The sequence below is a fragment of the Centropristis striata genome, chromosome 6, assembly GCF_030273125.1.
Source record: "Centropristis striata isolate RG_2023a ecotype Rhode Island chromosome 6, C.striata_1.0, whole genome shotgun sequence".
Classification (NCBI taxonomy): Eukaryota; Metazoa; Chordata; class Actinopteri; order Perciformes; family Serranidae; genus Centropristis; species Centropristis striata.
Window position 1 is genome coordinate 18,660,689 of NC_081522.1, and position 60,948 is coordinate 18,721,636.

Here is a 60,948-nt window from a genome sequence, read left to right on the forward strand (position 1 = left end):
GAGGTGAAGTATTTCCTGAAATGGACTGTCACTTCTCCGTCTTTTGGTTTCATTTCACTAAGATTTTTGGTAACGCTTTATAATAAGGTCCTTAATAACCATTAATTAACAAGTAATGAGGCATTGTTCTCACTTTAGATCCGATAGTTTCAAAAAGCATAGTTAACTTATAGTTAACTTATAATAGATGAGCAATAAAGTATATTTTAATATCAATAAGCAAACAAAATAAGATTAATAAAGGCATGGCAAAGACATAATGGGTGGGTCATGGGTGTTTGTAATGCCATTATTAACACTTATATAAGCTTATAAACACACAATAATGTTAATAAGCATCTTGTAAGGACTTACAAGGGCCTTATTACTTGTTAATTAATGGTTATTACAAGGACCTTAATATAAAGCGTTACCAGATTTTCTTTTTTTTTTGGATACCTGTTAAATGCCTAAATGTTATGCTTTTCCCCTCCAAACAGCTGCTTAACAATTTCATGGCCTTGGATATTGGCAACCAGCCCTCAGGTACAGTCTCATATGCTAAAGGAAATATTAATAGGTCATAGAAGAACATCCTCTTTACCCGTTTATGGTTTTTGCATGTTTTTAAATGTGCTTTAATCTGCTTTTGTCTTTAATAGAGGAGCAATGGGTAGAGGACTATGCTCTGCAGAATGCAGCTGTCCCTGTAAGCTATCCTGTAGCAGCTGAGAACCACCAGCAGCTTTTACTAGATCAGGCTCCATACTGCGAGGGTATGTTCACTTTGGATTTTTTTCCCCGTCTAGCCCTTTATTTCAGTTTTCTATGTATTATCTGTAAAATCTGACCATGATTTTGTTTTGTTTTTCCAGTAATTCTTCCACAAGTGGCTATGCAGCCTCCGCAGCCAAGTATACATGACCTGGAGATCTCCATCCACTACAGGAAAAGAGAAATGCTTAAGACCACGTTGACCACTGACCTTCTCCAGCTCCACTACCAACACGAGGCCCCTGGACCAAATGGCCACCATCTCTGCTTCCCCCCAACTAATGATCTGCTGGACCGCAAACAGGTACAGGATTACATCAGCTGGACATCTTGTGACTTAATTATAAAGTCACAAGAATAAATTGACAAACAAACATTGTGGATTCTTTTCCTTTGATTATTAAATGATTATTTTTTTAAGTATTTTAAATTGTGCATTGGTTGCTAGCAGTCTTCCTCTACACTACCATTGCTGGCATTTTCTTGCCACATTACCAAGACTTGGATGAGTGGAATAGAAAACAGAAGACCCACTCATAAACTAAAACATGGCTCCTTATCATTACTCGTCTAAAGTGTATGTGATACGAGCCATTCTAAAGTTATTTTTGGGCTCACATCTTCCTCGTGTGACATGTTAATTTGGGCATTAAGTGGAGGAACAAGTTTTTTTTAAAATGCAGATGCACATTTCTAAAAATATTTTTCTTTCTATCACTTTCGCTTTGAAAGAGGGCTGTAAAAAGTTTGGAGTTTGCTCCTCTACGAAGAACTTTGATCGGCTTGAATTCAGAAATTAGGTTTTGTATTAGAGCAAGAGACTCAAAAACCCCACAGCATAGAGAGATATCACAGGTAGGACTTTCCCTTAAAGGCACAATGAGTAGGATATTTGATGTTGTTGATCCAAGGAGAAGTTACTAACTTTGTTTATATACTTGATACTGCTTGAAATCCTTAATGTGCCAAAGTTTTTTTATGTATATTGTTTTTCTACTTTTAACTTTCTTTACACCAGATTGAATACACCAACCGCATCCTTAACAGCATCCAGAAGGGTCTATTTCTGGAGGTTCAAAGCACCGGTATTTACGCCTGGAGGCAGGACAGGTGCCATGTGTTTGCCAGCACTAGTGATCCCACTGTGGCTCATCCAGACCCAAGAAAGCTGCCCCAGAAAACCAGGGTGGAGCTCCTCAACTTTGAGAAGTATGTAAATGGTAGGTGTGGATCTCTTATGACTGTTACATTTTATATGAAGCCAGCATTACATTTGCAATGTGAATAAATGATTCCACTTGGTTTCAGAACTGAAGCAGTTTAAAGACAACAATGGTGGCTCTCCGGAGTACACCATCAACATGTGCTTTGGAGAGAGGTTTCCTGATGGGAAACCTTTGGAGAAGAAGCTCATCGTAGTCAAGGTAATACTCTTTCCTGTTTTCCCTGAGCTACCTCAAAGACATACACTAAGAAAGATCTCTTCAGTTTTTAAGTGCTGTAATTTGTGCTTAAAATGTGCTACTTAAATGAGGACTGGATCAACATTATTCAAGACATCTACAAAATGGAAAAAGTGACTTTTCAACTAAAATTGGTTATGGACTTATGGACTTATTTTACAAAACTTGGTCAAAATGGACAGAATATGTTAAGCCTACAAGTTCTGACTTCATGTAACTAACAACGACTGCTGCAAATAATGATGCTAGGAGAAAAATGATGATGCTGTGTGATATAGGTACCCCCACCCCAACTGTTCCTGTTCTTTGTTCTGTGTAAAATGTTTTAAAAATCCTTAATAAAAAGTGAATTTAAAATAAATAAATAAAATGTGCCACTTTGCCCCTGCAGGTGGTTCCTCTGATCTGTCGACACTTTCACGAGATGGCCCAGATGGAGGGAGCTTCTTCTCTTCACAGCGCCAATGTCAGCCTACAGATCTCACACAACAGCCTCTATGATCTTATTAATTCAACCTTCAGTCTGCCCACAGTTGAAGAGCAAGCACAGCCTTTTCTACCTCAGATGTGAACTTTAATCTCTCTTGCACCTCTAATCAGGTCTGTTTCAACTACCTATGGGACCACACTGTGCTCTAACCAAAAGCTTTTCTTAAAAGTAGTCAAACTGGCAACCTGTTGAATGTGTTATAGTTCAATCAAAAAGACAATATTATATCAGATAATGTTCATCTATTGATCAACTCTAACTGCACTGTTTTGTTTTCCTTATCTCTGTTAGTCACAAACTTCAGTCAAAAAGCCGAGATTTTTAATCACTACACAAGAAGAAATGAGCTAATCCGACTGTTACATTATTTGCCTTAAAACAAACTTCTATGAAAACTGTAAATGTCAAATCATATCTTAATGAAATGTCTGGTTCAATTCATTCATGTATGTAGTAATGTTTTGATCAAATATATTATGAGCTTGTGAAATGCACATCAAAGCTAAATAATGTGGACGTTTTTTTTTTGTTTTTCTAATGCGTCATGCAGGCATTGACTGCGATATATATATCTATATTTGTGGTGAATTGTGTTTCTTCATAATTTGTTTGTTTTTTATACTCTGCTGGTCATTTTGCACTTTTCATTCTAAATAAACCTGAATGGCATTATTTAGATTTCCAATAAACTGTTGAACCTTGAATGAGATCTGAATTTGTTTCCACTGTGCTGCAATGTATATCATAAATGCTGGGAAATAATAAATGGAGATTGTATAACAGATCAATTGAAAACCACTTCCAGGTATAATCTATTATTTTCAAATCAAGTATTTTTTTGCAAATAAAATAAAATATGTCCTTTTAATACCTCCACATCAAAAGCCCTTACAATGAAGCTTCAGGTTTGTCGATAATAACCATAAGAGAGTCAAAGATTTTGTTTTTTTAATGGCAATAAAATGCAAATGACTGTTGAGAGACTGTTTTCAGTCTATGGTGGCTCGGTTTGAAATAACATATGAGATTATGAAAAGGCAGAAAAAAGGCCATCACCATTTTTCTTGTAGTATATCTTCAGATGTCCCCACATTAAGCCCCAAATCCTTTAAGGACAGACTCTGAACAAGTAATTGAATTGAGACGAAACCCTATTTATCATCAGTGATTTATTATCATTTGTGTTCCCTCATACTGTAGAAACACCTGGCCTGTCTGATCAAGTAAATGCAGAAAAAAGTAAAATACATTCAGATAAACATGAGCACCTGTTTTTGACGAGTCTTCCACTCCCAGTCCTATTAATAATTAAACATGACAACAAAGTTCAACCAGCCGCCTTACCAGCCTTTACAACTGACCAACAAGCTACTATAGACAAAAGGTTTCTCATGAACATTTCTGTTAAAGCAAGCAATGCAGGGTAATAAAGGGGGTCCATAAGAGTAGTGTTTAAGACACAATGACAAAGCAGTCATAACTAAGCACTGCAGACACCTCATGGTGCACACTGAACAAATTCTTTCTTTATTGTCCTCAACTAAAGGCATGTGTTTATTTGTATCATACCTACCTTGGAAGATGCTGCGACTTATGAGACGTTCCTTTGTTTTTATTATATATGGACTATAAATTGATGTTAAAATGCCAATAAAATTAGCTTCATTATCAATAAACATTTAATAGAAAATTTTAAAAGAAACTGAAATTGAGTCAAATTTTTTGTAATTTTGCATGCAAAAATGGCAGAAAGAGATGTGTCTAGCCTCTCAAATATGAAGATTTGCTGCTTCTCTCTGTTTTATATTACATTAAACTAAATATATTTGGGTTGATGACTGACAAAACAATACATTTAAAAGACGGGATGGACTTTTTTTTAAATACTTTTTGGGGATTTTTTCAAATAATAGATCAATTAGACAAGAAAAAAATCAGCAGGATAATCAATACTGAAAATAAAAGGAGAATAAAGGTCATACTGTGACAGTATATAGACATTATTTGTACATAATGGAGATTATAACTAAAAATTTGACACATGCAGTCCATATTATAACCCCTTTCACACCAAAATAAAACCTATTTTACCTACTGTATTTTGGAGTTGTAGTCTCCATTGTTTAAAAACAGAATGCCCCAAAGCAAACGTAATCTATTTTATTGAGGGAAATGGTGCATTTTTATGTATTCATTTATTCAGTCTTACTAGTTTAGCAAAAAAAAAAAAAAAAAAACCCTAGTCCTCGACGACCTTCCTACATTTTAGTAATGGGTTGAAAACAGATAATACTGCAATTCAAAGGTTTGTTCAGAACATACAAAAGCAAGTATGTCCAAAAAGAAGAGGCTGTTATTTGAGAAGAGTGACTGCATTATTTATATGAAAACTGCTGAGCCTGAATTCACCAGTAGTACGCTGGACTAGGTTCAGCTCATTAGACATGGATAAAAGAGATGTGGAAGACAGATAACAGAGGATTTTCAGACAAAACACAAACCAGTCAACTCTATAAACTATAACCATTTATGTCAGTTATACGCAACAGGCAACACAAAAGAAACATAAGTGGATATATCAAATCTATATTATTTACAACCAAATCTAAAATTGTTTAGTTACTCTACTGATAAATTTTCTACAAAAATTGCATAACAGTGCTGTTCCTTAATGTGACAAAGTTCTCAAATATGCACACTCTGCATACTTATATTCCACTTCTTAACCAACAAAAATGTGTTTTGCCACTGACAAATACCCCTTCTCTACAGCCCACGCTGCATCCTCCCAGTGATATACCTGTGGAGAAAGCTACCTGATTTATCACTCCATGGGAGGATCTTTTGGGATTGCCTCTTTAAGGCACAACCTCAAGGGGTCTTATTAGGTTTCTGAGCCGTACTACACAAAGAGAGCAGTTTTTTGGCAGTGACAGTCCAAGCACAAGACATCACTCGGTGCAGTTCAAGTGATCAACAAAAAAAGTTTGCCTTCAAAATTCAGTTAAGAAAGCTTGAGTATAGAAAATGTTCCATCTTGAAGCTTTGAACAAATCTAAGTTCGCCGTTGAGATTTTTAGAGAGTATGAGATCACAAAGTAAAACATGGTATAACATGATACAGTGTTTCCAGTGGGTATGGCTGACCTTGCCTTTCATTACCTCCTCTTCATGGGCTATCAGAGATTTTCATGGCCTCAGCCTCCTCTGTCTGCTCTAAGTCCTCTCCCTTCCTGTGTTTCCTAGCATGTTTGTATTTGTCCACATATGCCTTGACCAGATTGCCCACCTTCACCGGGTTGATCTCCCCACTCTTGCTGTGGCACACCTGATAACCAGGAACACAAGACAGTTACATATACATTCTCAGGAAACACACTGAAAAACTGTAAAGAAACTGAGAAACACCACAGTTTATTCCTAATGGGGCTTTAAGGTGAGTTGTGGCAAACATCTCAGTATCTAACCAAAATTTTGAACCTACCTTCTGGACGGCTTTGCGTAGAATCTCTTTGTATTCATCCTTGTTGATGTCTCTCCTCTGGTAGAAAGGCTTGATGGCGAGCTTCACCTCTTCTATAGCTCTCTCCTGCATGTGCAGCTTCTTCAAGTACTGAAGTAAAACATCACAAATGTTGAGATAGTTTACACAGATATTCTCAAAGTAGGAAGAAGTAATAATGTAAAGATAACATGAGACTTCTTGAAGTACTCAAAAGAACCTAAAACATTCAAAAGCCAGATTCACCTGGTCTTTTCTTGACAGATCCCCTTCCTCTACCTCTGCTTGTACATCATCAGATCTAGATGAGGAACTGGGCGGACAAACAGCCCCCCTCTTGGAGTGGTGACTGGCAGCTCCAGTGGTGTCCTGTATAAATCAAGGATTATTATAATATGACTTAAATATAACACAACAATAGAGTAAAAGATAAATTAAGTAATCCAAGTCCTAAATCCTAAATCAGAAAAATGCCCATCAGTGAAATCTGATGTAGACTAACATACTACACTTCTGAAGATGATATAATGGTCAGGACTTAGTTGGTTAAACCAAATATTTGAACAACAGTTTTGATTTCCCCAGAAAGGCTTTTACTTTCGTTTAGTCTGAAAATGCCTCAGTATCAGTTTTAGTTTCTATCACGTGACTATACCCAGACCATACATTTGCTCCTTGTAGACAAACACTGCCACCTTCTGGGCATTTAATCACATTAAAGTGACTGTGTCCTACCTGACTCAACGTCTGGGCTGCTGAAGAGGGTCTGCGAGCTCCTTCCTGCTTCAGCTTCAGTTTATACAGAGAGAGCTCTGTGCAAGACAGAATTCAGAAAACATTCAGCAGAGACAGATACAAAATATGTTGTTGATCTTTGTCTGCAAGAAAGGAAGAACTTGATTGCAATCTAGAATCACTTTTTACATCTTACATTAATATGAGCAAAAACTGGTGTGAAGTAATTCAGCAGAAACACTTACTGCTTGGTGATTTCTCCCGTTGAGGCCCCTCAGGCTCCTGTATATTCCAGGTTACCCTCTTCACTTGAGTCTTGGATTTCACTACAGTTGATAGTGGTTCATTCTTCTCCTCCTCTACTTCCTTCGCTTGTTTGACAGATGCATTGCTGTCCTCTGTGCGCTCTGACTTCACATAGTCCAGGTTGTCTAGCATCACATCAACGTTAAAGTCATCATCAGAGTCTGAGGGTTGCTGAACTTCCTGCTTTACAGGGACAGTGAACCCTACAGAGTCTTGTTGTTCTCCAGAGGCCTGTGACTCTGACTGAGAGACTGTATCCTGGGGACTGTCTGCTGTAACGGGGGGAGTCAGTGTAGAACATGAGGTGACGGGGGGTAAGTGGCATAATTCTGGGGAGCTTGGCTCGGATTTAATTATAGGGATTTCACAAGTCTCAGTGTTCGTTTCAAACGTCTCCGTCTTGATTTTAAACGTCTCAGTTTTCATTTCAAACTTCTCAGTCTTAATGGGGTCCTCTTTGTTTTCCTCCTCACCTTTGCTTTTGGCAAACATTGAAGCTTGACTGTCAGTTTCTTCTTTCTTAATTGGTTTAGCAATAGAAAAATCTTCAAACATATCAAGAGTTGGTTGTTTTTCTTTCTTAATTTCTTTTTCAACCTTTATCTCTTTCACCTTTTCTGGTGTTGTGGCCGGACCGTCTGCCCTGAGGTCTTTGTCTTTCTTTCCAGGTTGAGAGTCAGTACTACAGGAAGAAGTCTTCGGTTTATTCAATGTGGCAACTTTTTCCTCCTTGAGAGAGTTTACCTTCTCTTTTTTCTTATCCTGTAACCGTTTTGTGTCCTTAGAGGCCGGAACCTGGGACCCTGAAGTTTTTTGAGAACTCCTGGAAGACGATCCTTTGTCTTTCCTTTTATCTCTTGAGCTGGACCTTGACCTGCGTCTCCTCTTGTCTTTTGACTGTGACTCCACCTTCTCTCTGGAGGAGGAAGATGGTTGTTGGAGACGTGTGTGGTCTTTTCTTCTTTCCCTGGATCTGGAGCGTGATTTTGACCGGGATTTCGAGTGAGACCTACCACGTTTATGATCCTTCGACCTAGATCTGGATCTTGAACGTGATTTAGAGCAAGACCGGCCCCGTCTCTGGTCTCTTGACGCCCGTCTTCTGTCATTGTCTCTGTCTCTGCTGTCATTTCTTTCCTTGCTCTTTTGTGTGTGCTTCTTCTTCCTTGATCGTTCTCTGCTGCTAGAGCTGGAACCAGACCTAAAAGCAGTAATGACAGACAACACCCACCCTCAACTTAAGAAACAATTCTTTCTCAATAAAAGATCTTCACAACAGGTGGTAAATTAGTACCAGGAATAATGGACCAAGTATTACATATTTACCTAGATCGCCTCCTGTCTTTGGATCGGGACCGGGACCTGGACCGCTGTCTCTTTCTGCGAGTCCTATCTGGGGAATTTGACTGAGAGCTCTCAGAGGTTGAATGTGCCCTCCTCCTCCTCTCTCTGGACCTTGAGCGTCTGGAATTCCTATCTCTGTCCTTCTCCTTTTCTTTCTTTCGGCCTCCCTCGCCTGAGGCATGATGGTCTCTTCTCTTGCCTTGGTCTGGCTCTGAACTACTAGAGCGCATCTCCTTTGAGACTTGGGGGGTCTTCTTCTTAAGGCCTGAATCTCTTGACTTGGAAGAGGATTTGGAATCTGATATAATTTCTGGCTTTTGTTTCTTCTTGATGGGAGCAGAGTTAGATGCTGATGAATCGTTCTCACAGTCAGGGGGAACACTGTTGGGAGTTCCAACAATCTGTCCACTCTGCTCTTCTGAAGACTCTCTCTCTGTCTTTACAAGATCCAGGCTGTTTTGAGCAGGTGGTGTGTTGGTCTCTGAATTCAAATGTTTTACAGTGTGACCAAACCTTTTGTCTTCTCCTGCATCATCTAACCCTGGCTCTTTTTTAACTTTAGTGTGGAGTAACAATGTTTGTTTTTCAGTCTCAGTGTCTGTTAGTCTAGATTCTTTTTTTACCTTGATGTATTCCTCTGGGAAACTGACCTCTAGTGATGTTGTTTCCTGAGCACTAACTCTCACTGGTTCTTCCTGCGATTCCTCAATCTCCTGCGTTTCTGTTTTCACAGAAATCTGGCCCTGCTTGCTTTGCACTAATCTCTTCTTGTTTCCCAAACTGGGAGCCTTCCAATCATGTGCGACATGACGGTTGCTAACATCCAGACTTGTGCTTTCACCTTCATCATCTGAGCTGTTAGAGTCTGACAGAGTGGGATTAAAGGGATCGTAAATAGTATTACTGTCTCTGTCCTGGCTGGTCAGTGTACGTGATGCCAGGAGCATCTGTTTATCCCTGTGCAGTTGTCTCTTTTTTGCTTCTTCTTCCTTTTCTCTGCGGTGTCCCTGCATACTGCCTCCTGCAGCAGAAGATGGCGAGCCGCTTAGCCGCCTTGACTGCCAGGAGTTCCCACTGGAATTAATGCGGAAACTCACTGATGAGGAGGATGAGGAAGATGAGAAAGACGAAGAATATCGTGGATGGCTGGCAGAAGAACCAGAGGAGGAAGAAGAAGAGGAGGAGGAGAATGAGTTGGAGAAGGCCGATGACGTGCTAGCTCCATCTGGCCTTTGTCTCTGGTTCTGTCCATCTGCTCTGCCCTTTTGCTGGTCTACACTTTGCTGCCTTCCCCTGTCCCCAGCAAGGCTGGTGATGCCCGTTTCTGGCACACCATAATCATTACTACTGGTGGTAGAATTACTACTGCTTCCCCTACTAGTTCTGCCACCTTGACTATTGCCATCATTTGTGATACTGCTGCTCTCCCTTCTTATTTTTGGTATCCTAGGAAGCACTGACACATCTACCCACATGGGCTTTGGAGGTGCTTTTTTAGATAGAGACTGTGATGAGGCCATTTCCTTGCTACTAGAGCTGGAGTCTCGGGTGGGGTGGATGGATGTGGAGGGGGTAGGGACTCTAACTCCATTGGTTCTCAGATGACCAGCAGGGTGTGTCGGTCTGATTGGACGGGGTTGATGCAAACTTGGAGGACCTCGTGGTGGAAAATCAGAATGGGAAGATGGTTGGATGTGGTTGGCTGAAGAGGGAATGCAGGGGGACAGGTGAGAAGAGCTCTGGGAGAAAGGTCTGTTCGTGGAACTATAAGAGGATCCTGGTAGGTCTCCGTTGTGGTGGAGAGACGGAGACCTGTCTCCCTGGCTGGGTGACATCATTGGGCTGATCTCAGTGCTGGCATCTCCTGAGCGACTGCCATTGCTGCAACCTGACGTTGATGGCAGCACTGTAACACGAAAAGTATTCACAAATAATAAATGTGCATAAAGTGTGGGAAAATTCAGTTGTCATGGTGTTGGGGGAAAAAATAGAAAATCGGAAATGGTGACAGCAACAAGCCCAGTCTGTCACAATCAGCTGAGAATGAGTGAGGCATAACTCACTGCCCATGCAGCACAGTTGGCCTCTTGTGTTGCCAGATTAAAGAGAATTTAAATCTCAATATTCCGCAACTGCACATGCATTTTACATAAAGCAGTCAGGTGGAAGTTATCTTGAAGTTAGAATATTTATAAGCTAGACTGCATGTAAACTGCTCGATTTCAATAGCATCAATCTCTTTGATAAGAGGTAAGATCTCTGGCCCTCTGTGCCACACACACTTACTTGGCTTTGTAGCTTTCAGGGAACCATCTCGATTGATAACGATATCAGAGCTGTCCATCAAAAGGACGCTCTGTCCCGACAGGATACTGCCCAAGAGGTCAGGCACAGGAGCTTCCTCCACAACACCCCCTGATGGGGTCACAGCCATACTTCTCCTGGTATAGCAAAGCAAACCTTTAATTAGAACAACCACACTAATCTTTAGTATCCATCAAGCTAGAGAACATCTTGATCACAAAGACAAATATTCTCTATCGCGTTTATGGTCACCGTACAATGTTTTTTTATTTTGACCAAATACGATTAGCCGATTTCAGGGTCATTATGACTTATATCGAGGATGTTTAAAAACTGTATTCTTACAGCATGAGGTAGTAAATGGTTGATCATGTTAGAAACCGAAAACTAAGCATGTTGCTCAGATACCTATAAATATGGATACTTCCAATGAGAACCCTGCTCTGGATAACAAACACAACACATCATGGCATAAAAGGAGATGTTACCTGGAAAGGCTTGCAGTGACTGGTCTTGCTACAGGCTGGTGAGAGCGAAGAGCAGAGCGAGAGATCCCCCGTCTTTTGGCCTCCAACAGCGATGTGACACGGGCGTGCTGCTCTTCCTCCTCACTGCTCAAATTAATACCACACGGCACAATTTGCTTAATAATTACCACTGTATATGCTCAGCTACATACAAACACAAACACTGAAATATACATGTAAACACTATTCAGACAAGCACTCAAATAGGCGAGTGACAACCACATAATGAATATAAGAAGGCTGACCCAAAAATTCAGATATCTGCTTGTTAACTAAATTTGTAAGTGATATTGAGGAATATAGGTTTGTCTGAGAAATCAGTGGCGTGGGAGAATGTTACACGATCTATAACAAAAAGCTTGGTTCAAAGTATGTGATTAAGAGTGACTGTACCAACGAGTCAGGATCACTAGACCAGTATGTGAGTGGCACTAGCAACCATCTCTATTCATTGCCTACACATTATACCACCACAACAGCAACAGATATTTGAATGACATATACATATATTTTGAATAGTCAGCACTGCAATATAATAACAAGTCTTCTTACCGCTCCACAAATGGATCCAGGTCAAAAGGATCTCCATAGATGGAGAGAGATGCTGCACCTATGTCAGCACGCATGCCGCTTAGCGTGTGCTCTGGTGGTCGGTATACTGCAGGAATTGAAGCACTCTTCTTGTCCTTCACAAGTCCAAGATTATTAGCAATACGGCTGCGAGTGGTGGGTGTCTTTTTCAGAATCTGGGGGAAAACATGGGTATAGGGTTTATCTAGTGAGAAAAGCACCTTACAAGATTATAACAAAAATGATCATTATCATTAATGACAATAACATATATTGATCATTATAATTGAAATGTATTATTCATGATTAGCATTCAATGTTAGATACATCAAGTGACACTTTTAAAACCAAATTATTTACATTTCGAGACTAATGTTAATGACACTCACCAGCTTTCTTCTGGATTTTGTCCGCCTCACTTTCCGCCTCCTCCTCTTCACTCCTGTAACTTTACCGTTTTTACCCTTAGCAGAAGATGTGTTCCTGCTTTTCACCTTTCTGCGCTTTCCTGTTCAATGAATTGTAAAGTTATCCCGCATTAGAAACACATCAAGACTTTGGCCTCATAGCTATCTCTTGTGTTTCCTTCCACTACATCTGTTCATGTGTGTGCTTGCGATTATGTTGACCCTATCTGAAAACTACTGTGAATTGAATGCAGGAGCTTACTTACCGGTCCTGCGCCTGCGGCTAGTCGGAAGACGAGTTGTGTAGTCCCGTACATACACAGCCGTATTGAGCCCAGCCACCACAGCATTAATAGTCTCATCCAGCCAAGTAGACTGAATCAGATATGTGGGGGCCAACTAGTAAGAAAACTTTGCATTACTCCACTGGTTTGCCTTCATAAACCATTGCTGTCCAAATTAAACTTCCAAACGCATGCACTGTTCCTTAACAAAAGCACTTCAATCACCAAACAAATACAACAAAAACACATGCCATTATTCCTGATGTCAGTAGCACTAAAGTACATTACAAAAACACACTCAATTAGTCATAAAGGCCATCAGTATATCAAATCTGCACAACCCCAACAAACTTTGTGGAACATCAAGACATTTCTGTAAAATACAGCCTGCACATATGCTGTGGAAGAAGGTTAAAAAGTAAGCCAAGACTGAAGCATCACGCCTCATGCCAAACCTGCGATGTGCGTGCCTGTGTGATGCGATGTCGGTTGACATTAGCTCGAACCCTCTCACTCTGCTGAGTTCGAGCGATAGCTCTGGTGGGACCTGCAGCACCAAACTGGGAACGACTAGTGGCAGGACGGGCAGTAGAAGGCAGGCTCTCTGCATCACTAAGTTCTTCTGCTGAACCCCCTAAGTCAAGAAGATTTAAACATCTGATATGTAAAAAGATACTAATACATACAAACAATTCTTAAATATGGTCATCTGTAGATAATAAACAAAGTTATAAGTAAATATGTGCTTTTAATATAAGTTTTTAAAATATATTTTTGGTTTAAAAAGTAGTTCATGGTTACTTTAAATCACATGAGGGAATATTTACAATTAGGGTTCTTCTTCTATAAAGTCCAACATATGATTTGAGCAAGTATAAACTTAGGAAGGCAAATAAGTTAAAGGCCTACTTGAGTTACGGTTGTTGGCTTCACACTCAGGACAGAACCATTCTTCCACAGGAACAGAGTCCAGAGGTGGTGTGAGACACTCCATGTGATACCTATCAAACAAAAAAGCTCAACAATTTCTCTGATGATAAGAAATCTGAGACGGTTTTAAAAGGCTGTAATAAAAGGCAAAAGCTGACATTCAACACACTAAGAAAGGGTAATTCCATACAATAATATCTATCTCACCCAGCATCACAGCCATCACAGAGCAAGAGGCGGTCCTCACGGTCACTGCCCCCACACACCTCACAGCTGGTCTGGTCCAGGTCCAGATCTACTGTTTCCTCTTGCCCTTCCTTCACAGGCTTTTGCACTGTGATCTAAAGCAGACACCACAAAAATCACACATCAACAATTCGCCCACACTATATAATTTTATTTAGAGTAAACAGAGTTAATGCTGTAAATGTAAATGATGCTACTGAAGACTGAATACACTCACCATTTTCTTCACTTTGCCTCCATAACATTTCCTTAGGTATATGCTGTTGAAGGCAATACGGTCCACAGGACACGAGTTTGCATTCTAAATAGAGAACAAAAACATTGGTAATAACCAATTTAACTCCCTCTGACAAGGATTATTTTAATAATAAGTATATTAGCATATACTGGTAATCAAGGGATATAACGTGTTCCCTAAAGTGGTTTCTCCTTGGGCTGATAAGACATTAAGTCAGACCTACCTTGGCCCATGCAAGGATGCAGTCGAGACAGAAGTAGTGCTCGCAGTTCTCTGGTGTTGCAACAGGCTGACTGCTGAACGAGTTAAGGCATATAGGACACTTCTCTGCGTCCTCATCCGAGCTCATCTCTAAAAGGTCAGCAGAGGTTCCCCCAAAAGCTCCATCCCCAGCCTTTGCATCGCCCTCCTCTTCCTCATCTGATAAAAAATGGAAAGAAATATAATGTGAATATACATACTATATGTATAGGTATAGTAGCATAACACAAAGTAGTGGGAGAATAACTTTACTCATTTCACTCCTTGTGAAGTGTGTAGTTTATTGCATTTTTTTTGTTCATTTTTTGACTCTACAGAAAAAACAAAGGATTCTTTAGTTTTTGAGTCATTAGAATCAGAGTAGCTAAAAATTAGAGACTAGTGTTTTTTTTTTAATATATCAACCTTAATTAGAGAAACGAACTGAGAAAATAATAGTAATATGATAATCTTGTTAAAGTCAGTCTTTCATACCATCCTCCTCCTCATTCCCTTCTTCTTCCTCCCCCAGGTCATCATCATCCTCTCCATCAAGCTGATCCTCTTCTTCATCACCACTGTCAGATTCTCCTTCCTCAGACTCCTCCTCGGCATCATCGGAGTCATCTAAGAGGCAGTAGTATTGAAATAGTATTATAATAAACACAAAATGCATGATATGAGGGGTTTAGGTATGTTTGATGCTGTTCTCTTATGGAAGTGACTGCAAGTTGATATAAAAATTGCACTTGTTCATTCATCAGTTCATGATCTTATACATGACAAACTTGTTAAACCAGCTACCTGAGATTGCCCACAACGCAGCCCTTTTCCCTTTGCTTTGAGATGTACTGCGGTTGATCAGCTCATCTTGGCTGTCATCATCGTCCATGGCTGACCATCAGAAAAACAGCTCGACAATTTTTCTTACAGCTTTTCTCAAAAACAAACAAAAAAAAACAATCTATAGACCACAATTAAACAGTGTTTATATTACAGATTTGTCTTGTGTACACATTGGAGTGTATTACTAGGACGCAAGCCAATCTACTCACAATTTAGAGGACAGGAGATGAAAAATAGATATTTAGCCAACTTTATGGTATGAAAGGGTGGTATTTTTGCCTCAGTCCTAGAGCAGAGAGGGGAAAAACATCATCAAGCATGTGCTCTTGGTCTATGGGATGTCGTAATGCAACACATTATATCGAGCAAGATTTTCTTCTTGGCCACGAGTGGCATTTAGCAACTCGTGGGTAGTTAAAAAAACGGCCAAACAGCAGCTTTTAAAACGAAGTACTTTTGTAACTTACTTGTACTGTTTGCGGACAAACTGGAAAAGGTTTCCTAACATTAGCTTGCCAGCTAGCAGCAGCAGCCTGCAGAGTATACCATGGCTACATTTGTAAACAAAGAAGAAAGATCTGCACCAAACATAGTGCTACTTTAATGTCTGGGATAAAATACACATAGCGTATATATCGATTATATGCATTGCAAGTATGTGCAATGACAAGGATATTAGACTAACTTGTAACGCTGTTCTTTATGTACAAATGACGCTAGCCAGTAACATTAGCTTCAGTGTAACGTGTTAGCTAGCCTCAGAATGGCTAAATTTAGCGAACGTCAACTACAAGGTCCGGAGTCCACACTTAAAGCACTCAAAACACTAAAGCACACACGTTTCTTATTTCACCCCAATAACTTCAATGTACTATTGCACTTAATAGTAATTTCAAACCTACCCTATTCAGTAGTGTGAGGTGATATATGAGTGATTTGAAGTCATCCCGGTTGTTGAGTGACACCACCGGCTGGCGAGAGACGGAAATGGCCGAGTGCGCTGCGTGACTCTTAAAGAGACAGAAGTGTTCGGCTTTTTAGATGGACAACACACCGAGGTTATAGTTATACAATTTAGGCCAATTTCTGAGAATTAATGGTTTTTATCTGAGATATTTCACACCACGTAGCTTTTTTTTTTTTTTTTTTTTTTTTTTTTTTTTTAACTTATTTTTAACTCAGGACTTCACAACCATGATAGCATTGTGAATGTAAGAATCAATATTGTCAGGAAAAAATAGGCTAAGTCCCTTCACCTTTGGAATGCAATTTAAGTCAAAATTAAATAAATAAATAAATAAATCATGCATTTGGCAATTAAATAGATCCCAAAAACAATTGAGGTTATACATAACGCCACACTGTTAAAATAATCACCTAAATAATTTTTTGTCAAAATTGGGGTTTTTTTTGCCTAAATCATCTCCTCATGGCGCCGGCCGCCTATGATAAAATCGCCTACATCCTCAGTTGATCAGATCATGTGATTTTACCCCTTTAAGATCATCACTTCTTTGACAATTTGCCATCAGATAAGAACCCAGCAAAGAAGAGATAGAGGGAGATTGTTTAGTTATCAGTTTAGTTTATCAGTGTTTTATTGTTGGCACTAATATTGGTAACACTTTACTCTAAGGTGGGTGACATTAGCATGTCATAAACATGACATGTGATGTGTCATGAACATTAATGACACTTTGAAGTAACATTAATGCTCATGATACTTGCTTGTGTGACTCTTATGTAGACACCTTCAAAATAAAGTGTTACCATATCTTGCTTAAGTCACAAAGGAATGTTCAAAAAGTTGCCTAAGTCATTTATTTCTCTTAAGTTACACCATTTACACACAGTGTTATTACTATGATCAATAAATGTCATATGTTACACTTTTGGTGAAGTTTTTTGTGTTTCCTGCTAAACTTGAAAAAAATAGTTAGTATATAAGTAAATGTGTGTGTGTGTGTGTGTGTGTGTGTGTGTGTGTGTGTGTGTGTGTGTGTGTGTGTAAATGCCAATATAAAAAAGATTCAACATAGTTGAATCAATAGTTCTTTGGAGGGTTTTTTAAAAGACAACTTTTATTTATTTCAGGGAACTTATGTTTCAGAATTTTACGTCTATTTTTGATTGACATTTACTTTATAAGTATTTATTTATTTATTTCATATGCAGTTATTCATGTGGGCTATGTATGTTTTAAATATTGATTCAAATGGCATTCCATAGTACACTGTGTACTCTAGCAGCTGCAAACAAACACAATTAGGAGAAAACTTACACAATCAGACTTACATGATGGTAGTTAAGAAGGAAGAAATTATGCCATGGTTATATTTACATTCAGTACCTAACTTCTACTTCATACTAATAAAATGTTTTACATTTATAAGTCTAAACAATCTTTAAAAAAAGATTTAAGATCAGCCTATTACCAGGAACAATAATAACACGTGCCACTGTCGCCTCCTAGTGGTTACTCTAACTAGTCAAAATCAGCTGTTACATAATATAATGTAATCCTGATTTGCTACTTTATGTCATGGGGTTATGTGTATCCTGGCTGTGAATAATCCGACCTGGCTTTGACTATCAAAAAGTGGTCAGAGGAAAGCTGTTGATTATAGGCCTACCTAAACCAAAAAAAGTTGCTTGATAATTTCTTAGAAACAAAGAGAGAACATAATGTTCTAGTTGACGATTTGAAAGGGCGTCAGTAAATCACAGTGATTGTTGTTAATATATAAAAAGCAGGTTTTAAAAAATATATATATTAAAACGAAAATTGATGATAACATAATAATATGTAGGCTATCCCTGTTTGCTATGATAGGATTGCATTTTTTTAATAGACAGTAGGCAACAATTAATGTTCTTAAAGTTAAATGCACCTGACTTTTTTCATGTGTTTAAAGGGTTAAAAAAAAATTCAAATCTATATTGTATTTTCTATTAAATTATATACAGCAATTTGTTAATGATGTCAGAGGGTCCTAAACTCCCACATCGTTAATCATTTAATGGTCATCAACTCCTCCTCCACCTTCTCCACCTCCTCGTAGTCATCATCAGATCAGACTGTCATGCTGCATCCTTGGTACGTGCACAGCCACACTCTGCTCATGGCAACACTGTACACAAGTAAGCCGAGTTCAACCACTTCAAACTGTAGGGGTAGGGGCGTCCTTTGTAAAACCGGCTTAAAGCCGCCTTATCGAACCTCCAGTAACAGATGCCGCATCACACGGCATCTATTTAAGGATAAGAAATCTGTGTCGCATTGTTGTTAGCAATAAATAACCGCCGAGGACAGGAAATTGTGAACAACGGAATGGTTTATTCCTAATGTACGACGTGCAGAACTGAACGCGCCGCACCCCAACTATAACTCTACAGGTCAACTGAACTTGCTGCCCTCGTAGAACCCGCCTCCAAGAGATTTTTATTCGACGATTATGCGTAATGGGCGGGCTTTTCAACTTCAACGCCGCACGCCATTGCTTGTACATGATGCCAGTTACTTTCGAATTTGCATAACCAGGTCGGGTTGCAGATGCAGGGGAGTGGGCAGGGTAGGGGTAGTGCAAGTGAACTGAACTTCTGCGTCGGTGTAGGCTATACTATATCCTCAAAATGCACCTAACTTTAACCACGCACAGTGATTTCTTTCAGAGAAAAAACAATCTGGATGTTTGGATGAATGTCTGGTGGGGTCCTGTTGGCGAAAACGAAATATTTTTTCTTTGAAAATTAATCCAAAAGAAAACTTGGGACTGGTAAGTAGCTCCCTTTATCTGCCACTATTCTTTATTCTATCTATATGGTGAGGATGAATAGGCCACATCCCACATGTTAAGAGATGAGATTTCTCTTTAGATTGCTTTACAGTTGTCAGATGTAAATATTTTTTAATTTGGAACTTTTTCAAGACAGTTGAAATTGAAAGCATTTCAATAAATTTATTTCGGTGCCCAAAAATACATACATCGTGAACTGAAAGCCAGCTGTCATTTCTAATTCTGTGCTACAGTTTGTTACAGCGTTTGAACAATGGAGATTTTAAGAGATTCGTCGATTTATTTAAATTGTTACATAATTCTGTGTGTGCCTAGATAAATATAAATAACGCCATTTAGTGATGTTAATAGAAGATTGTGCCATTAATCTCATCATTTTGTCTTTGTGATTTAATGCTGTTTTATTACACACCCATTTCTGTGTTGCTCCACAGATTGTGTGTGCTTATGCTTATCAGTACAATATCTGCCATCTAAAAGCAGGTAAGCCACTGACTAACGCACATTGTGCCAGTTGTCAATACCACTGTGCGTGTGACAGCGGCTAACCTGGTTTTGGGAATACTACTACTCAAATTTTGGCTCGTCCACGACCTGCCAAAGCCGGACCAGACAAGCAACCATAGACCTACAGTACAAGAAGTCCTGCCTGGTCATGTTCCGTGTACATTGCTGGGACAGGCCTGCAGAACATAACTGGCCTCCCTGTGGTCTCCATGTGTACTGTAGCCTACTTCCTCCTATGTTCACATACTGTTCTTTATATAGGGCCAGTGTCTTTATCATTACCTCCTATAAAGCCGACCTCTCTAATGCCACCTACTGACAAGACTATTGGTGAGTGTTTTGTTTCAGTTTCTGTTTCACCTGACATATTCATCTTCATACTGGTTGCCCTATTTGAGGTCAGAGAGGCCCTCCAGGAGTTCTTGAAGAAGCTCCCTTAAGGGCCCTCCAGCAAAAATGACTGTAAACTTCTTTCAGAGCAGAATAAAATAGACGTCCACCCAATTACACTTGTAGAAGCTGTTTTTTCAGTTACCTACATGTATTTCCCAAGTTAAGAAGACCAAGTAAAATGTATCCGTACATTATGTTCCATGTGTATTTGTAAAAAGTATTCCTCAAGTGACAAGTAAAGTTTCTGCTCAAATCAACTGTGCCATCATTACTTTCTGATTTACTCTGTAATGCATTTCTTAGTATCAGTAAGGATGTTTCATTCCCGCCACTGTGTAATGACTCACTGTGACACAGAGGAATAGATAAGTGCAGTATGTCAGACTCATTAACTTGTGGCCCCCATTCATCATCATAATGTGGACGTGCAGATGCTCACACCCGTCCAACAACAAGGAGGTTCTTTCCCAGACTCCCACTGCCTGTTAGAAATGTGCGTTGATCAGTTTTCATCCAAAATGTTAAGCTTTGCCACCCCGTTTTACATTCATCCCACACCTTTTAAAGCAGATTTGGATCGATAGAGTTCACGCAGAGTGCCATTGTATGAGCAATAGTAATTCCCTAAGCGTGGTGTCCTGAAACATCATCATAATCTGTTAATGTCCTGTTTATGAGATTGGAGTCCTCTGGGTTTAGATGTGAAGTGGGCGAGGTTGGATATTCACGTTGCATGTAGGATAATGGGAAAGAATACATGAAATACAGCTGAAAATAAAACATTAAATATGAATGATTCACAAAAAATGCATAATGCAATGATTTTCAGAGACATAAGTTATTTTTTTTTCTCATCATAATGAATCACATGACCTAGCATTAATTATCTCGCTACTTCCAATGTTAAGGTAGTAGAAATACCAATGAAATAGTTAGTATTTTCACTTAGGTGTTCATGCAGTATGCTTCATGTCCACAGGTTGGCGTCAGTGTCCCCCCCCCCCCCTGCTGTGGGCTTGTCCAGACAGTGGCAACTAAACAAGGATTTAGAGCTTATCTAACCCCTACCAAGCCAGACAGCTCTAAATCTTCTCAGTAAAATCCCATTCTACATAATTAATCATAATATCTAAACTGGGGATCTCACATACTCATCAAGAGTAAACAACAATGGCTCAATGTAAAAATGGTTGCTAAATAAAATGATCTATTTTATTACTTTTAAAACTATCGATTCGGATATATATACAAACGGAATAAAACTGTGTATGTTTGGGATTTCACCTGGCAAATTTGACCAGATGAGAGTATTTATAGAAATCCACCCGGTTTCAGTCAGGGGTTAGCCAAAGCACAAGAGGAGCTCATGTCACTCTGTGACAGCCAGCATATTTACTCTCCAGGGTAAACGAACAGGAAAGGGGAGGAGGACAAAAGTGTTGTGCAGAAGCCATCTTTGTGTAAATGTGTTTATTCTCTCATGTCAGGGTTTGATTTGTGATAACAAAATGTAACAAAGTGACAAAACTGAGTTGTTTTGTTGTCATCTACCTAAAGAGAGATGGAAAGAACATACTGTATAAGTCCACTCCAGTTACATTTACAACTAAATAGGCCGATTTTCAGCTCTTGTGAATTATCTCAGGTCTGTAGTGCCCTCGTGCCTCTATAGTCACATGCCTTGTAAATGTATCATGTTACATCACTCATATCTGAAGAGGCTGCAATAGCAGGATGTTTGCCACATTTCCCTCTGCATCCAAGGATGCACTTTGTGAACTCTCAATCAGCCACCTGTGAATACATCTTGATTTTGCATCATAGGACAGATGTACCACAAGCAATGAGAAGAGCATGCATATTTTAGTACCTATAACATATTCATAATGCATTTCACATAGGAGCTTCATGGCACTGTAATTTTTAGAAAGTGCACAGTGGTGTGTTAATTATTTACTGCAGGGCAATCCACATGGGCTGCACCTTAGTTACTGCAGATACAAGGATGATTATAAAAAAATGTGTCTTCCTAAACAGATGATAAAGAAAAACGAATACTCAACAACATGTTATCTAAAACACAATGCACATTTTTATTATATTTAAATACACAGTCATAGTAATAATTGCTCTAGGTAAAAGGTTTCTAAATTATTTTACATTTCATACAGATACGTTGCAGTGTTTACAGTAGCAAAACTCTGTAAATATATTTGTCTTATGTATATACAGTATGTATATCATGGTTGATTAAATAATGAGTTACAAATAAAGGGGTTAAATAAGAGGTGACGGTCAAAGAACAGTGAACAACTTTCCTTTGGCCCTGCGGTCCATGTTTTATCTCCATGACGACTCTCGGGATGTGAGGACTGCAAGACACACAAAAATAAGTGGGGATGATGATCCCTTTGTTTGGAAAACATTTTTCAGCTAAGACACAGCAGGAGAGACCGGGGTCAATCCAGATATTCACACATGAGAAGCACTAGCTGACACAAGACCAGTTATTAGGTTAATTCATGTACCCGTTGTGGACTATGAAGTCATTTAGAGGAAAGAGTGCACACTCATAAACACACGTCACTTTGACCTGTCAGCATAATAGAGACATATAATAAGATGCTAAGTGCTTGGATAAAGTAAATATTGGTTAAGGTGGTTTGGGTGGTCATTTGTGGATAACAGTAATGAAGACAGCCAAAGTACTGAAAACAGCGGCTTCTCTTGTTTGCTTGATGTTTGTTATTAGGGCTTAAGCAAGTAAGCTCAGTCTAAATCTACACCACACTGAGGCACAATACAAGTTATGACAGGTCAAATGTTAGGTGTGATGACTGCAAAAGAACCAGGCGCATCCATCCCAATGAAGAAAAAGAAAGAAATCTTAACAAACCATGGCCTTGGTGCGCTACTTTTGAAATGTATCCTTTCTTTTGGCATGGTGCTTGACAAAAATAGACAAAAGCTATAAGCTCCTAAAATAAATTGTCTTAGAGCAGAGGAGAAAGAGAACTGAAAGCTACATTTCTCCGTCGCCAAACCAAGGCCATGGCTTCACACAGGAAGAGAATGGGACAGTGCAATACATTTTGCAGAGCCCTTCCGTGAAAAGGCTCTTGCTCTTTGGAAGTCAAGTGTCACCAAAGTACAAGGCATTGTATAGATACACCCCTCCATACACATAAATAGTATCCATACATAAAAGGCAAACTGAAATGGCATTGGTCTCATATCTTTCCATGTCACAGTATAAAAACAGCGCTACAATCAGAATGTCTGCTACAGTCATTCCCTGTGCGATCGATGTGTTACATGGAGATACGGTGAAAAGCAGCTGTCGGTAGACGACTGTTGACTTGAGGGTGGGAAGGCCGCTCTGTATTACAGAGGGGGGGGGGGGGGGTTATGAGCAAGTTCCCAGATGTATTAAAGTATAAAGACAGCAGCTCCAGTTAGTCCAGAAGCAAACAGTGAGAGAGGAGGAGGGCGGGGAGTAAAGGCGACATGAAAGGATACGTAGACACACAGAATTAAAGCAGTGGGACGTGAGAAAATGAAAAGAGGAATGTGTTAAATCAGCTGTTAAAAAGTTGGGGACAGAATCAGCAGGAGACTGAGAGTTAGGCGCAGAAGAGAAGTCTTTCGGCATTTAAAGGTAGAGCACAGGGAAGCTGCTGAAAAGTAGCAGGGACCTCCACCACACAGCTGCTTCCACTACCCAACACCTTAAACCCAATCAAGCCGGGGTAGAACGAATGGGGGCAAGGGGCTCTGAGACCAGGGGACGGGCAGGGCGGGAGAGGAGCAGAGCAGGGTGGACTTGGAAGCAGCAGAGTCTCACACATACACACCCTCAGGGTTGAGACTGGACACTAGAGGGTTTTGCAGGTTGCGTGGATGTCCCAGGAACTGTTTGGCAGTGGGGCGAGGCGGTGATTCCATTTGAGTTACATTGTGGCCTGACAGAGAGAGAGAAAAATGTTTCACGTCATCTGACTTCAGCTGACGAGTACGCAATGCTGACTTGGAGCATTTATTTTTGTTTCCATACCTCCATTCTTGTATCCATCCTGCAGAAGATGTACCAGTTCTAACTGCTCCAGCTGCTCCTGAAGCTCTGTGCGTGAGTGGGTGTGCGCTGGCAGGACACCTGTCTGTTGAATAAACTGCTGCAGGTTACACTGCCTCAGCTCCTTATTCAACTCCTCCAGCTCCTCCTGTTTGGCCTGAGATGGAAAAAAACATGGATCAGTGAGGGAAACAAAAGGATGATTGAGAGCACGCATCTATCAGCGATGACTCACTGAATGCTGACACCTTGTTTGCCCGCTCATGGGTGCAGCATTTGAAAATAGGATAAGCTAAACATACATGTTAATCAGTGGATATAATTCTGTTCTGTGTTATTTTAATTATAGCTGTAATAATAATAATAACACACTAACAGTAGAAAGTATTCTTTATTTATAAGGTAGGGCTCCTGCATTTTGCCTTTAGGCCACATAACTTCTACTGTAAATGCCAAGCATCTTTTCACCAGGAGGGGGCAGCAGAGTCTATGAGTCGAGTGTCAAGTTACTGAAACAGCCTATCAACTGTCATCAGACTATTCAGCTACAATGAATCAGAAAAAATCCCCAAATTTCATAAGCAGTTGTGATCTGATTCCTTCAGATTCCAGCAACCTGAGTAATATACTTATATAGAGGGATACATAACAATGCTCATTTGCCTGCAGCATTCTTAATCGCCCTGATGCCAGGAGGCCGAGACATTCATCAGCTCCAATTATTGAAACTTGGGGATCAGAGATAATCCATCGAGACAGTGGCATCACCTTTGCGCCCACAGATTAAACTGTGATGCACACAAACAGGCCAGTCAATCAGTCTTAATCGACTATCCATTTGTGTTTAATCAATGTGTCTGTGCACAGTACAGGAAGCAGCAGGAGGAGTTTGCTATAGTGCCCAACCCCAGCACCTATGTGTGTGTATGTGTGTGTATACATATAATTGATGTTGGACTGAGGCAGCCTGCTGAGGCAGTTCACACCTGCAGGTCTGCCTCCATTAGCCTAATGACAGTAACGCTGTGCTCATCACCACCAACACTTAACCACTCGGCTGGCAGCCTCACACGGCCAGACATGCATACTTTTCCATTATTATGGATTGAGCTTTATTATACTGTATTATGTTACCAGTATTAAGATATAATTTACTGGAAATAAAAGCATTTCTTCCAGGTGATAATTGCCTGGGTGGCAAATGCCTCTGTGGTTACTTTCAGATTATTAAGTCTTGCATTCCTGTTATGACATGGTACATATTATACCGTACGTACAAAAAACAAAAGCCTTATACCTCTTTCCTGCAGCGGGATGCTTTCTATATAATTGGCAAATTGATCGTGACACAGTTTCTCTTTGTTCCATCAATCGGGCACTACATCTGTCGCATTCATTCCCAGAGTCAGACACATCCCCATGAGGATGACTGACAAATGAGCTTATCGTTATGTTTTAATCAGTACTGCAGCCAGTTTGCGAGTTTCTACTTGTAGCCCAGTGGATTGAGAATGGGACACAAGGGTGTTTCAGTCTGGCTGGTCTTTGCTAATGAAGACATGGAAACACTAGACTAGAAATCTTTTCACTCTGCTCCATTTCCTTTTGGCAAAACATTCAAAACACCACCTGACATACTACAATAAAAAGAGGAATTTCATTTTCTTCACTCCCCTAGCTGGAACCAGTCTGAATGAGCTCCATGAAGTGGAACCCAGAGTTTGGGTTTCATGTGGATTATGAGGTGACTTAAGTTTCACTTCAAACTGGGTACGGCTTTTATTGACACAACCGCATCTATGACAACCTCTAAAAGTAAACAAATATTGTCACCACAGATGACGTGAGGCTAAGTAGATCCAATAAAGGGGGCTTTTGTTCTACAAATCAATCCTCTTTAATCTCTGTTTTTACACACAGGGTACAAGAAGATTCAGATACTGGCAATGTAATATAAACACAATTAGTCCACACGTGTTCAGAACATGCATGCAAGATGATACTTGCCAAACCAGTTTGGCGAGACAGCTGTTATTAGTTCTTCAGACAGTAAAACAAGATAGGATATGAGTATACAGCATTCATGTCAGTATAATTTCTTTAATAATTATTTATAGATAAAAATGCCACAACAAATCATGTCTTGTGTCTCTGCACTGGTGTTTGTTTGTATGCTGCCTTTTTGCAGGTAGGAGAGGGATACAGTTTTACAGTATGGCTATAAGAGGGTCTGTGCTTCACACTTTAATTGATAACACACAGGCTGATGTGGATTTATAGCCCTTTCTCCAGAACCGTCACCTCTCTCCTTACCTGCATCAGAGACTCTGCCTTCCCCAGAGCCTTGTCAGTCTCAGATAGCTGCTCGTCCAGTTCTGTCCCGTGATTCTCCCGGCTCTGGAGCTCTGCCTTCACAGCATCGAGGGATTCCTCTGGTCCGTTAGTTTTGCCTTCCGTCTGGCTTTCCCGCTGGATCTCTTGCTCCAGCTGAGCAGAGCGAATAGAGAACTCGTGGAGCCGCCGCCCGCAGTCATCTAGCTTGGCGTGGAGCTCCCCCAGCTTCCTCCTCATTCCTCGCTCCCTCTCCACCTCCGCCTGAAGCTCCTCCTCCCAGTACTGCTCGTGGGCCAGCTCGGCCTGGTTCCTCCGCATCGCTATCTCCAGAGCGTCCAACTCTTCTTGCAAGTGAGCGTCAGAAACTGGTGAAGGACATGGAGATGGGTATGGACGCTCCCAGGTATGTGACTCCCTCTCTAAGGCTTCTAGTTGGGCCTCCATGGCCCTCAGTCTCTCCTGTTGCTGAAGAACCTTCCTAAAGACCTCCTCTTTAGATGGACCTATAGGTGGTGATGGAGATGGGGATGGCACATGATGGGATACCAGGCTGGGGGAAGGGGAAGGAGAGGCTCTTTGCTCTGGAGAGTCCCGAGGAGACCTCTTAAACTGTTTGGCTTTGGTGTTAGGAGACGTGGATGGTCCCAGGTTAAAGGTGAGTGCTTTCTTAGGCTGGTTGCGTTTCGAAGGTTCTGGCTCAGGATGCTTGGGCAGCGGGGGTGGAGTTGGTCTGTCCTGTTTTGAGCTGGGTCCGTCACTGCTGCTTGGGCCGGTACGTCTCAGGAAGAACTGAACCTCACTGCCATGTTGGCCTAACTTAGCCAGAGACTCCAGAGGCTTCTCTGTGGCCAACAGCTGCCTCTCTGTATCCCTAAGACGCTGGATCAGAACATAACGGCCCGTCTGACCTGGGGAACAAGAGAGACAGAGAGTGAGTGCAAAGACAACACAAACTAACTTGCCTAAACGACAACTATATCAAATTGAAGAAGCTGCATGGCACTCACTTTAAAAAAAATCATGTTACATAAATCAGTTGAGACCTTTCCTCTCCTTCAGTGTAATTAAAGTAGCTGGTTTGAGTCCTCCCATTGCCTCTATGCAAGTATCACTAAGTGAACAAATGACATCAGACGCATTATGATGATGCTGATACCTTTAAATCTCTGCCTCTGAGGAATGGAATAAAAGGCTGCTGCGTTAAGACCCACACAACATGTAGAAAATGTTCAAATAAATTCAAGTTTCCACAAGGACCTTGAAATTAGGACAAGCCCTCCCTGATGACTTGGCAGGCAGCTCACTCATGGAAGGAGGAGAGTGCTAAATCTGGATTTATGTTGTTCAACGCTGCTGCAGCGTAAGGCTTGAATAAAGCCGGAGGATACAGGGACTAGAGCTGACCCAAACCCAAACTGACCCCCTGGCAATCCAACACTCAAATTGGTACAGTGGAGAATGAAAAGGTGAGTGTAGAACTAGATACCTGTAACCTTAGCATGAACAAGGACTCTTGTTTGTCTGCATCATATTGTCATTGCAGAGCTGTTATCTAATCACTGAAGATAAACAGATCAAGCAGACAAACAAGGTGCCAGAAAACAACAGCTGGTATCACAAGATGATGACCCAGTGATTCCACAGCAGGAAAGAGTTTGAGGTACTCACCAATGGCCTGGGCCAGAGCGATGACTACATCCTGGCAGGACGTCTCCTCAGACAGGCCGCACACGACCCGCACCACTCCGTCCACCCACACTTTGAGCTCCATTTGGGACGAGGCGGGACGGGGTGAAGGGTAAGATGGTCTTCAAAACAGATCACTTCAGATTGGCTTAACTCCACTCAACACTGCATGGCACTGACTCTGAAAGACAACAACAGAGAGACATGTTAGAGCCGTCTTGATGTGATTGAATCCAATTTTCCAGTTGTAAGAAGAGACTTTTGTGACGTAGAAACAATGGCGAGGTCTCGGGGGTGACAAAAAGGACACCACACATAGACTATGATGTAATCTTACACCAACGTGTCACACAACTTGTTGCAAATGTAAACACGCTGTCACATAAGCAGCACCCACACGTGTTACTCATTTAGCTGAAATGCCAGCTTCTACACCAAGCAGTGCTGACGTCACAAATCGACTTTGCTGAGTGAGAGTATGATTGAATTGTAAATTTTGTTGAGACGAGCAGCCGAGGGGTAGAGCACTGTAGCATTTTGTTAAGGTCCTGGTGGTTAGTTAAGAGCCCCGGCAGTATCTTGTGGACCTGGAAGCATAAATGCCAATCTGTAACCCAATTAAACGCTCTGCTGCCCTCCTTCAAAGCCGTTATGATAGCTTACCGCCAAGGGGAACGGACAGGGAAAGTGGAGCAACTCAAGTGTGTCTATGTTTGGGAGAGGGTGTTTGTGCGGTTAGAAATACATAGAAACATGGCAGGAGAGCTAGAACTTGTGTATGTCTGTGTGTGTGTGTCTGTGTGTGTGTGTGTGTGTGTGTGTGTGTGTGTGTGTGTGTGTGTGTGTGTTTGTGTTTGTGTTTGTGTTTGTGTGTGTGTTTGTTCCTCAGTTTGATCAGCACGACCAGAACTGGGTCTCATCAGACTTCAGAGAGCAGATCAGCAGGTTGCCTAGTACGCGTCTGGGTGGCAGGTTTAACCTAAAAAAATACTGTTCTGTGCAGTGCAACGTCTGTCTCTCCGTCTGTACTTTAACAGCTAAGCTTCAAAACAAGGTAATAAAATACCGCAGTGCTCATAAAAAGTGAAATGCCTCGGGCGGTGGTGGGATTATCTATAGAACTTGGCACAGTAAATGAAACTTTGTAGCCTAGGTGGGTAAAAGACAACTCTTCACCCAGAGTCAGACAGATGGTGTTCTCTTTCTGTCTGTCTCTCCGGTTCTCAATGGGAGGTGTTTAAGACTGAGCCCCACCATTATCTTGCCCCTCATTCAGAGCCTGGCTCTGCTCCACTGGCTGCCTATAGGGAGCTGCTTTGGAGGAATGCACTGACTTCATCTGCCAGCCGGAAGAATTCCTGCTTTTCTTAACAAAGCCCGAACACCCCGCCTCTCCTCTGCCGCTGACCTGGTTGCCCCGCACCACCATTACTCCTTCGCTGTTTAGACAGCAAACACCAACTCTGCTGGGGAGCAACAGCCTATCTGATGTGGCAACAACATCACACAGAACAGCTCAACACGACACCGCATACGGGAGGGAATGACGGCACAGCTCGGAGTTTGAACCCACGGATTGAGATCACAGGAAAATAAGCGGGAGATAGAGAAGGATGATCACATGTGGTAGAAATTCTTTTTTAGCTATGAGAGTGTGGTGATTTCATCTGAAGAAAAAGTTGATATGAAAAGGGAGTGCTTAGTAAATCAAACACCAGACACTTCAACACAGAAAAGATGTCAATATATTACAGAGGGTACAGAGTGTGCCATGTTGCAATACTTAATTAAGGCTAACTGGTTGAGTCACAGAGCCAGTTGACAATCATTGACTTCAGCTGTGAGGCTTTGTTTAAAAGCATGCAGGAAAAGGAAGAAACATTTGAAGTCTTTAAGCCTCATGCAGTGGAATGTTACCTTACAGGCCAACACCACAAGCTGTATGAAATAAGTGGACATAGCCTCCAGGCCTAAAAAGTGAAAGCAATGTGGAAAGTGCCTTAAACCTGCATTCTCTATAATGGCCAGCAAGGGGAGGCTTCACTGGTTGCAAAAGAAAAGAAGTCTTATTGTCTGAAAGTCAACAGGAAAATTATGCTACTTCACATTTGATTTATTACCTCAGTAAATATTTTCCCGATGAATTCATGTAGTTTCCATGAAGTATGGATGCACCTATCTAACCAAGCTAATTACCTGGTGCTAGCATTAGCTGATTGAAGGATTTTCATACCTTAAGGTAATTAGTGAGAAAACTGTTCACAAAGGTCAAACAGAGGTTGACCTCCTGACATTTTTATATATAACATGCCTGCATCTATAGGCAAATTTTGATTTGATATTGTTTTCATGCTTGCAGAAAAACAGACTTGCAGACAGTACCTAACCTAAAGGGCTGTATATCTGTCCAAGATTCCTATGTACCGTAACAATCTCATTTAATGAGAACACAAACATCTCCCAGAATGTCACTCTCCCATGATGCTTTGTTCTCGTCCCTCCTGGCTGGTGAAATGTGATAATCTGCACTAACAGGAAACAAACAGGCCTGTGAGTCTCAGGTTACTGTCTATTCTCTTTGTCACAGGCACAACAACACTGAGAACCAGACATCCGCCTGACCCAGCTCCTTTTCACAGCACAGCTCCGGAGTCCTGTGTCAGTTCTCATTGAAATACAGACGGAGGAAAGGCACCTTTACACTGTTTGTGAAATGCAGTTTTAGAATAGTGATGCGTACCATCAACTTAGACTCTGAACAACAATGACAGGGGCTGAAATAATGCTGGAAATACTGCAGAAGCCAAAGAGTCTGTCAACACATTTGAGATCCAAAAAGGAGGCTCCCTCGACTGTAGAATGTTTGGTTTCAGAGTCAACATGCAAATGCTGTCGACAAACACAGGCTCTAGACTGCTTTGCACTTGTTCAGAGTAACTATTCACACACGCCCATACGAATCTAAGCCGCTAAAGTTATCCAAAACGCATAATTGTATGCATATGACAACACTCACACTTCCAAACCCCACCCTTGAACCTCATGTCAACCCAAAACAGAAAAACACATCCCAACTCCCACCTCTACTTTCACCCTAGCCCCACCCACCCAAACCAACACAGTACTGAGTTTCAGTTGAAACTCTGAGCTCTAGTCTGTCACATGTTTTCTCAGAGGAAGAAATCAAGAAAATGTACAATCACTTTGGAGGTCATCAGCAAACTGAAGCAATCAAAAATCTTGAGGCTCAGACACAAGCACATCCGCACAAAAAAAGCCACTTGAGGAGCTTAAATTGAATAAATAAAATAGAGTAGTCATAGTGCATGATGAAAGGGAGAGAAAGAGAGACAGTGAATAAGACAGACAGTGAGCAAATGAGAAAGGGAGAGAATAAATGGAGGTGGGGGGGGGGAAGTTTGACAGATAGACAGATAAAGAGTGGTAGAGAAAAGAGCAGTGATTGGAGCCATGTGCCATTTCCTCTCTCCCCTCTCATCATCGCTCACCCATCCCGCTAACCCGCTTTGTGTCTTTCATCACCCTGTCTGTGCCTCTGTCTGTCTCTCTTCAATAACAGCCTCCCGTCTCCTCGCTGAATTTGACTCAAGGCAGAAGTGGTTAGCATCACAGCCCTGGGCATGATTCGGCTCGTCTGTGTGCCATCCTGTGTGAGCAACAGTGTTGGGCTGTGAATTAATGGGCTTTTTTGGACAGGCTGGACTCAGAGAAGTGTCCATATGCCAAAACAACAGCGTGGGAGTCATCCACTCTCCACTTATTTCAGGGTTTCCTACTTGAATGCGAAAATCAGAATGTAAGACGCTAATACATAAAAACAAAAAATACACATAAAAACACAAATACCATGCAAAATACCAGACAGACACACCCTTAAGGTGTGTTTTTTAGTCATGAGCAGTAAACATGCAGAAACGAGTAAAGCTCAGAAAAATTTCAAACAAGGTCATTAATGTACTGTAGCTCTTCAACACCTGAACCCTGAGGCTACATGAATATTATGCTTACTGGGTGTGTATTGTGTGCGTGTACAGGAAGTTCTTGTGCATGCTAGTGCAACGGTCAAAGGTCGGGTATACTTGTGTTCATGTATAAGCCTGTATGTGTAAGTGTGTTTGCAAGCACACATACCATTTAGGCCTATCTTTATGAGATGTTGCCCCAGTGATTACTGTGCTATCTCTGCAGCAACACAAGTCCAGGGAACAATGGCAGGAGTAAAGGGCAAAGTGTGCACCACGCACTGCTTCAGATCTGAACCACAGACAGATACACAAACACACAGAAAACAACAAGTGTAGTCAAACCGTTATCCCTATCAGCATCAACAGAGAACATAGGATCCTGGCCCAGGCTGGTTAAAGTGGATATAATAGGTTAGACATTGCTATTGGAGGACAATAAACAGTGCTGGGAGAAGCTGCGTCCTCTGTGCCACTCTGGTCTAGGTTGGCAGAGACACACAAACACTCAAAGAGCCAGTAACACGCTGGCACCAAGCAGCCTGGTCTCATCTGTACTGCAGAGACACTATTGTTGTTCTGGTTCCCCACTCAGCAGACAGAGTTGCCTCTTTTGTGGCCCCTGGCATCGCCGGGTCCTCTACCATGCCACGCCAGCTTTTTACTGCCATTCTGCTGTGTCCACATGCTACCACAGATAAAACTAATAAAAAGAGAGAACAGATACTTTCTTTTGTCCTCTCTCGCCTCTCGTTTTGCATTCTTTACCCCCCCACCCCCTTATTCGTCATCCAGTGATTCAGTCGTCTACCAAGTGAACACACAAGTGTATGTGCTCAAGGACCAATGAGACCAAAAACAAACAGAAAAGTCCAAAGCATGCCTGTAGTTGAGCGCAGTACAATAATTAGAAAATCAGAAAATTATCCTTTTGCTTCAGCAATTAGAAGTGGTTCTCTGTGGATATCTTGTGATGAATCACATGGGTATTTTCAGCTGCTGCTTCATTACACAGCAGCAAGGAAAATGTCTAATGCCTGCTTTTACACTTGCTTCTAAAGATGTATTGCACTTAAGACACACACACACACACACACACACATACACACACACACACACACACACACACAGACACACACAGACACACACAGACACACACACACACACACACACAAAATAGATATTTGGATAACTGGAATCAAACTGGTCCTGGCAGGGGTTTAAACTAACTTTAATTTAGTTAATTTAATTTTAAATAATATAAACAATCTGATTGCAATTATTCTGACATATTTATATCACTATATTATATGCCATTGGAATTGCAATTCACAGTATTGAAAGGAATGATCATTTTTGCAGCATTATTCTAATTTCATAAATAAAAATGCTGGGCCTCCTGCAGTTTGGATATTGCATTAGCCCACACTGTGATTTCTATAAAATTTAATTGTGCAGACCTAATTTTAAAAACACAAAGAATTTATCTGGCTGAAGATGCTATCATTGCTTATGTGACTGCTTACACTTTGCCAGAAGTATCCAGGTGGTGCTGAAAGCAACCAACTGGGTGAAAGAAGCCATCATCATCATTATTAACGATGAGCAAGCGTTTGCAGTCACAGCCTCTGGGCTCTGGAAAGCTTCCTACGTGGCACTGTAATGAAAGAGGTTTTTCAGAATGGTCACTTTGTTACTTTTATATTTTTCATTTTCCTTTCTTGCACCTGCACTGTTTTTTTTATTCATGATTGAAATTCATTTGCATGATTTTCTTTATAAATTTGTCTGACGTTTTTCTAAAAGTTCCTTCAGAGACTGAATGATGCTAATCTCTGTACAAAACATCTGCAACAACAAGCTAGGACCAATGTAATCCTCAGGGCCAATGAAGAAAATATTTGGAGAGACGCTTTACTATACATAACACCACTGACAGGGCCTTATATCTTCACCTGCATATGATTGTATCTCTGAAAGCATGGCTTTATTAGTTACAGATCTGGAAGAAGACCAGAGAAAGTGACGTGAGCCTACAGTAGCTCTCACAACACAATAACTCTTATGCACAAGTCATTCTCAGCAGGACTCCAGTGCCTGCGGTCAAAGAGCAGGGAGTGGTACATTGGGCGCATGAAGAAACCACATACAAGATCTGAGGGCTTCTATTGGGCGACATTAAAACTTAATGACTTTGCAATGTAGACATACCTCTCACGCAGGAGATTATTTGCTTTTATATTGTGTGACAAGGCTGTAAAATGTTGGAAAAATAATAAAGTCACAGCTGGAAGGTTGAGCTTGTCTGGGAGGTTTTGACAGAACATCAAACAGCAGTCTGTTCACTTTGTGGTTTGTGGATGTTGTTCTACTTTAAAAAAGAAAAATAGGCCATGTTTGCTTTTGTTTGCGCTGCCAAGATAACATTTAATTTGCGTGAAAGCATTGGTAAATACATATGTGCACAATCGTGCATTTTGTTGTGACAGTGACTATGTTGCTTCATCTTCCCCGCAGTAGAGGGCCAGGCTGCAGCAGGCTCTCCAGACACACAGCTTGTTAATTAGACTGAACGGTTGCCTGGTTTCCAGCTAACGGAGCTTCACTGAAGCTTCAACACACTTAATGAATAATGCAGTTTTTCACAGCACATTAATTTGCCAAATATTTCTTGGGGAAAAAAAAATCTGAATGCTTATGACCAACCAACTCTTTGAAAATATCCCCCGTCCGCCTGTGTCTCTCCTCTATTGACATGCTAATGACTCAGCGCAAAAGAATCAGAAACAGCACTAATAAGCTTTAGTCGTCATACAGGGATCTGTTGCCGCTGCCTTCAGCCTTCTCCATTATAATGATTGGCTCGTCCAAGTGTGAAATCTCAATGAGAGTGGATCAGTGGTTTATTCATGCAGGGGACACCTTTGCCTCTAAATCAAGGGCAAATATAGGTAGCAAACCTCAATTTTACAAGAGCAAACTTGCTAGTACAGGGTGGCGAGACTAAATCCCAGATCAGCTGGGACAAATGGGGTGATTCAACTTCTTGCTGCTGCATCTCATGTGCAGTCGCTAAACATACAGGCTGTGCAAGTAATTGATGAGGAGGGTTTAAAGGTTGAAGACGATTACTCCAGTTGATTTGAAGCGGGTCTCGACATGGCTGTTCGAGCGTCTGGCCATCACCTGTGGCTGTCACTACCACTACAGTCACAGTGTGTATAACAGCACTTAGTGTGAAATCCCAGTCATCGTGAATCACAAGCAGCACTCACACAGGCAGATGGTAACCTGGCCTGAACCACAGGAGAGAAGGAAATGGAGGAAATGGTCGGAGAGAAAGAATCTTTATGTAATCTTCTTGAAAATGCTAAGAAAGTAGGTTTTGTTTTTGTTATTCTAACTTTGGAAATATAAAGAAACATTTTTGAATTTCATTTAAAAGTGATGAGGCAAACCTGTCAGCCCTTTGTTTAGAACAAAACCTGCCATTGTATTTTGCCATTGTATTTTGCTGTATTTATGGATGACCCTGTCTGATGTACCTGTTCTGTGTGTATAATTATATGTTTGTGGGGTTTTTTTTCCACTGAAAAATCAATAAAAAGAAAGTAAAAAAAAAAAAAAAAAAAAGTGATGAGGCAAACTCCAGTTTGCATGTGGCCACAATAGTTTACACAGCCCTGGCCACAATAAAACACTTCTACATTATTCATCTCACCGACTGGAACACTTACTCATACCTGCTTTGGCTTTTGTCATTCACTAGTTTGCTTCAGTCCCGGAAACTGAGCGTGAGGCGAGTACATTAGAGACCAGGAATTTGTTTGCGCTGACTCATGGATCCACCCACAGCGCCAGCAGCAAATGGTGAGAATGATAATGCAGGATTGCACATAGCCTACGGAAGGCCGGGTAGAGCTGGCCTCCACCGAGGGCTCGGCTCAGGATGAGTGGTTTGGCTGAGCTGTGCGAGTACAGGAGTTTGTATTGTTGTTTGAGCCAGGGAAGAAGGCTCTCAGACTGCTGATGGGCACCCATGTGTAATTATATACTCCCGACCTGACTCAGCAATGCTTGCCAGGGAAGGAGGACATTGCTCTGTTCCCAGCCAAACTCATACACAGCGCGCACAGTAGAGAACACACACGCATATAGGTTGTGCAGTGAATATACATGCAGACAGACATTCACTTATCACATAGCCAAAATAACATGTTATGTAGACAGACGGCAGACAGGCTGACTCAAACTCAAAGATGATGCTACATTTGGGACAAGAGTAACATATAACTGTGAAAGTAACTTAAAAGGATGCAATTTACACTGTAGGCAACTTTAAATTAGTGGCCTCAAAATTACCAACACATGCTATTTATAGTCGAGTCTTTTTACAGGTGCATGTGTGTGTGCTCCACTCTCCCTTCCTGCAAGCGTGTGTCATTGAGGAGTCAGGAATGCCTCCAGTGTCACAGGTTTGAAGCTAAACTCATGAGTAATTTAAAGGTCGCTTCCATGTCTGCTCTATCAATAATTCACTTGATTTTTTTGTCTTCTTTTTATTTCCTATCCTACCACCTTGAAGCACAATCCAAAATAAGGCCTCAAGTTATGCACTATCTCACTTAATTTATAGAGTTGAAGCGCCTTTGACGGATACTGAAGGAAGGCTATTTTGTCAGTGACTGAGACTGGTGTTAGTGTTTCATCATACTTTAATTCCATGCAATTCATGATGCAACATGCACTTGCCGGTCCTTATCTGAGCTGAAGGGAATATTGCCATTAGCATGCCTGAGGAAACAAATATCTATGTGTTGCTGCAGAGAAAATGGCATGCGAGAGAGAGAGAGCAAAGCCGCAAGCCAATATCATCTACACACAGCTAAGTCAGTCACATGTGTGCTACAGTGATATACAAGATTGAAGTTCGGTCTTAGGTGCAGCAGTTATCAATCCAAGACAGAGCAGGTGCACATTCTTGTACGGGGTTTGAACATATGTCTCCAGCAGAAAGAAAACAGGGACCCCTCTTCTGAACGAATGTTTTCCCAGATGAAAGAGAAGAACTCCAACCAGTTTCTTCTCAAGACATCAATCAAGTCACGGACATTACACGGGCAGTTCACAAACTACTACTATAGCTAATGCAATCCATTCACCGCTGCTTTCGATTAGATCCAACTTTGAAACTGAAAGCCAGAGTTCCTGGCTGTGACGTTCTTTGAACAACTGCCAGCAAAGTTTGAAAGAAAACCTCAGGCTGTACAGATTAACGTGTTACTCCATCGCTAAGGTCAGCCTGCCATGCAAAACATCTCGTCTACACCCTCCCGGTATTTATCAAGGGAGTTCCAACATACCTGGCCCTTGGAGAGAGGGATACAGGTAAACACAGCCATGGAGCCAGAGAGGCAGCATGTGTGTGTTAAGACCTTCAGGTAACTTATCGCAGCAGGACCATGTAAAATACTGCAACACGCTGATAAGATGTCTTTTCGTTACCGTATGATTCATTCGACAAAAATGCCGTTGTGCGTGCCGAGATAAGGTTTATAGTGCGGGGTTCGAACAGACAAGCACTGTGGAATGTACAATGTGTCATCAAACTATGAACAATGTTTTTCACTTCAGTTAATAATGAAGCTTTTGTACTGTGAACACACTTCCCAATATTTCAAGTCTCACTCAAGGTTTTAGAGGGATATTCTGAGTAAACAACTTCTTATAAAAGAAACATATTATTAGAACAGAGAGTGGAGAGGAAATGCAAAAATAGAACTTATAAAGTGTCAAACATACGGAAGAAAAGAGATATCATAACATGTATAAGAGGGCGCAAAGGGACTATTACCGAAGGTGGTGAGGCAGAGTGCAGCTTTTCCCCACAGGCATCAATGAGATATTTCAGAGTATTTCATTTTATGAAAGCATTAAGGGGCAGAGGTTAACTAATATCAAATAATTATAGCATCAGTGACCAGAAACTAAATCTTGTGAGGGTGCTTAAGGTGTAGGAAAGAGGATAAACCCCTGCTAAAGATGGTGTTAACGTCAACTATGGCTAGATACTTTTGAACATTTTCAATTTTCAATGTCAGTACCATACCATGATAACAAAACTCTTCAGTATCTTCAATAATCATCATTTTCTAACCAAAGAAAATCCATAATAATCCTTATCAGTTCAAGTGTCTTAGGCTCAGTTTTCAGGCTCTAGAAAATCTTGGCTGTGACAGGAGACTTTGACCAATCACAGGTCATTTCCAAGGGGTTCTTTGGCTGTCTACAAATGCAGATTTGTGTAAGTTCCTGAAGATGTTGAAAGCCTGATTCAGTAGCAGAAAATCCTGAAGAAAAAGTTGCTATTCCATCATTGAAAACAACTACCTACACTGCAAAGCAACCCAAAAAAGTAAGAAAAACTTCAACTTGACAAATGCAATAAAACATGTCAATATCAGCAAAGTGTTTCAAAGATGGGAAAGAGTTCAGCTAATTCAAGTTCATGTTTATGCAGCTAGATAGAGCCTTGAATCACACTGGCTTTGGCAATTTTGCCAAGAAAATCGGGATGGAATTCTCATAGAAGTGGCACAATATAAAGGCATCATGATCACAATCATGGAGGTGGGCTGTACTTTAGAATTTTGCTTTTACAGCTGAAATTTTTGGCGTGCAATACAAAAAAAAAGTTTTGCCGATTGATATCCAGCCATAAATGATCGAAATACACAGAAAGTAAAGGGTGGTAACTGTTTGTGTTGCATGTGGACCACAAGGCTTAGGGTGGGCCTCTCAACAGACCGGATTTATAGTCTGATGGGGAGGTGTCACACACAGCTCTCTTTCCCTGTCATTACTCTGAGGAGAAGCAACGATCACGCCTATCGGAGCAGTGTATGTGTGTGTGTGTGTGTGTGTGTTGGGGGGGGAGTGTATGGATGGTCAAGATGAGCAAGGGAAAGGTAGTAGGGCAATAGGCAGATTTATGGCTGATTCCCAGTATCCTAGGAGCCCCTCTGAGACCAAGACGGTATATCTGTCTGAGGTGCCGCTTCACTTCCACAAAGCTGCCTTTCACCCCTCTGACACAAGGTCACCTGGGTGATCACTGGCATGGATACGCATGCATATATGCACAGCTTAATACTGACAAGGCTGCTGTTGTTGAGTTTAGAGAGATAAGTTGGCTACCCCTCGGGAACGACAAAGAGAGAGAAGGGGGTGGAGTGGAGAAGAAGAGAAGGGGAAGCCTGCACAAAGCAAGTGTTTGTTAAAGAGGGAATATTCAACAGCAGGCAGACAGACACAAACACAAAGTCTGAAATATGTCAAAATGAAACGAACCAAACAATAACTGCGGTCAGTTTTCCAGGTACAATAACTGAGGCCTTTCATAACGGACCAGTTTTATGAGGCAAGCATGTTGAAATATCTTGATAACTTTGCAATGTGAAACCTGGAGCTGTTTATGTTTCAGAAAAGATACCAGTAATATTCTGCCAGGGAGCCCAGGAAACACAGTAAACACCTGCGTCTTGGAGCAGGGCCCAGATCTGAGTCAGAAATTGCACCCTAAACCACAGAGAAGCGGGTAACCTGACGCTGAGAGTATATGTCTTATCTGCTCATCTCTACGGATCAAAGACATGTCTGCTTCGGTCTCTTTGTCACCGGGTTTCGGAAAGCATTGAACTCAAACATATACACTCACATGTACATTAAGTGGCACACAGTCACCTGAGAAAGATTGTGCTTTGATTATCTTCCTTGTACTACAGAACTGATAGAATGAAGACATCCATATGCATGTGACAGATCACTCTGGCCTAATATGTTTTTTTGTTCACCTAGGGTTATTTGGTAGGAGATATTTTTTTCTTGGTGCTTTTGTCTCCTTAAAAAAAACTCCAGCACCCACCTTTGATGCCGTCACATGCTTCTGCCTCATCATACAGCTGCATTCAGAAAAAAGCAGCATGTAACATGATAACTTAAAGAGATCATTGTACATTATGGAATTGTTTTTTTTTTTTAATTTACTACAGTTGTAATTTGTCAAATTAACATGCGGAATTATAGCATTTCTGATTTTTTGCTCGGCTCTAATCCATACAAGTGCTTCTGCTTTGTGTACCAGTAGCTGCCATCTACCCATTGACTTGTTTTGCTTCTAATGTGCTTGATCAAACACATCTACATTCGATGACAGGCCTAACGTCAAGCCTCGCAGCATGAGGGACGAGTCTGTCAAATCCACCTGCCTCTCTGCTCCCCGTCTGTTGATTTAGTATCTCTGAGCCCTGAAGCAGACATTTTCTCTTTCTTGCTGGCGTCTTGACCCCCCTCCCGGCCCTGTCCGGGGCCCTTGGCTGAGGCACCATGTTATTTACTGTCCAAAGAGCTCAGTGTGCAGACGGTCCACACGGCATGGCTGGTTGAGCAAGGGAGCAACCTGCTGCTCACTCTCACACACACACGCACGCACACATCCACAGATGCGCACAAACACACACACTGTCACATGACCGTCCCAGGAGGGCTGGCGGAGATGTTTACCCGCACTACAATCACTACACATGGTAGAATTGAAAGCCATGGACAGAGTGACAAACAGACACAGACGTCCATAACCCCAGCAACTATAACCTGCCAGCGGTTTCAAGCTGTTACAACAGAACAGGAAATGTGTCGCTATGGGTTTGATGACGCGATGAAGCAAAGTTCACCATGACTGGACATGACAGCATTCACTCAGGTGAACTTTACAGTCAGCTGGACTCAATTGGGAACATATCCTTAGGTGGACTAAGCTCAGTCAGGGCATTCTGAGAGTAGGTGGTTTAATCTTACCTCTGACCTGCACATGTTGGACGAATGAAGACAGATTCAGGCTAAGCTATTTCAACAGCATTACCTAAAAAGGTTGACTGGAGACAAAAACAACTATGATAGCTTGCAGTTGGCAACAACCCATTCCCTTAGGGATGTGTTTCTCAAACCTCCAGCTGGGATCAAAAGACTTATACACTTGTTTCTGAGCGGTCCAGAAGATTCTGCAGTTTTACAACACAAAAAAAGTGTTCTTGAAAAGGTTCATGTCTGAAGATCTAACAGCCGAACCGCAGTGAAATTCCAACTCCATATCCCCTCCTTCCTCTCAGTAATTATAGCCTCCCAGCTGACAAACTACAGGTCTGTTGTGTTTGTCTTTACCTCCTCGTATACAGCAGGTGAAATAAGGCTTGTGTGTGTGTGTGTGCCGGGCTGAATGCCAGTCTTTTACTGGTCCTGCTAGCCAATTACATAATATCCTGCCTGGTATAACAACAAAAAACACCTGGGGAGTAAATAGGGAACAGTCCAATTTCTTAAAAAAACATACTGCCCAAAAAACCTTGTAAGAAGGATGATATTCTCTTTGCATAACTGAGAACTTGTAACCTTGTACAACAGGCTGAATATAGCATCCTGCACAAGAAAAACAGAATGTTCCCCTTTATGAAATCCTATGAGAAAAGTCTGCCATAGTAAAGTTGGTGAAGATGATTTATTTAGAGAAGTACAGATGATTTGATAAATTGAAAACTGGGTTGACTTTGGATTAGAAATAAGGGTGTGAGGGAGGATGAGGGAGCCGGGTGTGAGGGATGTGAATGTGATGCAAGGAGGACTGGGATCAATCTTTTATCACTGCAGTGTGCTTTCATCCCTAATGGATCCGACATGAGCACAGCACAGCACTACCTTCCGTCACATTGCACAGGCAGGGGAAGGACGCACGGAAAGAACAAGAGGGAGCAAGAGAGGTAGACGGCGCAACACGTGAGAAAGAAAGAGAAAGACGGAGGGGAGGAGAAAAGTGGTTCAAACCACTTTCTCAAAAATAATCACAACCCCAAACATGCAAACATATTATTTTGCCAACATGCTGTCACAGCGTTTTCAATTACCTCTGGCCCTGGGTGCAACTGCAGGAGTTGGAAAACGACTCCTGATAAGGACGCTGAGAAATTAAGTCACTTCACAGCATGAAGAATGACTTTGAAAATTCCCATCAAGAATCCCAAGAGATATCTCGGTGTGCATGGGTGGAGTTGCTTTTCTTGCCATGCGAGCTGAGTGACAGACAGACACACTGACAGGGACACAGACAGACTATTTTGGAAGAAGAGGAGGGTCCATCTGTGTATTCAAGCAGTGAAAGAGCAGTAAAAATAACATTGCGGAGAACAAGGCAAGACGACTCTCTGAGGACACTCTGCTCTCTCCATGCTTAACAGGCTCATTCATGTGATAGAAAATAAGAAATATCTAGGCAGTGAGGGAGACACAAAGGGAGGGAGAGAGAAAAGAAGTGCTAACTAAACAAGGCTGGGAAGAAAGTTGAAAGATTTATAATGCATTCAACTTCTGGCAACCACATCATTATCCTGCCATCTGATAGTTGCTTTAGGAATAATATCTTTATGCTTTAAAGAAAGGGGACATTTAGCAGTAAGTTAAATAACCACTTCTCAGCTCTGTCCGTCAAGTAACTGAAGTAAACTGATGCTCAACTTTCAAAATTCTACTGGTTCCTGGTAGCATAGCAACAGAGTAAAGATCTCTGGGAGGCCATTGATGCATTCATATGCTCCTCAGATGGTCCCATGTCTCAAGTTTAGAAGTCGTTCTTCTGACTTTTTGTGAGATTTAAGTTATAATTTGGGAAAAATATTGATGCAATGCTACAAAGAAGACGTGTTTATTGCTGTGTGCACATTGACAGCTGTTTACAGTATTTATGTGACGACGAAGACCAAAAGGAAGTGGATCAGGTGAGCTATGAAACATGTAACAACATTTTCCCAAACTTTCAGAGTTATGGTTCCAACTTGAGGGGACGTCCAAGTGCATTTTCCCCAACTGGAAATACATTGTTCCGATTTTTCTGACACCACCTGAATGCAGCACATATGCCCTATCTTGCAATGATAGATAAAGTAAAAATTACTTGTGTACCTGCTCCAAAATTCAATGGGATCTTCCTGAGCCCAAGTTACACCCGTCCACCAAGTAACATGACAATAAGGCCAGTAGATTTTCTGTAATTTTGCTGACAAACAGAAAAACAAAGATATGCTTTACTTAAGTTGACTACTTTCTCAGGGAATGTGTCGTATTCAGAGTCGCTATCATGAGCATCAACTAGGTCTTATACATCTGAACAACAGTTGATACATTCAACTGAAAAAGAAAAAGGTAACAATTAAATAAGACAAACAGAACTAAAATAAATGAATGGGAGCCATGTTCAAACTATGATATATGCTTGAGTCAGAGTCGTCCTTTTGGTTCCTTCCTCTACAACCATTTATTATCATGACATTATCTTTCTGGAACCAAGTTCACTGTGTAATACACACAAACAGAGATAACGCATAGTGTATAAACTGTGTAACTCCCACAGTCAGTCAGGAACAAAAATAATCACCTCCCAGGGGGAGCAGAGAGGGGTTTCCAATCGATGGCCCTGATTGGATAACAAATACAGCCTGCTAATGAGCTCCAAGTTCCACTATCTGACACATACCACGCTGGCAAATGTTAAATAAGACGCTAGCCATGCATAACGATGAGTCAATGTTTAAATAGGCTTAGAGTGGTTTGGTGCATTAGTGTTGGCATTTGAGATGTGTAGCACGTTAACAGTTAAATGAGGTGTGAACATGCAGCAAGTGAGCTGAACTCTGCTCATGCCCTCCATAAATTAATCTTTTATACTACAGTGGTAAAAGGAGCAGCCCGTCTGACAGGATACCTGTGCAAGAGATCGTCTGCACTTTGTTTCAGAGTTCCAACACTCTTGCACTCAAAAAGCCTGCACATAGAGGACAGCTCTTCGGGAGTACAAAAGAAAAAAACACAAAAAAGCAAAGTGCCCAAAGAGAGGAGTTTCACCAGAACAGGTTTGAGTCCTTGGGTGGCGGGTCTAGTGTCAACAGGTACATGTAATGACACAGCTCCCCAAAGACAAAACACAAAATACTCTTTGTTTCTCTGCCACTCACAAAAAATATACACACACACACAAGTTGGCAGTAACTATGAATAACAGCTCTCATTCCATGCATGCTGAAACGTACAGTAAAGCCACAGACAAATCGTCTGACTTCAGAGAAACTTCCAGTTTCTGACATTCAAACGGGCAAGGACACATTCAAGCAATCCCCAAAAGAAAACCTGTACACTCACCAAGTGAGAGGATCTTCTCCTCTATCTGTTTCTGTTTTTTCCTCAGTCCGGGGGGGAAATCCTTTACTTGTGAGAAGAGCAGCAGAGCCGGTTGTTCGGCTGTTGTGCGAGGCAGCGAGTGAGTGAGCGAGCGTGTGTGTGTGTGTGTGTGAGGAGTGTGCGAGTCCAGAGTCCGGAGGTCAGAGGCAGTCAGACGTGGTCACGGAGAGATTTAAAGGATGTCGCGACTTCTCCGCTCTATCTTGCCGCCTTCTCCTCGCTTGCTGCCTCAGGAATGCACTTCTCCTGGGTGTCCTCACCACAGCTAAGATCTGAGAGACTGCTAGTGTTCTCTCTCTCTCGCTGTCTCTCGGTGTCTACACCCCTCCTCCTTCTCTCTGTCTCTCACCCACACAGAAACACACCCTCTCAGTCATCTCTCTCTCTCTCTCTCTCTCTCTCTCTGCTGACAGACCAGGTACCTCCCCCTTTCCAGGTATTTGAAAGCGTGTTTTTTCGGCTTTGTCGTTCTCCCACTGTATCAATTTCCTCTGTTATTGTCTTTGTATTCTACATTCCACGATGACACACGGTGCTGCTTGTAAAAGGAGCTGTGAGAACGAGATAAGAGCAGAATCGGCCCGAAACTCTTTGCATGCACGTGTATTTACATATGAGTTTCTACTGTTTGTACGATCCACAGACATCCACCCTCTTGCCTGCAGTCACATGAACAGCTGATTACACAAATGAGTCTGTCAGGTGATTTTCTTCCCTTTCCTGGAATGAGGTCATAGTCCAGCAGACCAGGTGCAATTGGAGTCTGCATGTGCTTGTGTGTCTGTGTTTGAGTTGGACAACGCCTTGTGGGAAAATGAGGGAATGAAGCAGCCTAAATCTGACCACCCCGATCCAGAGAGCAACACATGTGCCAAAACAAAAGCCTGATAAATTATTACTACTTAGCACTCATTTATGAAACAATGGCACAATCCTGAACCTTCCATCTCCAAACACCCCTCCCACACACAAACACAGAGCTGAGACATGCGTGACCAATGGGTGAGGCAGAATGTGTGGGAGCCCCTCAGCATGAGCCCACCCCTTCTTTCCATTGACAACTCTCCTCTCTCTATCATCACATCTCCCTAAATCTTACATTTGAACCATTATTAGCCCATTTTTCTTTTCTCCCTTACCATCCCCCGAAGCCTGAAACTAAAGACTGCAGACTGAAAATGGGACTGATACCAAGCTAACCTCCTAAACAGACTTAACCGAAACTACACATTGAAACATATCAGCCTGTAGACTAAGTGTGTATGACAATGAATGGTAGATTTATTTGAATAAGCAAACAGTAAAGTTACTGGCTGCTTTTATCAGCTGTTACTGTAAGATCCAACAGACTGTCACTGTAAAAAAAAAAAAAAAGGAACATGCTCATGGGTAAAAAAAAAAGTACAGGTATTTTAATTAAGTTATTACAGCCCTTGTTAACCTGCATTGTTTTACACTAATACTAATATCAATATTTGACATGTTTTAAACACATTGACCAAGATATGTTCTTAACAAGACAGGAAATAAACTTGCCAGTGCTCTCTGCTGGATAAGCTATGATATCACTGTTTATTAACTACCTCAAAGATATCTAATGCACTCCTGTACTGCTTTCTCTTGTCACTTATCAGCCAATATATATGCCCTTACAGATATATCTGTGATAAGCCAATATTGCTTGATCTTCTCATTATCATCTCAATTATTCAGACATTTACTCACCACTTCCCAAATGTATGCATTTTTACTGAATTCTTATTATTTAAAACACTTCTTAGCTTGCACAGGCGTCAATTCATCAAGGGCTTACTATTGTTTTTGGATTCTCTATTCACTGTGGAAGTACACAAGATAAACACCTTTTGCTTCAACAATTCAAGATAACATGGGATGAGGAATTTGATATACAAATGCATATTTGAGGGTACCATATTTCTTTAATCTTTCACAAATGGACCATCTAACTGATTAGATTATAGACTTAAATTAGTTCATTGTTCCAAATGTGAGTGAAGGACATTAGATAATAAATACTGACATAAGTTTGTCACAAAATGTGTTAGAATGTGGTGACAAAAAGGTTGAGGAAGAAAATTAAAAAAAGTTTAAAAACAGTCAGTCAAGAGTGAAAAAAAAACACGATTTCCGGTTCCTAAATCCAGCTGAATATTTTACTTCCTGCTGCATAAAACCGCTGTAGTTATGATTCAGCAGCAGCAGGAAATTGACAATACCTACGTCGTCCTCGTGTTTACTTTGCCTTTGTCTGACGTCAGATTGTATTCTGATCAGACTAATGAGGACATGCAGTCGAAGCGCCTAATAACCAGTGTGCACATTGTATAAAGCAGATGTTCCAAAAATAGACGTCTTGGATTAATTGCATTAATTTGATGAATTAAATCATGCAAACAAAAGACCACTGTGAAGAATGCTGTAGCTTTTAGCCAGGCTGAGTCACAGAGGCCCGCAGAGAGTCACTTCACATCCATGTGAACTGTTCCACTGTTCTGCCTATAAAGCAAAGCTTTTGGCACATCTGAGAGCTGTGTTGTCCGACAAATCACTTGAACCGCAACCACGGGGGGGGGGGGGGGGGGGGGGGGGGGGGCTCCTGAGGCTTTGCTTAGGTACGAAAGGCCATAGTGAGAAAAGGCTGAGGTGCCAGGGAGGAGTGACATTTTAAAAAGGCACAGAGAAGTAAATACACTTTATGGATACTGACAGACTATTACCCTTCGTCATGTGGTTGTCCATCTTCAGACCCAGAGTTCATTTCAGGGCTTTGTTTGTAATATACGGCTGAGCATTGGTTAACAGGCGCTGAGTCCTCCTTATCACTTTGAGAGTCTGACGATGGAAAGACAACAGGGCTGAAATCAGAGTGGTGGGCGGGGGTATTGTAATGTGATGTGGAGGATTATCAGTCCAAAGCCTCCCAGACTTCTCTGACACCTTCCAGGCATTCCTCAGGGCACCTCCCCACTGCTGTGCCTCCCTCATCCCACCCTCCCCTGTCAAACCCCACATATCATCCCTCTTTTTCTACGTGACTCAAACATTCTTGCACCCCCCCTTCCTCCTCCTCCTCCTCTCCTCCTCCCTCTGCATTCAGCAAAGAAAGCTAAAGAAAACAAAGACAAGGTCTACAAAGGTTTAAAACCTGCGCTTTTAGAAAAAATCCTCCCCAATTTTGTACTCCATCACCATTTATCCCTATTGCACAAAAACACTCAACTACTAACCCTAATAGCTATTTGACTGCTTTCAATCAGCACCTACTACTAAGTTAATACCTTGACAAGTGATAGTACGTATAAATTTGTCCAAAGAGTGGCGAGTCAGCCATAACTCAGCTCAGGCCAGACAGGAAGATGGCTCTCAGGCTGAGAAATAGACTGGTTGGGTCTGGCAGCAGTTCAATAGGTTCTGTGGAGGGGAGCAGAGTGAGAGGAATACATGCTGATAGTGTCTTTGTTGGCCATTATTCACAGAGGATGAATAGCATTAAGTTGCTGCCACGGCTCACCCCTTCCCGTCTTCCCTGTTGAAACCCCCCACCCCCTCTTCTCTCTCTATTTATTCAGCCTTTCACTAAAAACAGCCATCAACAGGTGCACAACAGGTCGGTCAAGACTAAAGCCTTGACGGTAAATTAAATGACAGCACACTACGTTAGCTCTATTTTCAGAAGCGCAAACAAGTTACAAAATCCTGAACTTTTGTTGACGTCGGTTTTCATACTCATGGCGAGCAACGCGAGGTAGTAATGCTGTGTTTTTGCCAAACACGCCTTAAGTATAGCATTGCTGTCTCATTATGGTCAGGTCAGTGCTGTTGCTCCAGTAGTGCAGCTATGTACTGTGTATCATTATGACAAGAGAGATGGCTTTCACCAGCGAAGGTAATTGCACTGTTGAGACATAAATATAGCACATCCCACACCATGAACAAAGACTTTTGTTTTCTTCCCAGAAAAACCTGGCTCAGAAGATGATTCATGTTTTGGAAGCAAATGCATGTCACTATATCATCTCTTTACAAACAACAGCAGCTGCATTGAAAACACACCGCCAAGGTGAACCTGAGTACAAACAGATGACAGGGGGAGTACAAAGTGAAAGAGACAAGAAGGGAGGGTCAACTGCATTAACATATACACTGCTGGTAAACAAACTTTGCATTCCACCAAGCACAGGATAGAAAAGAAGATTATAAAATACCTTTGCCTTATTATATCTCTCTCTGAACGCTCTTCAGATGCACATAAGAGAACCTTGGTTGGCTTTTAGCAGCTTCCAAGTTGTCAGGACTTTGGCTGCACTCCGGCATGGCTCTTTCTCTCCCTTTTTATTCAGAACCAGTCCAGGCTGGTTAGCGACATTCAAAAAGCACTTCTACCTCTCACATGGCCTTGCGTTGCATTTTCGATGGGTTATATGAAAAGCTATATTTAGACAGGAAATAAAATTTGGACCTAAATCATAAACTGCAACATTGTCTTTCAATGTTTCCAAGTGGTCATGTTGGAAGTAGCTATGGTGTCCCTTAAGAATCATATTCCCTCATCCCTTCGAGCAAAGCCAGTTTGTTTTCATCCTACTTCTAGATGTATAGTCATACTTGTCTCTTGAGATAAAGCTGTACCATTAGTGTCACACTGTACAGCTCTGTGCTGTTCCTATCAGTAAATGGAAATAGGCTACGGCCAGCCTAATTGGTACTGGGAGCCCCTTTACTTTTCACTCATGCAAAAAGAAGAATAGGATAGCATTTCTCTGTGTCTTTTTCCCCTGTAAGAAGTGCAAGTGAGCCAGGCAACAAAAGCAACTCAAAGTCAACAAGATGCTACTGCCAATGACCTCCTCCATACAAGCCTCAGGTCCTGGCTAAGCTGAGGATTTCTCAGGACAGAAGTGGGACCCAACCCACAGGCTACAACCCTGGTCAAGGCACACCATGAGCACTGAGGAAACAAAGAGCAGGCATGATGAGATGTTGGCCTGCGTGCAGCTTGGAACTGCTGATTTAATGATGATCCTCAGTAACAAACAAAAGCCTGTTGAAGGGGTGCACTGGATGCACAGGATGCAAGTAAGGGACATGGCTACCAGAGCTACCAGGTGGGAGCAGGTCAGGGGTCGGAGGTGAACAAAAGCTCCGTAAGCCCCACACAGAGCGAGGGAGAGGCCCCCGGACACACTCACTGACGCCCAGTCTGTCTGTCTACATGCCTCCGTCTGTAGTTTGTTTGCCTGACAATGTTTTCTTACATCTGTTTGTCGAGTCTAAACGCTTTTCAATTTGTCCTCCGTATAGACTCAGACATCCCCCCTCACTTTTCTGCCCATTTATTCGAAACACTGTTTACAACACTGGTCTAATCTACACAGTGTCTGTGGGGGAAAGGGCTATCCAAACACCTGCAGGAAAAACAGCATTTAAAAGCTTTTACTGCAGCCGGGCCTGTCATCTCTCTCCTTCTGTGGCTTTACTGGATCAAAGGAAAGCTGTGGCTGTGTTATAGTAAGAAAGTCTTTTGTAGCTACAATTATGACCAATAAGCACACACACACACAGAAATGTATGCACGCATGCACACACACATAAGGACATGATGACACCGGTGCATAATAGAGTTCTCTAATCATTCCATTCTAACAACAGACGTTTTAGTTCGAAGCAGAGGATAAATGCAAAACGGATACACCAGAACTTCAAGTACAGACACTTGGAGACCTGTTGAATTTTAACGAGGCCGGTGAGACTGCCATCACCATCTTTATCAGGTGGATAGAGGGTCTGAGTGTGTGCTCGAGTGGGCATGTGCATGAGACTGAATTAATGACGTGTGCGTGTGTGTGTGTGTGTGTGTGTGTGTGTGTGTGTGTGTCTGTGTTTGTGTGTGTGTGTGTGTGTGTGTGTGTGTGTGTGTGTGTGTGTGGGTGTGTGGGTGTGTGGGTGAATATGCCAGATTACTAATCAGCCCTTAGACAAAGGCCATATGTGTGCAAGTCTGTCCATCTCCCACATATCTCCAACATACTCCTCTGCAGATTAGCTTAAAAACCCTATCAGCAGGAATGTTAGGATTGTCGGGTCAGCACTGGTGACATCATGGCAGCCCGTCAGAAGCAACAACAAGGCCTCAGCGCCAGTTTCCTCCTGGTTGCATCAGCTACGTGATACCAGGGCTGCAGATCAATGACACACACTGGAGCTCTGCATCCAGCTCACTTTAGGAATCTTTTAAACATTCAATACAGACAAGCAAGTGCTATGTCTTAAGTATTCATGGGCATTGTTTGATTTCCACACCATCTGACCCTGTGGCTTTAAATCAAATATATATATGCCTGCAGGTAATGACAGACTTGAAAAGGTAAATGGTCCAATTTGTGGCAAACATAAGTTGCTTCTTCCACTTTAACAAGCTCTGAAGTATGACCTAAAATAAAACATGGGCTTCAATAGGACTACAGAGTCTTCAACAGCTTCAACAGAGGCGATCAAAGGTAAACAGCCAGACATAAATGGCTTACACAGAGACGAGAGTATAGCCTGAAGGGAGGACAACTGGGTAAAGAAAAGTATGCACTAGTGGACTACTTAAGTCCATTCAACTTTTAACATTATGTAGTGACATAGCCAGCCAAAATCAGAACCTTCAACCAAACCCTAAAAGAGGCTTTATAAAAAGGTCAATCAGGGTTCCTGCAGGTATTTCGATCATTACTCAAGTCCAGAATATGCAACAAAATCATATCCAGAGTGTATAATGGCATCCTAAAATCTAAACAAGAGAGCATAGAAGAAGTGGGAAAAATAAAAAAAATTGGACTGTTTTCTTTGGAGAGTTGAGAGAAAATATGCCAGCTACAGTGGATCTCAACAGGACATGACTCAACTGAACATATGGCGTGAGTTTTGCTGGGAAAATGTTGTGAGATTTTTTTGTTACGCCCATTCAGATAATGCATCAAGATGGAGGTGATATTTGTTGGAGACGCTGTGGGACTAACAGAGCCAATCCCTTTCACATATTCAGGAACTGCCAGTTTATTAAAATATATTGGGAAGAGATCTATCAACATATAAATACAACATTCCTTTCAAATGTCAAACTATGTATTTGGGTGCTATATTGTTTGAAAGTTGGAATAATAAATGACAAAAATGACTTGGTATACTGTTGGCAGCAGGTAACAATCCATCACAAGAATGGTTAAAAGTGGATCCACCCACCATTGAGGAGTGGATGAAATTGTATATGAGTTCTACATTAAGGAAAAGTTAACATTTTACCTGTGCAAAAAGTAAAAAGTGCAAAAAGAAAGATTTTATCGGATATGGACTCAATGGACTGAGAACATAAAACCTGTAAGATCGTACTTTACTTAATTCTATTTGTAAATGGTGACAACCCAAAGAAAAATAAGAAATTAATAAAAATCAGCAAACCTATCCGTCCCAACATGCACGACAACATGATTCTTACTAAAACCAGTCACTTCTGCCACTGGCAAGGCCTTCTTTCATGTGTCCGTTGTCTATGTGAGGGGTCAAATGTCAGCCGACAGATGCTAGAGTGTGTTTGTGTCTGGGAGTGTGAGTGTGTAGGTGCAAAGGATCCTTCAGGTCATCAGATAAAGTGCACCTGAGGGAGGGGCAGGGAGCCTGCTTTCAGGGTTGCCACGGTAACCCAATACAGACACGACCACCTGGTTGGTGGATCCTGACGAGGGTTGCAGAGAGGGCACCACTTCAGGACGGTAACCATGCCGGAAAATCCTCGTAAAGTGGCCCGATTCCCAAACACAGCGCGTTTTGTGATTGTGCCATGGCGAGCTGAGCGGAGCGGAGCGGAGGGAGCGCACAGCTGTTGAATCTTTCATGGAACATAAAAAGAAGCTAAGCCTACTGTGCAGCTCTCATTACAGCTGAGAAATAACTTTGGCCCATCTTGACCGAGTTATCTACACATGGTTTTAGTCATAGTTTATCCTGTTTGACATCTAAAAAGCCATGCCAAGCCAACCGTGCTCATTTCTGTGACATACCATAATAAATGTATAAAATTTGTCCCAGACACACACACACTTAATAGAAATTACAGTGTGTGATCATACTGGGCTGAAAAATATTTGTAAATGATTCATCATCAGTTAACATCACTTAATGGTCACAGTGCTAAGCATGCATTTTCCTAAAATGATGTTATCATGGTGACTAATGTAGCTGATAAGAGCATCTGTCATCTACAAACACTGACTTATATTTAACTTTAAAAAGAATAAGTCATTGTTTAATCAATGACCTTTACTCTTTATGATTTTTGCAGAATGAGAAAACAAGTTCAGCCACTAGAAAAGAAAAAAGTGTTAACTCTTAAAAAAAACACTTAAATCTCAACAAAAAAGGCCATTTGTTTCACTCACCTCCCGCAGTCTAATGGTCTCTGTGACTGCCTGTCCCGATGAAAAAGGAGAGGAGGGGAGAGGAGGAAGAGCTACACAAGCCTGTCACTGTCTGTGCGTGTCGTGCTCACGGGCTACCTGATCCACCACCAGCCTGTGGAAGAGACAGAGTGACAGAGAGAGACCGGCTCAGAGCAATGCGGAGGGGAGGGAGGGGGCAGCTGCAGAGAAAAGTGAAGTGGTGCCGCCATTCCCCGTCACCCGGGAAACGAACGCTCTTTCAAAGAAAATCAGCCAATGGCAAACACCGACAATTGTGTTCAGACAATAAGTCACATGACTGCCAAAACACCACTCCCTATGCATGGAGTGAGAAGGGAAGAAGAAGAAAAAAGAAGTATGGTGTTGGGGGGGTGGAGTGTGATAAAGAGAAGGAAATAAAGAGGCGAGGACAGAAAGAAAAACAGAGAAAGGGTTGGGTTAGAGGGGCAGGAAACAGGTCACCGGGCCATGACTCCATCCCGTAACTGTCCGCAACAAGGAACAAACTATTTCCACCTCACAATCTCATCTTCACAGTAACAGGTTGGCTGCAGCCTATTTCTGTTTGCTAAGAGGAACAATGCTGAGCAGCACAGTGTGGCACTAATGGTACAGCTCTATCTCCAGCTGGCACATTCAGATATCTACTTCCATATCAGGCTATTTATATGTGAAGTGTACAAAACATTCAAAGTTACTTCCTACACTGTCTTCAACCCAAATATAATATTGACCATCACTCTATAACAAAAAAAAACTTTTAAAAGTTACCTCGTCACATTTGTCACAGTTTTCTTTCACCAATGAATCTGATTTATTAGGTAAAATCAATAAGGAGTCACAAGTCAGTGTATGTTACATGCTAGAGTTCCCATAATAACACACCAATAGACTGTGATGTTCCATTCATTTTTATATATATGTAGGTTGTTAAGTTCGATTTAAGTTCATTTTCAGTCAGTGGTTGGGATTTTTGGTTTAGCTAGATATCTATATTTTACAATATACCATATATCAACATATCTTTTATATCCAAATAGACACATTCCAATAAATCCTAAACTTGCTTGATTTTGGGACCATTTAGTTTAATGCTGCACATATAAAGTGCACTACAGGGGTATGGGAATTCTGAATTCACACCATTTTTATAAAAATAAAAAAAATCACAGTAATGAGTCATTTTCTTCAAGTGTTTTTACCTTTTTGGTGACTGATGAGACATTGGCACTGGCAATTCGGCTCAGGTAGGAAAGCCAAAGAAATAGCTGAACTGTATACACTTTGTTTCCACAAAGTGCATTGAAGAATATTTTAAAAGTCACAATGTAATGACCAATGCAAACTAGTTGTTCATGTGAGGTCAATGAGGGCATAATCTGAGCACACTTCCTATTCATATGCACTTTGTAAGTCCCACAACGGTTGAAGTGGAACATGATTTGAAAGAGAGAAAAACCTACATAGATCTACATGGAGAGGCAAGTATGCAAAATAGTATTATTATAGTCTAGGATGTTGAGAGTGATAACGGTGTGCGGTCAAGTCAAGTAAATTGTATTTTCATAGCACAATATCACAAATCGCCTCAATGGGCTTTACAATCTGCTCAGCACAGGACACCCTCAATCCTTAGACCCTCGATTCAGTCCGAATGCTGTCTGCATCACTGCAGATGGCGCAAATCCTCTATGCAGAAATACCTTTTCAGGTTGACTAATTTGCTTTAAAATTAGCAGATGGCTGAAGAGACTCCTGAAAAAACATCTGCATAGTACAAGATATTTTCTCATTCTCTCCCATATTCATTCTCCCACCCCTTAAAACATCCTCAGGCTGGTCCTAATCACTATTAGAACCACTAATTTGCGATTGAACGATTGAAACTTTTTATTTTAGCTACTTGCATAGGCAGACAACTTCAATTATTTCCCCCCTAGTCTATAAATCAAAATCCCTTTGAAAGTGCAGTGTATTGTGTTTTTACAATGCACACTGGCACATGCCCAGGGTAGTAAACTAAATTACAGTGAGGCTCCCCGGCATACATTCCCAACCGAACACCTAGACAATACAGCCTAGCAATGTTAGGCAACAGGTTTATTACTCAGACTATAATCACATATCTAACACTTTCTCAGAAATATACTGTACACTTGAACACAATCATCTGCCTTGTTATACATCGCCTCAGCGCCAGTAAATTGCCCTACTTCAGCTGTGGCAGGCACATCTCATTCTCAGAAAAGCATTTACCAAGTGAAAGAGGCCCAATTACCTCTCCACAGTGTGAATGTGACACGGTAGCTGATGAGCCAGGGCAAGAGAAAGTGACAAAGCCGACAGTGCACAACGCATGGACAGCAATGACAAGTCGGAGCTTCCATCATTGATTTTTCTTTCTTTTATTTTTTTAAAGGTAATTGAGAGGACTACCTGAGGATTTACAACCTGTATCAGCTTGTCAATAGATAATTGGCACAATCTGGCTCAGGGCTTACTGCAGATTCTTGGGATATTCTTGCGGATGGAACATGCAACCTGGAGATTAGACCTAATCATAAAATGACACTGAAAGCCGTCAGCCTCACACATTTTTTTGGAACAACTACTGCACAACCTATACTTAATACTTGATATTACTGACAGCTGAGCTGGTAGTCTCGATAAAGTTTTCCTCTACCACTGTTCACATTAGATGATGATAAAATTGAGATGTGTGGATTGGGAATTCATTGTCTGTGTGTGTGTGTGTGTGTGTGTGATTATCAGCTGGTAGACAGCCTCTATGTTCTCTAGTGCTGGGCAGCTGTACAGATGAGTCACCAACTGTGGAGAGATTTCACTGTGTATAAGGGACAAAGAGGTCAAGTAGCTAAAGACTTTAAAGTGAACTTTTTGTCTCACTTTTCATTTTGTTGCAGCATTATGATCTATATTTATTTAGGGAAAAGACTTCTGTAAAATAATAGATACATTTTGAGTGCATAAATAAGAAAACTTAGCTTGACTATCATCACTTCCACTTGGGATGTTTGCATCAATTTGAATAGACTAAAGAAGATTTTGCACAAAATGACCCAAATAGAAATACTGCAGAGCAGCATCCTATCTGAGCGTCATTCTTAAACTACTCACTCATGCATATAATATCTGATAAATAAAAAGCCTAAAAGCATGTACAAATTTCAGCTATTCACTTGTGGTCAATGAGTGATGTGGGAAAGATAAAGAAAAGGGAAGAAAACTACATGATGTGAAAAAAACAGGGAAGTAAAAGTGAAAAGGTACAAACAACAGAGAAGTGGTGGAAGTACAAACATCAGATAGACAATAGATCCTCAGGGACAAACAAGAAAGGGAAGAGACAAATACATGTTCTCAAAACTAAACAATAGAACAGCTGATTGGTAATGGAGCTGTAAACAAGGATAGGCATACGGTAAACAAACATCTAATGACATCTAATGTAAATAAATAAATAAAATAATAAATAAATACTTCTCCACCCAAAAGGATGCTGCTTGGGGTGATTTGGTAAGAGGGCTATGTCTTCAGGTTAGTCAGGTTTTGTTCAGAATGTATGTAAAACAGAAAGGGTTATGTATGTATGTATGTATGTATATATATATATATATATATATATATACACACACACACACACACACACACACACACAAACACACAAGTAGAGCTGAAACAACAAACAATTGAAGAATCAAATACAATTTTCAATCAACAGAAAAATTAATTGCTAATCAATAGATCATTTCAATCATTAAGCAAGCAAAAATGTGAAGAGCGACTTATTGATTTATGTAAAAAGATAATGATTGGCTGAGTAACCCATAACAAAAATAATAGTTTGTTGCAGCCCTTCAGTAAAAAGAAATAATCACAAATTCCTCAATATATAAAACAATCTGCTTAAGATGCACTAGGCCTACTAGTCTTGAAGTGAAATAAAATTTACTTCTACTGCCAAAATTGGAGTATTCTGTATAAATGTGTGTATGCCAAACATTATTATAAAAAATAACTTTCAATTGCTATTTCAATGCAAACTGCAAATATCCTTGCAGTTTTGACAAGCAGATAATGATGATAAACAGTATTTGTAATGTTGTTGTTTACATATTTTGTGATTTAATGGTAAATCACAAACATGTAAATTTGTAATTTTCGTTTAACTTTAACTTGACATGATTGTTGTTTTTTTAAAAACGTACCTAACTCACTAAATCTGCAGTTATATGACCAACTTAACAGTACACGTTAACACAAAGTTAATTTAGTTTTGAATATAACGTTTTCTGGGAGTTAGAGAAACAAAGAACATAATTTGACAACATTTGCATTAACAGCATTAACCTGCAACAGCAGGTTTGTACACTAACTTAAACGTGACCTGTCTAAATTGAACACCAGAGTCAGTGAGAAAACTTTTGTATCCCAGTTTATGGTTAGCCTGTCATCAGTCTGCAGGTTCAGCACTCTGAGCACACTTCCCAGCACTTGTTGCATCCTTTACCACTGTTCAAACAGTTCTGTTTCATATTATTTTTTATCAGAAAAAAAACACGAGCAGAAAAGTACTTACACGTGATTTAGTAGTCGATTTTGATGCAAAGGACAACCGAGTGCTTCATCCTCGAGCCCCCATCGACAAAAGTCCGCTGGTGTCAAGCCATCCCGGAAATAGAAATACAACTGTTTCCGGTCGGTGGTTTCAAATTAAAAGATATTAAGCGAAAAATATCGTCACCCTGGTAAAATATTCGCCTAACTAATTTTTTTTGCAGGAAACACAAAAAACTTCACCAAAAGTGTAACATATGATATTTATTGATCATTTGGCATTTAGCTATTGGCATAATAATAACACTGTGTGTAAATTATGTAACTTAAGAGAAATAAATGGTATTGGTAACACTTTATTTTGAAGGTGTCTACATTAGAGTCACACAAGCCTGTCAGAAACATGACATGACAAGTATCATGAGCATTAATGTTACTTCAAAGTGTCATTATGTTCATGACACATCCCATGCCATGTTTATGACATGCTCATGTCACTATTATGTAGAGAAATTGCCTAAGTCATATTTTGACTTAGGCATAATAAATCCCCTTAAGTCACACACTTGACATAGGCCATTATCTTAAAGAGGTAAAATCACATGATCTGATCAACTGAGGAAGAAGGCGATTTTGCCTAAATCATCTCCTCATGATGATGAGGAGATGATTTAGGCAATTATTTTAGGTGATTATTTTAACAGTGTGACAATATTGCTTTAATGTTGCCTCTGCATGTAAAAATAAAATACCAGATAAAAAAATAATTATCATGATTGCTGTCAGAACAACCAAAGCAAATGCATACATTGACACGCATTACATTTTTGAGCGGAAGTGACATGGGAACTGTATCCCTACCTGTAAAAAACTGATTAACCAGTGTTCCCCACACAGAGTATGTTGGCAGCTGTAAACCTAATATGACTCAATAAAGCAGCTAACTAGGATGACAACAGATAGATTACACTAGCCTACATCCTTGGATTATGTTTTAAATGCATAACTAATTACAAGAGATTACATTTTGACCCTCCTCATGCCACCCTCCTTGCAGTTCCCGGACTAAATCTGATATTATCTGAGATCGGGGCAGTTGACATCATCCATAGAAGCCATAAGGAGATGGAGTCGGAAAAAAACTGATGCAGGCAGAAATCCCTTTAAAATATTTAACAGGTTACTGCATGTTTGTCAGCTATGATTTGGAGGAATTGAGAAGCAGTGGTTGTAATTACTTTTGTATTAATCTTTTCACCACATAAAGCTGTCATTAATAATGCTGTTCCCTAACCAAGAGGAAAAGAAACTATCCACGTGTTAATCATCAGACTTCAACAACATTGGCCCAGGGCTTACTTACATTTGTACTGGAATGCTTCAATGGACCATTTTTTGTTGAATCAAAAATATTTTGGGAAAACATTTCTATAATAAAGTGCTAAAAAGCTAGATCATTTACAAAACAATAAATAGCATTACAAGTTGAAATCATATCTTTCTCTACCTAGATGAATTTAGGGGAAAAAATGTTGTCACACAAATTATAAATCAGTGCTCTAAAACAAGACTTTTTTTGAGGAGAAAACAACAAAGTCACAAATCAGAAACCTACAACAGCTGTTTGTGGCTTTGTTCTCCTGGAACATAATATAAACACATTATCTACCTCTATTCTTTTTCTTAAAAGCGTGCCAGGTTACTGTAATATAAAATTGATGTATGCACTGTTACTAGGCCAGAAAACAGGTTTCTGTTTTAGTCCCACAGCATTTCGTGTCTTCCTCTTGAACAACAGCTAATCCCCAGTGCCTTTTGCTGCACATAGTTACTGAACACATCACCTTAATACAGAGTGGAAAATGCAGCACTAGCTGCAATATATCAATTCAACATTGCAAAACACGGAGGACTTATCACCAAAACAACCTCTTGTTGCTTTTTTAAAAAATCTCAATTGTCTGATTGTTTAGATTTAAAAAAAAAAAAAAAGAGTTAACCCTTAATAGGGCACTCACTGAAATACTAAATTCCAAATTTCAACCCTAAAGAATATTGGAGGGTATTACATACAGCCAGAATGTGGACTGTGGAATGTGTAGAGGGGGGTAATATTTGGAGAAAAAAAGTTTACGAGATTAAAGTGGCAAGTCTATGAGAAAAAAATGTGCAGATTTATGAGATTTAAAGTGGGGAATCTGTGAGAAAAAAGTAGCTTTTTTCCCCACTTCTGTGACTTTTTTGCGCAAATTTGCCACTTTAAATCTCTTAAATCTGTGACTTTTCTTCTTGTGGATTTGCCACTTTAATCTAGTAAATTTGCAACCTTTTTCTCGAAATATTATCATTTTTGATATTCACTGAAGTTACCAAATACGGTTCTTTGCCTGATAAAGGGTTAATTAAATTTTTCTAGGTTTTAGTTGAACATACTTCTCTGATATGCACTGGGAGGTGCTGAGGTGCTCAGTCATCTTGAAAGTAAATAAACATCAGAAGTGGAACTGAATGTATTTGACAGTAATACAAAGACAATGAATTGTAAACATTAAATGTATTATCTCAACAGACAGATTTATTGCTCTGTCTCAAAGACTTTATTAAATTCAGAAAGCAGTTAACATGTGGGTGTGGTTGCCTTTCCTATACCATTAAGAATTTCTTGTTGTTTTAAAGGTGTCAACAGAAAATGAGTTATGGAGCCAAAATATCTTGCATTGAATGGAATGTGCCTTCCGGCGCTATGCTGTGGTCTTAATATACTGTACAACAGCTTCTCCTGGGCCTGTCTCAACTCATACTGTAGGTATTTCCCAGCACAACGTCTTCAGGGAAAGGTGACCTGTCTCAAGTCAAAACATGAAGGAAACTTCTTATGAATGCAGTAAAGTTTGCATTCCCTTTAGTCACAAAGTTAAGTTGATGTGTGCTTTATTCACAACGTGTCTTACTGTAATTTATTCACACCCATCTTGTTAGCTGCAGTTACAACACGAAGGAACAGCAGTGCTGCATGCGGATAGATTATTATATGAACCTCCTGTCTCTGATAGCTGCGAGAGTCTTTCGGGGAATGCATCTACAACATACTTGACATGATCACAAATTTAATTGAGACACATCTGGTATTTGTTTTAATGGTATTCACAGCATGTGTTGACATAGTTTTTTTCCACTTCAGTCTGCGGATTGTTTACTCTTGTGTGTATCTGTGACGGAGAGGGACTTATTTTGCTGTTATACTCTCTATTATCCACTGCATTTGCCTTAATAACATTACCCTCCTTCTTTTTTTTATATAATCATCTCTAGGGAAAAGGTTTCACAAAGCAAATTTGTGACGCAGTGGCATTGCAGTGCTATAATTATCTTTTTAATTTGATTTTTGGTTAAAAAGACCACCTCCATGGACCCTGGCTTTTCTAACCACAGTGTTGTTTTATTAGATAAAAGAGAGGCAGAGGCATGCTTTTTAAAGGAAGCCATTTCCTCTTTGACAATAACTCAAAATGCTAAAAAGAAAATCAATAATTGCTGAAAAATCATTACTGTTCTGAACTGTTTTCACCACATATCAGCCGTATTAGAGGAAATTGTTTTTCTTGACAATCTGATTTTCATCCCAAAGCCATAGAGGGAAAAACAGGCCCTTCTGGGCTGTCACATCATCTG

General features: G+C 40.9%; 3 protein-coding genes across 9 annotated transcripts in view; 1 reads left to right on the forward strand and 2 right to left on the reverse strand.

The window, feature by feature from the left end:
- Positions 1-3,410, forward strand: part of irf7 (interferon regulatory factor 7) — a 5,233-nt gene extending 1,823 nt beyond the window's left edge. For both annotated transcript variants that reach the window (XM_059334879.1, XM_059334878.1), the window contains 7 exons: positions 1-3; positions 480-525; positions 642-755; positions 855-1,057; positions 1,772-1,973; positions 2,062-2,177; positions 2,608-3,410. The exon at positions 1-3 is cut by the window's left edge and continues 98 nt beyond it. In XM_059334879.1, the coding sequence (XP_059190862.1) occupies positions 1-3; positions 480-525; positions 642-755; positions 855-1,057; positions 1,772-1,973; positions 2,062-2,177; positions 2,608-2,787 (864 nt within the window). In that variant the 3' untranslated portion in view covers positions 2,788-3,410. The remainder of the gene's footprint in view (positions 4-479; positions 526-641; positions 756-854; positions 1,058-1,771; positions 1,974-2,061; positions 2,178-2,607) is intronic.
- Positions 3,411-3,855: 445 nt separating this feature from the next.
- On the reverse strand, positions 3,856-16,174 carry phrf1 (PHD and ring finger domains 1). Of its 4 annotated transcripts, none has more exons than XM_059334875.1 (20): positions 16,088-16,174; positions 15,395-15,471; positions 15,144-15,272; positions 14,835-14,966; positions 14,323-14,519; positions 14,079-14,162; positions 13,823-13,956; positions 13,595-13,686; positions 13,141-13,319; positions 12,668-12,800; positions 12,384-12,502; positions 11,977-12,170; positions 11,386-11,508; positions 10,880-11,034; positions 8,576-10,499; positions 7,189-8,450; positions 6,944-7,020; positions 6,455-6,577; positions 6,191-6,319; positions 3,856-6,034 (listed from the first exon to the last, which is right to left on the reverse strand). In XM_059334875.1, the coding sequence occupies exons 3-20, from the start codon at positions 15,229-15,231 to the stop codon at positions 5,876-5,878; spliced, it is 5,304 nt and encodes a 1,767-aa protein (XP_059190858.1). In that variant the 5' UTR covers positions 15,232-15,272; positions 15,395-15,471; positions 16,088-16,174; the 3' UTR covers positions 3,856-5,875. The 4 variants fall into 4 exon arrangements, with proteins under 4 accessions (XP_059190858.1, XP_059190857.1, XP_059190859.1 ...); XM_059334874.1 differs by having other exon boundaries at positions 15,144-15,277; XM_059334876.1 differs by having other exon boundaries at positions 15,653-16,147.
- Positions 16,175-21,951: 5,777 nt separating this feature from the next.
- LOC131973862 (ras association domain-containing protein 7-like) lies at positions 21,952-57,385 on the reverse strand. Of its 3 annotated transcripts, XM_059335972.1 has the most exons (7): positions 57,299-57,385; positions 52,678-52,810; positions 27,957-28,155; positions 26,268-27,196; positions 23,937-24,111; positions 23,737-23,844; positions 21,952-22,254 (listed from the first exon to the last, which is right to left on the reverse strand). In XM_059335972.1, the coding sequence occupies exons 3-7, from the start codon at positions 28,057-28,059 to the stop codon at positions 22,223-22,225; spliced, it is 1,347 nt and encodes a 448-aa protein (XP_059191955.1). In that variant the 5' UTR covers positions 28,060-28,155; positions 52,678-52,810; positions 57,299-57,385; the 3' UTR covers positions 21,952-22,222. The 3 variants fall into 3 exon arrangements, with proteins under 3 accessions (XP_059191955.1, XP_059191956.1, XP_059191954.1); XM_059335973.1 differs by lacking the exon at positions 52,678-52,810 and having other exon boundaries at positions 57,299-57,374; XM_059335971.1 differs by lacking the exons at positions 52,678-52,810; positions 57,299-57,385 and adding an exon at positions 44,198-44,763.
- Between the last annotated feature and the right edge of the window lie 3,563 nt (positions 57,386-60,948).

What these genes read in the sequence shown, in the direction of transcription:
- phrf1 (XM_059334875.1), bottom strand. Translation starts at nt 15,231, where the DNA reads ATGGACGATGATGACAGCCAAGATGAGCTGATCAACCGCAGTACATCT. An exon ending in TGCGTTGTGGGCAATCTCAG is followed by an intron (nt 14,967 to 15,143) that starts GTAGCTGGTTTA and finishes ACTGCCTCTTAG; the next exon opens with ATGACTCCGATGATGCCGAG. An exon ending in CCTGAAAGCTACAAAGCCAA is followed by an intron (nt 10,500 to 10,879) that starts GTAAGTGTGTGT and finishes TTCGTGTTACAG; the next exon opens with TGCTGCCATCAACGTCAGGT.
- LOC131973862 (XM_059335972.1), bottom strand. Translation starts at nt 28,059, where the DNA reads ATGGAGCTCAAAGTGTGGGTGGACGGAGTGGTGCGGGTCGTGTGCGGC. An exon ending in CGCTCTGGCCCAGGCCATTG is followed by an intron (nt 27,197 to 27,956) that starts GTGAGTACCTCA and finishes CTTGTTCCCCAG; the next exon opens with GTCAGACGGGCCGTTATGTT. An exon ending in AGGCAGAGTCTCTGATGCAG is followed by an intron (nt 24,112 to 26,267) that starts GTAAGGAGAGAG and finishes TTTCCATCTCAG; the next exon opens with GCCAAACAGGAGGAGCTGGA.